This window comes from Musa acuminata, chromosome BXJ1-7 (genome assembly GCF_036884655.1).
Source record: "Musa acuminata AAA Group cultivar baxijiao chromosome BXJ1-7, Cavendish_Baxijiao_AAA, whole genome shotgun sequence".
In the NCBI taxonomy this organism is placed as follows: domain Eukaryota; kingdom Viridiplantae; phylum Streptophyta; class Magnoliopsida; order Zingiberales; family Musaceae; genus Musa; species Musa acuminata.
Window position 1 is genome coordinate 30,505,927 of NC_088333.1, and position 72,089 is coordinate 30,578,015.

The 72,089-nt window shown below is 38.6% G+C and overlaps 3 protein-coding genes across 8 annotated transcripts; 2 read left to right on the forward strand and 1 right to left on the reverse strand.

The window, feature by feature from the left end:
- Nucleotides 1-39,380: 39,380 nt before the first annotated feature.
- Nucleotides 39,381-42,011, forward strand: LOC135679028 (uncharacterized). Of its 2 annotated transcripts, XM_065192384.1 has the most exons (6): nt 39,381-39,823; nt 39,969-40,233; nt 40,945-41,114; nt 41,196-41,340; nt 41,422-41,494; nt 41,568-42,011. In XM_065192384.1, exons 3-6 carry the CDS (start codon nt 41,075-41,077, stop codon nt 41,826-41,828), a joined length of 519 nt encoding a protein of 172 aa, XP_065048456.1. In that variant the 5' UTR covers nt 39,381-39,823; nt 39,969-40,233; nt 40,945-41,074; the 3' UTR covers nt 41,829-42,011. The 2 variants fall into 2 exon arrangements, with proteins under 2 accessions (XP_065048456.1, XP_065048458.1); XM_065192386.1 differs by having other exon boundaries at nt 39,381-40,233.
- Nucleotides 42,012-42,454: 443 nt separating this feature from the next.
- On the forward strand, nt 42,455-47,309 carry LOC135584148 (uncharacterized). Of its 5 annotated transcripts, XM_065192381.1 has the most exons (5): nt 42,462-42,601; nt 44,822-44,999; nt 45,543-45,701; nt 45,794-46,075; nt 46,404-47,309. In XM_065192381.1, the coding sequence occupies exons 3-5, from the start codon at nt 45,555-45,557 to the stop codon at nt 47,037-47,039; spliced, it is 1,065 nt and encodes a 354-aa protein (XP_065048453.1). In that variant the 5' UTR covers nt 42,462-42,601; nt 44,822-44,999; nt 45,543-45,554; the 3' UTR covers nt 47,040-47,309. The 5 variants fall into 5 exon arrangements, with proteins under 5 accessions (XP_065048451.1, XP_065048453.1, XP_065048455.1 ...); XM_065192379.1 differs by lacking the exon at nt 44,822-44,999 and having other exon boundaries at nt 42,455-42,601; XM_065192383.1 differs by lacking the exon at nt 44,822-44,999 and having other exon boundaries at nt 42,581-42,671.
- A 1,485-nt stretch (nt 47,310-48,794) lies between these two features.
- Nucleotides 48,795-51,233, reverse strand: LOC103992072 (pentatricopeptide repeat-containing protein At1g08070, chloroplastic-like). The gene has a single exon (XM_009411652.3). It carries the CDS (start codon nt 50,995-50,997, stop codon nt 48,970-48,972), a length of 2,028 nt encoding a protein of 675 aa, XP_009409927.2. The 5' UTR covers nt 50,998-51,233; the 3' UTR covers nt 48,795-48,969.
- Nucleotides 51,234-72,089: the final 20,856 nt, after the last annotated feature.

Consider the following 72,089-nt stretch of genomic DNA (forward strand, 5'->3'; position numbering starts at 1 on the left):
GTCTTACTAGAACTCTATTCAAAATATAGCATGTAGTGTTTATGGCTTCGGCCCAAAAATATTTGGATAGGGTATGTTCATTCAACATGATTCTTGTCATTTCTTGTATATTTCTATTCTTTCTTTCTACTACTCTATTTTGTTGAGGATTTCTTGGAGTAGAGAAGTTGTGGTTGTATCTATTAGATTCACAAAATTCTTGAAAATCACGGTTTTGAAATTCACCACCGTGATCACTTTGAATTGATGAAATCATAAAACCCTTTTCATTTTGAACAAGTTTACAAAACTTGGTGAAATATCTAAAGCATTTATTTTTATATTTCAAGAAATAAGTCCATGTGTATCTACTATAGTCATCTACAATGACGAAGGCGTATTTGCTACCTCCTAGGCTTGATATAGAGATTGGTTCGAACAAGTCCATATGGATTAATTGTAAGGGTCTAGAGATACTTATTTGATTCTTAGATTTGAAACTACTCTTAATTTGTTTTCCTAATTGACAAGCATCACACACATTATCTTTAATGAACTTGATATGAGGAATTCCTCGTATAAGTTCTTTGGATGATATTTGAGTGATTAGTTTCATGCTAGCATGACCTAATCTCCTATGTCAAAGCCAAGCATCCTCATTCAAAACCGAGAAACACATTTCATTACAAAGATCATTGATGTCAATGGTGTATACGTTATTTTGTTTTAATGTAATCATAGATGTGTTTTTGTGTGGTTTTTCAATGATGCAAGCTTTAGATTCGAATTTGACAATATATCCTTTATCACATAGTTGACTAATGCTCAAGAGGTTATGTTTTAAACTATCAACTAACAAAACATCTTCAATAAAGAAGTTGGATTTGTTACCTATGGTTCCTTTGTTAATGATTTTACCCTTGTTTTTGTCTCTGAAGGTGACATAGCCTTCGTCTATGCTAGTGAGCTTAGAGAATTGAGATGGATCTCCGGTCAAATGCCTTGAGCATCCACTATCGAGGTATCATCTCTTGCTCCTAGCTTGTGATGGTATATGTTTCTACAAGAAAGGATAATTTTTAGGTATCCATTTACTTTTGGGTGCCTCAAAATCTGACCTAAATTGTTTATCATATTGCATAAAATTTATCATGGTTCCTTTAGGAACCCAAATCAGTTTGTTCAGACTAACATTCTTGAATGGACAATGATAAGTTCTATATCCATGTTTACAACAAAAGTTACATTTGCTTTGGTGCCGAATATGTAAGATAGGGCCTTTAATGAAGGTGGTTGGATTTTGGTGAGGACTTATCACAAATCCGATTCCACTTCTTTAGGAATGTGACCCTTATTTGTAAGGATCATATTCAAAGACTTGCTACCAACCTTGAATTTCTTCAAGGTATCCTTAAGTAGCAAGTTCTCTTTTTGGAGAGTTTCTAGATCATGGTATTTTATACATGGAGCTAAACTATTATGATATTTAGTTTTTAATTTATCAAAATTACTGATAAGACTATCATATCTTTTTTTAACAATTTATATTTTCTACTAATTATTTTGCATTCATCAAATAAGTCATGAAAAGCATTTAATAATTCATCAAATGATAAATCTGCATCAAATAAATTTGTTACCTCCTCTCCGATGGCCATTAGGGCGTAGTGAGCAACTTGCTCGGTGTTGGACTCCTCTTCTTTGGACGCACTTGAGTCATCCCACGTTGCTTTGAGCACCTTCTTCTTTGATGTTCTCTTCTTGGCTTGGGGACAATCACTTTTGTAGTGTCCCAGCTTTTTGCACTCTTAGCAAATAACTTGATCCTTTTGGGGTTCAAATTTATTTTTTGTGTCATTTTTAAACTTGTTTCTCTTTAATGAATTTTTTAAATTTCCTTGTTAAAAGTGCAAGTCATCGTCACGGTCCTCATCACTTGAGTTTTCTCTCAAGTGGTCATCTAAAGTTCTAAGTATCATATCCTTCCTGTTCTTTGGAAGGATGTCTTCTTGCTCTTCATGAGCCTTGCAAGTCATTTCATAGGTCATTAATGACCCGATTAGTTCTTCAAGAGGAAAGTTATTTAAACCTTTAGCCTCTTAAATAGCAGTGACTTTAGGGTCCCAACTCTTAGGAAGGGATCTTAGAATCTTATTTACGAGCTCAAAATCTGAAAAACTTTTGCCGAGTCCTTTTAGACGATTGATGACATCCGTGAAACGAGTGTACATGTCGCCAATAGTCTCGCTCGGTTTCATTCGAAAAAGTTCAAAAGAATGTATCAAAAGATTGATTTTCGACTCTTTCACTCTACTTATGCCTTCATGGGTCACTTCGAGTGTATGCCAAATATCAAACGCGATTTCACAAATCGAAACACGATTGAACTCATTTTTATCAAGCGCACAAAATAAGGCATTCATAGCCTTTGCATTAAGAGCGAAAGTCTTCTTCTCCAATTCATTCCAATCGATCATTGGAAGAGAAGACTTTGAAAATCTATTTCTGACAAGATTCCAAAGTTCAAAATCCATTGAAATAAGGAAGATCCTCATTCGGGTCTTCTAATAGGTGTAGTCCATCCCATTGAACGTGGGTGGGCGTGTAATAGAGTGGCTCTCTTGGTTTTCGGCATATGCCATCTCCCGTGGGTTTTAATCCAATTGAGAGTTAACCTTGCTCTGATACTAATTGTTAAGATCAAGAGCACTAAGAGGGGGGGAGGGGGTGAATTAGTGCAGCGGAAAAACTTTCGTCGATTTAAAAACTACGTTTGTATGATGAAATCATTTCCGATGTAAAACCATTTTCGGAAACTTAACTTCAAAGCGAGTTCGTAAAGGAGTGCAGCAAAGGTAACAAGGAAGTAAAGCACATATGGAGGTTTGCAGTAAGGTAAACAGCAAGAATAAATATAAACCAGAGAACACCGTAATTTTAGAGTGGTTCGGTTAATCTTGACCTACATCCACTTTTGGCTTCCTCCTCCGACGAGGTTACCGACGTTCACTAGAGGCCTTCGTTCAATAGGCGAAGGCCAACCACCCTTTTACAGTTTCACTCCTTTTGACGAGCTTAGGAGACAACCCTTATAGAATTTTCTCTCCTCTCTTGAATGATCAAAACTTGGAAGAAAAGAGGGAGGAGAACTTTTGGCCTTTACAACACTTTTGAGCTCTAAAATTACAGAGTAAGATCAAGCTTTTGGTTACCCTTTCATGCAGAAAGGGTAGGGTTTATATAGGCCCCAATCAGTTTGAATTTGGAGCTGAAAAGTGTCATCTCCTGATTTTTCGGGGTCCTGGCGGTACTACCGCCATAACTGGGCGGTACTACTGCCTGTCATCTATCACTGAGTGGTACTACCGCTCAGACTAGGCAGTACTACCGCCTGACATCACTCGAAGACCGAGCTCAAGCGGTACCATTGCCTCACAGGGGCAGTACTACCGCCCAGAATTCCAGGGAGACCGTCTCCTAGGCGATGCCACCACCAGCCCTAGCGGTGCCATCGCCAGCCAGGAATTCTGGGTCCGAATGGGTTGATCCATTCGGCCTAATTTAGGTCTGTCAAGGGCCCAATTGCCCCCAGATTAAGTTAATGGGATCACCTCCCATTCCTAACTTAATCTACCTGCTAACTACGATATTTAAGATATTAATACTGCAACTTGCTCCGGTGTGTCAATCGCTTCTTTCGACAAGCTTCCGGCGAACATCCGACGAACCCTCGGTGATGCTCCGGTAGATTTCCGGCCAACTCCTAGACTTGCGACGATCCACTTGGCGAGTTCCGACGAGCTTCTTTGGCAACCTCCTGGAGTTCTCTGATTTGTTCCCGTAGAACCTCCGACGATCGCCCGGACTTCCGTTGAACTCTCAAACCCCCAATGTGATCATGGTCTTGACTCCGGCACAACTCCTACTGCATGTCTTACTTCCATCATAGTTAATCCTGCACACTTATCTCAATATATGGATTAGATAACAAATGACAATTGACTTCATCATCAAAATCCGAGATTCAACAGGGAGTTCTCAATGATTGCAACAGTGTTTCTTCACTTTTAAACACTCTGTACTTGTGTATCTTAACCAGGGATGAGAGGGATATTTATAGGCCTCAAGTTGATTCAAACATGGAGCCTAAAAACATCTCTACCTGGGTTTCTTGGGTTCATGCGGTACCACCGCTTGTGTTAGTTTGACACTAATACTGCACTGGGCGGTACCACCACCCAGTCTGGTGGTACTACCATCGGGCTCCCTACCATTGGGCAGTACCACCGCCTAGACTAGCGGTATCACCGCCTGGTACCCTGTCAGGGGCGGTTCCACCGCCCAGACTGGCGGTACCATCGCTTGACATAGTCTCGGAGATTGTGCCACGACGGTGTCACCTTTTAGGGCACTATTTGGGCCTTTTCATTAGGCCCAACTAGCCCCTAATTGGATTGGCCCAATTTCAATCCCAATTATGTGCTAACTACGAATTCTAAGACATTTCCTAAGCTAAACAAGTCTGTTAATCTAGTTTCTTTCGGCGAGCTTCCAACGATCTTCCAGTGAACTTCCGACGATCTCTCGGCAATGTTCTAGTGGACTCTTGGCAAGTTCCTGGACTTCACGACGGTCTTCTTGGTGAGTTCCGACGAGCTTCTTTGGCAAGCTCTTGGACTTCTCGGTTGATTCCGGTAGAACTTCCGACGAACGTTCGAACTTCTAACGAACTCTCAAACTCACAACGAAATCGTGTTCTTGACTCCAGGACTTCATTTTGCTTTATGCCTTGCTATTGTAGTTAATCCTGCATATGTAAAAACACACTTCGATCTAGATAATTATTACTAAGCTTGAATTATGTTGTCCGGCATGTCATTAGTTTATCGACGCCTCGTCTGATTCTTCAGCGCATCATCCTCTCTTGCGGCCTATTGCCCAATTGGCTAGTTGACCTCTGCAACTCTGATATCCTTGGCGCAATATCTGCTCTTCTTGGCCCGATGCCTGAATCCATGGCTCGAAGCCTTCTGTCGATACGTCGACCGATCCTCTAGCCCGACATTTAATTTTTTGACATGTTTTCCTCCGGCCCAACATGATTTTTCCTACTTTAATTGTCTCTCCCTGATCGAAAAATCCTGTGTCACTCAAAATACATATTAAATCATAAACACTTATTAATTAGTTTTATTATCAAAATATGAGATTCAATAGGTTCTACCTATTTAGGTCATTATTTGGGCCTTCCACTTGGCCCAATAGAGCCTAAACTTGGGCTCAATTGGCCACTAATTGAGTTGACCCAATTTCAACCCAATTATATGCTAACTATAAAATTTAAGGCATACACTAAGCAAATCCGATCTGGTTAGTCTATGTTTCTTCCGACGAGATTCCGATAATCTTCCGATGAACTTCCGATGATCTCTCGACAATGTTCCAGCGGACTCCCGGCAAGCTCCTGGACTTTACAACAATCTTCTTGGTGAGTTCTAATGAGCTTCTTCGGCAAACTCCTGGACTTCTTGGTCAATTCAGGCAGAATTTTCGATGAACGTCCGGAATTCTAACGAACTCTCGAACTCCCAACGAAGTCTCGTTCTTGACTCCGGGACTTAATTTTGCTATATGCCTTGATCACTATCATAGTTAATCCTGCACAAATAAAACCTACTTCGATCTAGAAAATTATTACAAAGTTTGAATCATGTTTTTCGGCATGTCATTGGTTCATCGACACTTCATTCGATTCTTCAACGCATCGTCCTCTCTTACGGCCTATTGCCCAATCGGCCAGTTAAACTTTATAATTCCGAGTTTCTTAGTGTAATTTTCACTCTTCTTGGCCAATTGCCCGAACTCATGGCCTAAAGCCTTCTGCCGATACGTTGACCGATCCTCCGGCTCGACGTCCAATCTTCTGATATGTTCCATTCCGGCCCAACATGATTCATCTTACCTTAATTGTCTCTCCCTGATCAAAGCTTCCTGCGTCATTCAAAACACATATCAAATAAATACTATCAATTGATTTCATTATCAAAATCAGAGATTCAACATATCGAAGTAGGTTTCAAGTGTAATTGGGTTGGAATTGGGCCAACTCAATTATTTCTTAAAAGGAGATTTTCTATATGAATCTTGAGAATTCTCATTCATGATAGGATGTAATGTTATTTGACATTTTAATATCATCATGATTTGAAATATTTATGATTTGGAATAATTCATGCAATACTATGATTTGTTGCTAAAATGATGTATCATGAATGCTTGAGTATCATGTATGATATGCTTATAGTGATGATTGATATATTTTTTGTATCATGCATAAAGTAAGGATGATATGCAATGTTTTGAAATTGTGCATGTTTTAATTTGAAACTATAATGATGCACAAACATATTGAAATAAAATTGATACTTTACCTATGTCTAAAAGGGAAAAAAATTACAATACTGTATTCTTCCCTTCTAGCAAATCTTACTAGCTTGCTATCATGTACTTTTTTTCAAAAACTTGCTAACCTTCATACTTAGAGAAGTAATACTTGCCAAATTGCTAGCTTGCATGTTGTAAAATGATATAAAATTTTTGTTAGATTGCGCTTTGCAAAGGAAGCAAAAAATTGCACTTCTCAAAAAATTACACTTCTCATAAGAGAAAAACATGCTATCTTGCATATTTAATGAAAGTTTGCTAGCTTGCTAGCTAGCTTACATACTTCAAGAAGAAGGAAAAATTTGCTAGTTTGTACATCATAAAGAGAAGCAAAAAGCTTGCTCATCTCAAAAGATGCAAAAATTTTACCAACTTTCATATATGTAAAATTTGCTAGCTTGCATGTTCCAAAATTATGTAAAACTTACTAAATTTGCTAGCTTGCAAATTGCATGGAGAAAGAATTGCTAGAAATGCAAAAATGCTAGCTTGCATGTTTCAAGTAGATGCAAAAAACTTGCTATCTTGTATATATCAAAAGGTGTAAAAATTTTTGCAAAGAAAATTACTAGCATGATGATAAAACTTAAGATTATGTTGTAATGATTTAAAATTATATCTTAAAAAATTGGCTAGATGTACTTCTTCTTTTTTGTTGATGACAAAAGGGGAGAAGTTATGTTGATGATATGCATATAATGTGTTGCAAATATTCATGATGAAATTTGCTTTGACTTGAATTCAATTTGAATTCAAGGTTCTATCAATATGGTATATTAATAGGGGGGTTGCGGTTAACTCCGTCATCAATTGGTTGCCATCATCAAAAAGGGGGAGATTATTGAATCTCAAATTTTGATGATGAAATCAATTGATGTGTTTATCATCTAATGTGAGTTTAAGTGATGTAGGACTAGTTTTGATCAGAAAAGACAAATCGATTAAAGTAGGAGGAATCGAATGTTGGACCGAAGCAAACATGTCAGAAGATTAGACGTCGGGCCGGAGGATCGGTCGACGTGTCGGTAGAAGGCTTCAGTCCGTGAATTCGGGCAACAAGCCAAGAAGATCAGACATTGTGCCAAGGAGATCGGATGTTGCGAGAAGACAAAATGCTAATTGGGCAATACACCGAAAGAGAGGATGATGCACCGAAATATTGGATGAAGTGCCGGAAGAACCAATGACATGTCGGACAGCAAAGGATTTACTTATAATCGATTATGTCTAGATCGAGTTAGTTTAGATTCTAATTGAGTCAATTTAGAATGTAATTAGGCCAATTTAATTAGGGGCTAACAAGACCCAAGTTTGGGCTGTGTTCGACGAAGTGAAAGGCCCAAATAGTGACCCAACAAGTGGCATCGTCGTGGCACAGTCTCCAAGACTATGTCAGGCAATGGTACCGCCCAAACTCAGTCTCTGAGATAGTCAGGCGGTGGTACATCTAGTCTGGATAGTGGTATCGTCCAGTGTCAGTGTTGTAGGAGATAGTATCGCCTACCACAGGCGGTGGTACCGCCTAGCACAAGCGGTGGTACCGCTAGGACTTGGGAAACTCGAGATGAGACCTTTTTTTTGCTCTAATTTTGAAGCCATTTGGGGTCTATAAATACCCCAGCTATTCCTACATGGAGTAGCAAGAATTGAACATGAAATTGAGTTGAAAAAGGGGGAAAGAAAAATTGGAAACTCTCTTAGGATTTATAGTCCCTTCTTCCTAGTATTTAGAAAGTTCTTCTAAAGGGAGAAGTGAGGTCTAAGAAAGAGAGGTTGTAAGGGTTGTCTCCTAAACCCGTGAAAAGGAGAAAGAGTGTAAAATAGTAGTTGATCTTCACCCATTAAAGGAGGATCGTTAGTGGATGTCGGTGGCCTCGATGGAAGAGGAATCGACGGAGTAAATATAGGTCATAACGGCCGAACCACTATAAAAATATGGTTTGCATTTCTATTTGTACAATTTACCTTATTGCAAACTTCCTTACTTGCTTTACTTTCTCATTACACTCTTACGAACGCTTTCAAGTTTAATATCTTTCCAAAACGGGTTTAATCAAAATGAAGATTTTTGAACCGACGATATTTTTATTTGCTGCACTAATTCAACCCCCCCTCTTAATGTCGACTCGTTCCTAACATTTCTCTATCCACTCAATCATCTTAAGAACATGATTTTGAACCGGTGTCCCCTCAATCATCCTAGCACGGAAGAGACACTTGAATATCTCATATTGTTGAGTCCTTTCGTATTTCTCAAACAATTTGTGGAGATGCATAAGAATAGGTCTGGTATCCATGTTTTCATTTTATCTCTATAACTCAAGAGTCATAGAGCACAACATGTAACATTGAGCAAAAGTGGAATCGTCTATGTACTTCACGTAGCGAGTGATCTCATCACCGCTTGCCCTTTCCTCGAGCGTAGGCATTACTGTATCAAGGACATATAGGATTTTCTTTGTCGTGAAAATGATTCTCAGGTTACGAAGTCAATCAATGTAATTTGGACCAGTGAGGCGGTTGACATCAAGTATGCTATGTATGAGATTTGAATGCGACATATTTCTGAAAATAAAGATGTAGTAGAAATAAATAACATGTAAATTTTATAAAAAAATAAACAAATAAAGATAAGGACTTCTATCTTAATCGACTCCCACTATTTTCTCGCAAATCACATAACTCCCTCCGGAATGTGAAGCGGAGACCCTTGGTAGATCTTTAGTGGGGATCGAGATCTAATCAGCGTCTTAACATAACCTCGAGTGACTCGACCAATTACGCTAAGCCCGTAAAGGTAGACAACTCTTACCAATAATAACTCCTTATGATTCTCATCCTATTTGACCTCCGAACCACCATGGCCTCGAGTGACTCGACCAACCATGGTGTTCGGTTAAGTCATCACCATTGTTACAAGATTAGTATGATTCAACAATATGCCCTCGAGTGACTCGACTAAGCATACCATGTTCTCAGGTTACCAATTATATCTCTATGTCATAGGCAAGATAGTGAATCATGAAATATGTGAGTCTTGAGTAACTCGACCAACTTAATCTACGTTAGGAATTGGTCCCTACCTATAACGATGGAAGGCCACGTTGGTCAATCTAATTGTCTCACGTTTACCGACTTAATATTATAAAGAGAGATGATTTTTTATTTGGTCTCCTAATATGACGTGTAACATACATACATATTTAATAAATATATCTACATCGCATAGAAATATATATATATATGTATATGTATATATATATGTATATATGTATATATATATATATATATATATATGTATATATGTATATATATATGTATATATATATGTATATATGTATATATATATGTATATATATATGTATATATGTATATATATATGTATATATATACATATATATATACATATATACATATATATATATACATATATATACATATATATATGTATATATATACATATATATATATACATATATATATATATGCATACATATACATATATATATGTATGCATATATATATATATATGTATGCATATATATATATATGTATATATATATATGTATATATGTATGCATATATATATATATGTATATATATATATATGCATATATATATGTATATATATATACATATGTATGTATATATACATACATACATATGTATGTATATATACATACATACATATATATGTATATATACATACATATGTATGTATATATACATACATATGTATGTATATATGTATATATACATACATATGTATGTATATATGTATATATACATACATATGTATGTATATATGTATATATACATACATATGTATGTATATATACATACATATATATATATATATATACACATATTCACAAGTTCACACATATCACACGGTCCATGATCATCCGTTCACATCATATATCACATTTACACATCATCATCATGTAGGACTACTAGATAATAATAATAATAATAATAATAATTAAACTTTTTAATTAATTAATATTTTTTGAAACGAGGGACATGCAAGGAATTTTTTAAATTATGAAGGGTATTTTAGTAATTTAGATAAAAAGGATAAAATTGAAATTTCTCAAATTCACAGGGGAAAATTATCTTTTTGCCCCCTTGTTGTGCTATAGCCGCCGCCACCTTGCCGGCGGTGATTGCTATAGGGGGGGACGGGGGCGCCGCCTATGAAAACAAATCCAAAGTCATCATCAAAATCACTTTTCGAGAAATCCAATGAAAGAAATATAGATAGTTTCCTATAAGATTAAAAATATCTAAAGTTCTTTACCTTTAATTCATTTTTATACTTAGTATGCCCTAATATTCCATACAAAAACCATACATCATCATTTAAAACCCAAAGACTATATATAAACTATCTTTAATCAAAAGGTTTATCGTAACAAAAATCCTTAGGTTTTAATCATTTTTATTCAAATGATCTTTTCTTATTATTGTTGTTTTAGCTAGTGAGCTTGAAAGATGTGTTGGATCTCCGATCATGTGTCTTGAGCATTCACTATTAAGGTATCGTCTCTTGCTCCTAGCTTTTGATTGTAAACATATCTACAAGAAAGGGGATTTTCTTTTAGGTACCCATTTAACTTTAGATCCCTCATAAATAGATCTATCTATCATTAAGTGATTCATGGTTTCTTTAGGAAACTAAACTAATTTATGTGGACTATACCTTTTAAATGAACATTTGTAAGCAAAATGACCATATTTTTCACAAAAAATATATTTTTCTCTAGATGAGACATGTAACGTAAGTCCTTTAACGAAGATAGTTATCTTTTGTTGAGTGTTACTCACAAAGTCAATTCCTTTTTTTCTATGAACATGACCCTTGTTAGCAAGGATCATGTTTAAAGATTTGTTACCTATTTTAATTTTTTTTAATATTTCTTATAGTAATAATTTTTCCTTTTTAAATAACTCTAGCTCTTCACATTGAGTACAAAGAATTGACATACACTTATCATGTTTATTTTTTAATTTTTCAAGTTCACTAGAAAGAGAAGCATAATCTTTTTTAATAATTTATATTTTTTGCCAACTAATTTATATTCATTAAATAAATCACGAAAAGCACTTAATAATTCATCAAAAGATAAATAAGCTTCGATTGAGTCACTTACCTCATCGTCAAATACCATAAATGTGTAGTTAGTAACTTCTTCTTTGCTATTTAGCTCCTCGTCTTTGTATGTACTTGAATCGTCCCAAGTTCCCTTGAGTGTCTTCATTTTCTTTAGTAGTTTCTTCTTTACTTAGGGACATTCATTTTTGAAGTGCCTCAACTTCTTGCATTCATAGCATATTATTTGGTCATTTTTTAGTTCACTTTTGTTCTTAATATCTTGTTTTGTTTTGTTCCTTTTTAAGAATTTTTTTAAAGTTTCTTGTAAGGCATGTCAAGTCATCATCATCATCATCCTCATCACTTGAGTTTCACCCAAGTGGCTTTCTTTGGTTTTAAGTGTCATGTCCTTCCTATTCTTTGGAAGGTTGTTCTCAAGTTCATAATATGTTATACACGTCATTTCATAGGTCATCAAGAACCCAATAAGTTCTTTAAGCGGGAAAGTTATTTAGATCCTTTGCTTCTTGTATTATGGTTACTTTAGGATCCCAACTTTTTAGAAGGGATCTTAATATCTTATTAACGAGTTCAAAAATTAGAAAAACTTTTACCAAGTGCTTTTAGACCATTGACGATATCCGTAAAATGGGTGTACATGTCTCAATTGGTCACGCTTGGTTTCATACGAAACAACTCATAGCTATAAACCAAAAGATTAATTTTTGACTCTTTAACCCTACTTGTGCCTTCATGTGTGACTTTGAGTATGTGTCAAATATCATGTGTAGTTTATGTTATGATCGGAGCGGCACTAAGAGGGGGGGGTGAATTAGTGCAGCGGATTAAAACTCGTAAGTTTGAAAACGATTTCGTAAATGCGTAGAGATTTCGATTCAACAAAGAATGACTTAGTAAAAGTAGCTCAAGTAAAGTAAGGAGATGAAAACTAAAAGCTTGTTGCTATGTACTTCCGATGGACTTCCGATACATCCTCTGATTTCTTCCGACGGACTCCCAATAGGCTCCCGATCTTGTGGCGAGTTCAGCGAGTCTTTGGCAAGTAGCCGAGCCTTCTCGGTGATCTCCGCGAACCTCCGACAATCTCTTCAGTAGACTTTCGAAAACTTCGATAAGTCCCCAATTTCTTCTCGGTTGGTTCTGGCAACACTTCCGACGAATCTTCGGACTCTCGGCGGACTCCCAAACACCCATCGAACTTGACTCTGGTAGACTTGCTTTATATCTTCAAGCTATCATAGTTAATCCTGCATATGTAAAACAAAACTTTAATCTAGACAATTACTCCTAAGCAATTAATCAAGTTGTCCGGCATGTCATTGGTCCCTCGACGTTTCGTCTGATTCTTCGACGCATCGTTCTCTCTTGTGGCCTATTGCCCAATCGGTCAGTTGACTCCGCAACTCCGATATCCTTGGCGCAATACCCGCTCTTCTTGGCCCGATGCCCGAATCCATGACCCGAAGTCTTCTATCGATACGTCGACCGATCCACCGGCCTGACGTCCAATCTTCTGACATGTTCCTTCGGCCCAACATGATTTTCTTGCTTTAACTGTCTCAACCTGATCGAAGCATCCTGTGTCACTCAAAACGCAGATTAAATCATAAACACATATCAAGTTGTTTCATCATTAAAATACAGGATTCAACAATCTCCCCCTTTTTTATGATGACAACCACTTGATGATAGAGTTAACCTTAACTCCCGGAGTTTAAACAAACTCTCCCTATCAATATGCCATATTGATAGAACCTTGAATTCAAACCGAATTCAAGTCATTGCAAATATTCATCATGAATATTTGCAACACATCATTATACATAACATGATCATACTTCTGATCATTCTTCTCCCCCTTTGTCATCAACAAAAAGGAGAAGTGTCACTTTCTATGTGTTTGAGATATGAATTCAACTTATTGCATGAAAAACATAATATCAAGTTTTATCATCATGCAAGCTAACAAAAATTTGAGTTTTGCAAGTTTGTAAATTTTGGTAGATATGCAAGTTCAGCATGTTTGTTTTGCAATGTTCAAGCTAGCAAGTGTTTGAAAAAGTAAGTAAGTTTTGCAACATACAAGCTAGCAAAAATTTTGAAAGCAAATATAAGATAGCTTTCTTGTTGAAGTGTGTAAGCTATCGATTCTTCGTATTGTAGTGTGCAAGTTGCAAGTCTTGCTTCTTGACATAAGCAAGATAGTGATGTTCAAGAAGGCAACTTTTGCTTCAAGTTAGCTTTCTTTGCTACTTAAGATAGGCAAGCTAGCAATCAAAGTTTTTGCATCTTCTTGACTTGTGTAAGCTAGCTATCTCCCCTTTTGTCATTGTGAAAAAAAAAGGGGGGAAAAACCCTTTACATCAATTTCTAAATCATGACAAAGGTTAATATCAATCTCATCTGTGCATCATTATTTTTTAAATTAAAATATGCATGATTTCAAAACTTTACATTTGTATCCTTACTTCATGGATTATACAAATAAGTTAATCACTATGGGCATATCATACATGATACATCAGTTTGGTAATAAATCATAGCATTTATCAATATTTTGATCATGATACCGAGCATTCATCATTTAGAACATTCATGATACACATTATATGCATATATCATCATAATAAAAAATAATTACATGCATAATTTCAAATCATAAATGTTTCAAATCATGATGGTATTAATTTGTCAAATTGCATCCTACCATGCATGATAAAAAACGTCTCCCCATTTATATTTCATGCATAATTTCATTTCATCACATTAGAAATATCAAGAAGAATAAATTGGGTGATGAGATAAATATTTCATGAATACATGGAATTGTATAAAAATCATATCATAAGTGTTTCATGCATTCATATCATCACATGAGGGAATATCATATAAATTTTGGTGATGAAATACACAAATAATGAAGAAAAATTGTGAAAATCAAGAAACATATTATGATTCTTTTTTAATAACTCAAACAAGAAGAAAGAATCATAGTAAACAATCTTGATTTACAAAAAGAATACTCAAGCTATAATTCCTAGAAATCAAGAGAAACTGTGATTCATTTTAACAAATCTCCTCTTAAATAAGTAATGAAAGGAATTCTTAGGAGATCATGATATAGATAAAATTCATTCAATCTTGTAGAAGAATAAGATATTAATTCATGCATATAAAATTTCTTAATCATAAAAATTATGGTTAAAAATGTTAGGATCAAGAGCACTAAGAGGGGGGGGGGGGTGAATTAATGCAGCGAAAAACCTTCTGCGATTAAAATCGAAAACTGCGTTCATTCGATAGAAGTGATTTTGGTAAGAAAGTCGATTCGTAAATCACTTCAACTTTTGACTAGGTGAGATGCAGCAAAGATATGAACGCAGTTTGCAGTTATGATGGAAATCAGAATATAAGTGTAAACTGAAATACGACGTTCGTACGATAAAAGCGATTTCGGTATAAAAGCTAATTCGTAAACCACTTTAACTTAAGATAAGGCGAGATGCAGTTAAAGCAAAGATATAAAGGCAGTTTGCAGTTATAATGAAAATCAGAACGTAAGCGCAAACTGAAATACGACGTTCGTACGATAAAACTGATTTGTGTCTTAAACCCTGATTCGGAAAGCATTGAACTTTGAAACACGTTCGTAAAAACACAGAAGGCAGTAAGCTATTGAGGAGGTTTGCAGTAAAGATAAGATGCTCAAAGTAAATGCAAACCGAGATTTAGAGTGGTTCGGTCAATCTTGACCTACTCCACTTTTAGCTTCCTCCACCGACGAGGTCACCGACGTCAACTAGAGGCCTTCCTTCAATAGGCGAAGGCCAACCACCCTTTTATAGTTTCACTCCTTTTGACGGGTTTAGGAGATAACCCTTACAGAATTTTCTCTCCTCTCTTTACAACTCAGAACTTGGAAGAAAAGAGGGAGAAGGACTTTTAGCTTTTACAACAATTTTGAGCTCTAAGAATCATAGAAAAGATCAAGATTTTGGTGTAAGTTCATGCCCTTTTAGTGCTGAATGGGTGGGGTATTTATAGGCCCCAACCCAGTTCAAATTTGGAGCTCAAAACTATCAATTCCCGGAATTCCGGGATCAGGCGGTTGCACCTCCTGACTGGAGCGGTTGCACCGCCTGGCAGAGCTCGAAGATTGAGCCTCTAAGCGATGCCACCTCTTGTCAGGGGCGGTTGCACCTCCTGCCAGAGCTCGAAGACCGAGCTCAGGCGGTGTAACCTCCTGACTAAGGCGGTTGCACCGCTCAGCCAGTGCTCGAAGACCGAGCCCAAGCGGTGCCACCTCCTGTTAAGGGAGGTCGCACCGCCCAGTCTCGCTCGGAGACTGAGCCCTGGCAGTGTCACCGCCTGGCTGGAGCGGTTGCACCTCCCAATCTCGCTCAGAGACTTAGCCTAGGCGGTGCTACCTCCTGGCTTGGGCGGTTCAACCGCCTGGCAGAAATTAGGGTCCGAATGGGTTGATCCATTCGGCCCAATTTGGGTTTTTTAGGGGCCCAATTGCCCCAAGATTAAGTTAATGGGATCACCTCCCATTTCCAACTTAATCAATGTGCTAACTATGATTTTTCCTAAGATATTTACTGCAACTTGCTCCGGTGCGTCAATCGCTTCTTCCGGCGAGCTTCCGGCGAACTTCCGTCGATCATCCGATGAACCCTCGGTGATGCTCCAGCGGACTTCCGGCAAACTCCTGGACTTGCGACGATTCAGTTGGCGAGTTCCGACAAGCTTCTTTGGCAAGCTTATGGACTTCTCGGATTTGTTCCCGCAGAACCTCCTACGATTGTCCGAACTTCCGTCAAACTCTCGAACTCCCAACGTGATCATTGTCTTGACTTCGGCGCAACTCCTGCTGCATATATTATTTTCATCGTAGTTAATCCTGCACATGTAAACAAAACTTCGATCGAGACAATTAATCCTAAGCAATTAACCAAGTTGTCCGGCATGTCATTGGTCCCTCGACGCTTCGTCCGATTCTTCGGCGCATCGTCCTCTCCTGCGGCCTATTGCCCAATCGGCCAGTTGACTCTGCAACTCCGATATCCTTGGCACAATACCCGCTCTTCTTGGCCCGATGCCCGAGTTCACGACCCGAAGCCTTCTGTCGATACATCGACCGATCCACCGGCCCGACGTCCAATCTTCTGACATGTTCCTCCGGCACAACATGATTTTCCTGCTTTAATTGTCTCAACCTGATCGAAGCATCCTGCGTCACTCAAAACGCAGATTAAATCATAAACATATATCAAGTGGTTTCATCATCAAAATATAAGATTCAATAATCTCCCTATTTTTTATGATGACAACTACTTGATGACGGAGTTAACCTTAACTCTCGGAGTTTAAACAAACTCCCCCTATCAATATGCCATATTGATAGAATCTTGAATTCAAACTGAATTCAAGTCATTGCAATATTCATCCTGAATACTTGCAACACGTCATCATGAACTTATGCATAAACTTATGCATAACATGTCATGTCATCAACATACTTCTGCCCCTTTGTCATCAACAAAAAGGAGAAGTACCACAATCAAGTGTTTGTGATATTGGTTCAACTCATTGCATGAAAAACATAATATCAAATTTTATCATCATGCAAGTTTGCTATTATCAAATATCAACATGTAAAATTGTGATGTAAGCTTTTGATATCATAACGCAAACATTTCAAGTGTTTATCAATTGTAGCATTTCATCACATGGTAAGATATCAACGCGTAAAATTACGATACAAGTTCTTGATATCTTAACGCATGATGCAAACATGGCATAATGCAAGTTTGGCAATCATAGCATCAATTCATATATCTCTTGATGATGCAAGCATTACAAATATGGCAATCATATCAATTCATATATCTCTTGATGATGCAAGCATAGCATCAGTGTTCATAGCATCAATTCATATATTTCTCCCCCTTTGTCATCAACAAAATGGAGAACGATATAAGCAAATTTCAAGCATAAATGCTTGTAATTATTCATGTCATAACTAGGTTCATGTCATTTTCCAACGGTGAGTGATAGGATATCAATTATACAAACATCTCAAGGAAAATATGACATGGAGATAGCTTTGAAAACTTCTTCCTTTTTATCTGTTATTATCTTTTTGAATGAAGGAGGAAGACTATTTGTGATACATGCTATTTGTGAGTTTACTTCGAGTGAAGTTAGAATCGATGAGAGATTAAATCATACTTCATTTTTACAAGGATCAAGATATGTATGTGAAACAAATCCTTGCAAGTAAAAACACTTTCATCCATATTCATCAAATCCATTTCTCAAACAAAAAAAAAAATTCACATGATATGTGTATGAGAGATGTATTTGCTAGTTGATTACATATGTCAAAAATCAATGATATGAACTAAACTTGATATGACATATGCTTGTTAAGTTCGGAAGAGAGTAAACTTGCTATAGATATTCAATTACAATCATGAAGGTAAAGCATGCTTGTTATCATGGAAGTTTTGTATTCAAGCACATAATTTCCAACATGTAATTGTGTAAAATCATTATGCCAATCAAGTGATTTAATCATTCAATCAAGAAAGTTCAAAAAATAATTTTAACACGTTCAATCATTAGGACGTATTTTTGCCATAGTTTTTCAAATACAATCATGAAGATAAGGCATGCTCATCATCATGGTAGTACGATGGCAAGTTTACAATTTTAAGACACGCAAGCTAGTAATTTTGAGATGTTCAAGAAAGCAACTCTTGCTTCTTGAAATATAAGTTTTGCTACATGTGCAAGTTAACTTTTTGCTTCTGCAAGATATCATTCCTTGGTGATGTTCAATATAGTAAGTTCTACATCATGCAAGCTAGTGAATCTTATAACATTTTAGAACATGCATAATCATCAAAGCATCATAAATTTTAATGATGTGCAAAATTACAAATTTTACATGTTTGCATTTGTGCATCTTGAGATTTGTAAGATAGCACTTCTTGGTGATGTTCAAGATAGCAATTCCTTTTCTTTTTAGAAGTGTAATTATTTTCTTTCTCCATTTTTTTTGAATTATATGAGCTAGCAAATTAGCTTTCAAGCATGTTTTGCTCCCCCTTTGTCATTGTCAAAAAGAAGGGAAGACCCTTTACGTTAATTTCTAAATTATGACAAAGGTAAATAGCATTGATGAAAATTCAAGTCCTGAATGTCAAACCAATTATTTTATCATGAATATTTCATCATTGCATGCATCATTATCATCATATATAAACTCATTATTATATGATTCCAAATCATCATTCCTATTATTTCAATCATTGTTTCAATCATCTTTATAGCTTATCATGCACAATATGTCAAACCATCTAACATGATACAAACATTTATTTTCAAAGTATTTATCACTATTTTTAAGTGTTCATGATACCGAACATTAAATCAATATTTTTTAAGTATTTATCACTTCATTTTGATCATGATACCAACATTCATCATTTAGAGCATTCATGACATTAAATCAACATTTATAATACTTCATTTTAGCAACAACTCATAGCATTTTAAATCATGATTCACATATGCAATACATCACATCATAATTAAAAAAGCTCAAGTATTACGTGCATCATTGCAAATCATAAATGTTTCATATCATGATGGTATCAATTTTGTTAAATTATATCCTACCATGCATGATCATAACTTTTCATTTGTATACATTAATGAATATTTCATGTATTCATATCATCACATAAGGAATATCAAGAAGAAAATAATTGGGTGATGAGATAAACCTTTCATGAATACAAAGAATTGCATAAAAATCATATCATGAAAACAAGGAATACAGGTCACAATCATTCAAGAGAAAAATCATCATTCATTTTCAATTCATTCAATTTGACAAATCATGATCATGATTTTGATAAAACTCATTTTAAATTTAAATCATCAAAATCATTTTTATGGCTCACAAAATTTATAATATAAATAGATTCATGATTTCATTGATAATATTTTTTTTTTCCTTTTTTAAGTGTTTCATTTTAAATGATCGATTTCATGTAAGCATGCCTTTTCATTTATGTCAAATGAAAACATGCATCAACATTTAGGATCGTAAAATGAATTTCATCATAAAACCATCAAGACCAATAAGTCACAAAAATCATCATGTATAACTTTAAAATCTCATGCATAAAATCATAAATCATGGTATCCAAACATTTAGTGTTTTTATTATATCATTATGCATCATTGAGTATACAATCGTCAAGCATGACACTTACACTATTTCATATAACCATGCCTATTTCATTTATGTCAAACATGCATCAGTTTTTTAAAGCCACTGTTATTATCATGAAAATCGATAATCCATAATTATCAAGAATCATCATACATAATTTCAAAAATATCATAACTTCAAATTAAACATGATTTAATATACTCAAAATCGAGAAATAACAATAGACATCACCATGATACATATATTACTTCTTAACCATGATATCATATTTTCAATCAAAATTATTTTATTTGTTTATCATAAAATATGTAATATTATCATTTTCAAAATTACTAGCATGATCATAATAATTTTTTTTTTAAACATTAATTCTAAACTAAAAAAGAAAATACATCATGAGAGCATCAAGTAATTTCAAAATAATTCAAGAGAGTTGAGTTACTTACCTTGTAGTCGAAGCCCGTCAAAGCCCAATTCGTCGTTTCACCTTTGGAAGTTCTTGATTCATCCTTGGTTGCCTTCCTCTTCTTTGGCCTCTTCCTTCGTTCAAGTTCATTGTCTATTTTAGATTTTTGTTTAATAAACTTATTAAGATTTAGTGTTTGAAGTTCAAGTTCATCATTGTCCTCATTACTTGAGTCATCGCTCAAGTGGTATTCATTTGTCTGGAGTTCCAAATCCATCCTGTTCTTTGGAAGGTGATTTTGTTCATCATGTTCATCATGTGCATTATGCACTATTTCATATGTCATCAACGAACCAATTAGTTCTTTAAGTGGTAAGTTGTTTAGGTTTTTAGCTTCTTGCATTGTAGTTACTTTTGAATCCCACTTCTTAGAAAGAGAACGCAAAATCTTGTTTGTGAGTTCAAAATCCAAAAAAAAATTTCCAAGAGCTCTTAAACTATTGACGACATCCGTGAAACGGGTGTACATGTCGCCTATAGTCTCGCTTGGTTGCATTCGAAAAAGCTCAAAATCATACAATAAAATGTTAACTTTCGAGTCTTTAACTCTACTAGTTCCCTCGTGCGTGATTTCAAGTGTTCGCCAAATGTCAAAAGCCGTTTCGCATGTAGAAATCCGATTGAACTCATTTTTGTCCAAAGCGCAAAATAAGGCATTCATAGCCTTTACGTTTAAAGAAAAATACTTCTTCTCCAAATCCGACCATTCATTCATCGGTTTAGAGGGAAGTTGAAAAATGTTTTCAATTATATTCCATAAATCCAAATTCATAGAAATCAAGAAAACTCTCATTCGAGTTTTCCAATAAGTGTAGTCCAATCCGTTAAACAACGGTGGACGAAAGACCGATAAGCCCTCTTGAAAGCCATGAAGAGCCATTTCTCTCGGGTGTAAATCCGAAATGAGAAATACCGGGCTATGATACCAATTGTTAGGATCAAGAGCACTAAGAGGGGGGGTGAATTAGTGCAGCGGAAAACCTTCTGCGATTAAAATCGAAAACTGCATTCGTTCGATAGAAGTGATTTTGGTAAGAAAGTCGATTCGTAAATCACTTCAACTTTTGACTAGGAGATTGCAGCAAAGATATGAACGCAGTTTGCAGTTATGATGGAAATCAGAATATAAGTGCAAACTGAAATACGACGTTCGTACGATAAAAGCGATTTCGGTATAAAAGCTGATTCGTAAACCACTTTAACTTGAGATAAGGCGAATTGCAGTTAAAGCAAAGATATAAAGGCAGTTTGCAGTTATAATGGAAATCAGAATGGAAGCACAAACTGAAATACAACGTTCGTACGATAAAACTGATTTGCATCTTAAACCCCGATTCGGAAAGCACTGAACTTTAAAACACGTTCGTAAAAACACAGAAGGCAGTAAGCTATTGAGGAGGTTTGCAGTAAAGATAAGATGCTCAAAGTAAATGCAAATCGAGATTTAGAGTGGTTCGGTCAATCTTGACCTACTCCACTTTTGGCTTCCTCCACCGACGAGGTCACCGACGTCAACTAGAGGCCTTCCTTCAATAGGCGAAGGCCAACCACCCTTTTACAGTTTCACTCCTTTTGACGGGTTTAGGAGACAACCCTTATAGAATTTTCTCTCCTCTCTTTACAACTCAGAACTTGGAAGAAAAGAGGGAGAAGAACTTTTGGCTTTTACAACAATTTTGAGCTCTAAGAATATCACAGAAAAAGATCGAGATTTCGGTGTAAGTTCATGCCCTTTTAGTGCTGAATGGGTGGGGTATTTATAGGCCCCAACCCAGTTCAAATTTGGAGCTCAAAACTGTCAATTCCCGGAATTCCGGGATCAGGCGGTTGCACCTCCTGACTGGAGCGGTTGCACCGCTTGGCAGAGCTAGAAGACTGAGCCTCTAGGTGGTGCCACCTCCTGTCAAGGGCGGTTGCACCTCCTGCCAGAGCTTGAAGACTGAGCTCAGGCGGTGCAACCTCCTGACTGAGGCGGTTGCACCGCTCAGCCAGTGCTCGGAGACCGAGCCCAAGCGGTGCCACCTCCTGTCAGGGGAGGTTGCACCGCCTAGTCTCGCTCGAAGACTGAGCCCAGGCGGTGCCACCGCCTGGCTGGAGCGGTTGCACCTCCCAGTCTCGCTCAGAGACTTAGCCTAGGCGGTGCTACCTCTTGGCTTGGGCGGTTCAACCGCCTAGCAGAAATCAGGGTCCGAATGGGTTGATCCATTCGGCCCAATTTGGGTTTTTTAGGGGCCCAATTGCCCCAAGATTAAGTTAATGGGATCACCTCCCATTTCCATCTTAATCAATGTGCTAACTACGATTTTTCCTAAGACATTTACTACAACTTGCTCCGGTGCGTCAATCGCTTCTTCCGGCGAGCTTCCGGCGAACTTCCGTCGATCATCCGATGAACCCTCGGTGATGCTCCTGCGGACTTCCAGCAAACTCCTGGACTTGAGACGATTCACTTGGCGAGTTCCAACGAGCTTCTTTGGCAAGCTTATGGACTTCTCGGATTTGTTCCCGTAGAACCTCCGACGATTGTCCTAACTTCCGTCAAACTCTCAAACTCCCAACGTGATCATTGTCTTGACTTCGGCGCAACTCCTACTGCATATCTTATTTTCATCGTAGTTAATCCTGCACATGTAAAACAAAACTTTGATCGAGACAATTAATACTAAGCAATTAACCAAGTTGTCCGGCATGTCATTGGTCCCTCGACGCTTCGTCTGATTCTTCGGCGCATCGTCCTCTCCTGCGGCCTATTGCCCAATCAGCCAGTTGACTCCGCAACTCCGATATCCTTGGCACAATACTTGCTCTTCTTGGCCCGATGCCCGAGTTCACGACCCGAAGCCTTCTGTCGATACTGTTAGGATCGAGAGCACTAAGAGGGGGGGGGGGGTGAATTAGTGCAGCGGAAATCTTATATTAATTTAAAAACCAAAAGCTGCGTTCGTTCAAAAACTATTATGATGCAAAAGCAAATTCTCAGTTTGTATCTAGGTGCAGTTTGCGTCTAAGCGCAGATTGCGTTTAAACGCATTTTTGCGTCTAAGCGCAGTTTTGCGTCTAAACTCAGATTTACGTCTAAATGCAGATTTACGTCTAAACGCAGATTTACGTCTAAACGCAGATTTACGTCTAAACGCAGATTTACGTCTAAACGCAGTTTTACGTCTAAACGCAGTTTTACGTCTAAACGCAGATTTACGTCTAAACGTAGTTTTACGTCTAAACGCAGATTTACGTCTAAACGCAGATTTACGTCTAAACTTTGAAACTCGTTTGTATACTTGCAGAAGGCAGTATGCAGTTGAAATCAAGACGTAAACGTGAACTGAAATCTGACGATTGAGCGAGGAAAGCCGATTTACGTCTGAATGCAGTTTTGCGTCTAAATGTTGAAATTCGTTCGTAAAATCATAGAGGACAGATTGCAGTTATTAATAGGATTAAACTGTAAGCGTAAACTGCAAAGAAGCTCGTTCGTAAAAGCACGGAAAACAGTTTTGCAGAATCAAACGTAAACGTAAACTGTAATGTATGAAAATACGAATTTATGTCTGAATGCAGATTTGGAAGAACAGCACTTAGAGTTTGTTCGTGAAAGCGCAGAGAGCAGTAGTGATGAGGGAGGTTTGCAGTAATGATAAAGTGCTCAAAAATAAACGCAAACCAGAGATTTAGAGTGGTTCGGTCAGCCTTGACCTACTCCACTTTTGGCTTCCTCCACCGATGAGGTTGCCGACGTCAACTAGGTGCCTTCCTTCAATGGGCGAAGGCCAAACTTCCCTCTTACAATTTCTCTCCTTTTGACAGGCTTAGGAGACAACCTTTACAGACCTTTCTCTCCTCACTTTACAATTGAAAACTTGAAGAATAGAAGGAGGAGACTTAAGGGCTTTACAACACTTTTGAGCTCTTAGAATCACAGAAAAGATCAAGATTTCGGTATTGGTCTGTATCTTTTCAGTGCTGAATGGGTGGGGTATTTATAGGCCCCAACCCAATTCAAAATTCGAGCTCAAAACGATCAAATCGATCAAATCCCAGAATTCTGGGATCAGGCGGTTGCACCTCTCAACTGGAGAGGTGGCACCGCCTAGCAGAGCTCGAAGACTGAGCTCAGCCGATTGCTCTTCTCTGCCAGAGCTCGAAGACTGAGCTCGATGGTTGCATCACCTGGCAGAGCTCGAAGACTGAGCTTGGTGGATGCATCACCTGGCAGAGCTCGAAATCTGAGCTCGGTGGTTGCATCACCTGGGAGAGCTCGAAACTGAGCTCAGGCTGATGCACCTCTCTGCCAGAGCTCGAAGACTGAGCTTGGTGAATGCATCACCTGGCAGAGCTCGAGACTTAGCTCAGGCTGATGCACCTCTCTGCCAGAGCTCGAAGACTGAGCTCGGTGGTTGCATCGCCTGGCAGAGCTCGAAACTTGAGCTCTGGCGGTGCAACCTCTTGGCTGGGGCGGTTGCACCTCCCAACCCCACAGCCCAGGCGGTTGCACCTCCTGGCTGGGGCGGTTGCACCTCCCAACCCCACAGCCCAGGCGGTTGCACCTCCTGGCTGGGGCGGTTGCACCTCTCAACCCCACAGCCCAGGCGGTTGCACCTCCTGGCTGGGGCGGTTGCACCTCCTGGTGCAATCTGGGTCCGAATGGTTCACTCCATTCGGCCCACTTTGAATCTTTTCAGGGGCCCAATTGCCCCAAGATTAAGCTAATGGGATCACCTCCCATTTTCATGCTTAATCATCGTGCTAACTACGATTAACTCTAAGACAACTTCTGCAGCTTTGCTCCGATGCGTCAATCGCTTCTTCCGGCGAGTTTCCGGCAAACTTCCGTCGATCAACCGATAACCCTCGGTGATCCTTCTGCGGACATCCGGCATACTCCTGGACTTTGCGACGATCCACTTGGCGAGTTCCGACGAGCTTCGCTTGGCAAGCTTCTGGACTTCTCGGATCTGTTCTCTCTGAACCTCCGACGACCGTCCGAACTTCCGTCGAACTCTCGAACTCCCAACGTGATCATGATCTTGACTCCGGCGCAACTCCTGCTGCTTGTCTTACTCTTATCGTAGTTAATCCTGCACACTTATCTCAACACATAGATTAGATAACAAATGACAATTGACTTCATCATCAAAACCCGAGATTCAACAATCTCCCCCTTTTTGATGATGACAATCAATTGATAAAGGAGTTGTCCTTAACTCCCCCTATCTATATGCCATAGTTGAGATAAGTCAACCTTGAATTCAAGACCTAAGAATTCAAGTGACGTATTGATAAGTTAGATCAGTTAAACTTATCAATGCTCCCATCATGATACCCATCATGATGTATCTCTTCAAGAATTATGTCAAGGCATGACATACATCATCAAGTTTGTATGATAGTGTTTGTAACCATTCATCATGTAATCATATAAAGCTACGAAGGACTTTTTACATGATGCTCACATTTGAGATTTTCTAGCAAGTTTGCATTTTCTATAGAATATCAAATCAAGATATGATGCAAACTATAGCACATGTTCACATATCTCTTGGTGATGCAAGGATGGCATAATCATTGTTTATAGCATCACTCAAGTATTTGCAACTATGACATGTGATTATGGCAGTTCAGTTATGACATAGTGTTTATCAATTCATATGTTTATCAATTCATATGTTTCTCCCCCTTTGTCATCAACAAAAAGCATGATAGCATTATCAAGCATATAAAGGAAGTCATGACACATATATCTCTTTATTGTTTTTGCTTGACGGAGGAAAGTCATTTTCCAAAGAGTTTTCATAAGAATGTACGGGAACATCACATCGAAAAATGAACTTCTTACATGCATTTGGTTAAAAGTATTTGTCACATATTTTGCAAAATGTTATTTGATCAAGCGTTGTCAAGGCATGTAATAGTAATAACATCCGAAAAATAATTTTAACTAGTTTAAGTATTCGGACACATCAACATTCCTAATTCTCTTCGTATGTAATCAAATTGTTCTTCACATAGGGGTTTTGTGAAGATATCAGCTAGTTGATGTTTGGTATCAATAAACTCTATGGTTACATCATGATTAGTGACATGATCTCGTATAAAGTGATGTCTAATATCAATGTGTTTTGTTCTTGAGTGTTGTATAGGATTTTTAGTTAAGCATATTGCACTCGTGTTATCACATTTAATGGGAATATCTTTAAGATTCACTTTGTAATCTTCTAAAGTGTTTTTCATCCATACAACTTGTGCACAGCATGCACTTGCTGCAATGTATTCAGCTTCGGTTGTTGATAGGGCAACCGAGTTTTGTTTCTTAGATGACCAAGATACGAGGGCATGTCCTAAAAATTGACATGATCCTGATGTGCTTTTTCTGTCTAGTTTACAGCCAGCGAAGTCCGCATCAGCATAAGCTGTTAATTCAAAATTTTCTGATTTTGGGTACCATAATCCTAGATTGGTAGTTCCATTAAGATATCTGAGTATTCTTTTGACTGCTTTGAGATGAGATATCTTAGGGTCTGATTGAAATCTAGCACAAAGTCCTACACTGAACATGATGTCTGGTCTGGTGGCAGTGAGGTAAAGTAAACTTCCTATCATACCCCTATAGGTTTTTTGATCGAAGCTTTCTCCATTCTCATCAATTTCTAACTTAGTGGAGATGCTCATAGGAGTGTCAATGGCTTTTGAATTATTCATTTTGAACTTCTTTAGCAGACTCACAGCATATTTGGTTTGACTAATAAAGATGTCATTGCTTAGTTGTTTGATTTGTAGGCCTAAGAAGAATGTTAACTCTCCCATTAGACTCATTTCGAATTCATGACTCATAGTTTTCGAAAAGGATTCACAAAGAGATTCATTTGTAGAACCAAAGATAATATCATCAACATAAATCTGAACAATGAGAAAATCATTTTCAAAATTCTTGATAAATAATGTAGTATCAACCTTGCCTTTTATGAAATTATTTTCAATGAGAAAAGAGCTAAGTCTCTCATACCAAGCCCTTGGGGCTTGTTTTAAACCATAGAGAGCTTTAGTTAATCTAAACACATGATTAGGGTAGCCATTGTTTTCAAATCCAGGAGGTTGTTCAACATAAACTTCTTCGGAAATGAAACCATTTAAAAAAGCGCTTTTAACATCCATTTGAAATAACTTAAAATTATTGCAACTAGCGTAGGCAAGGAGCATCCTTATGGCTTCCAATCGAGCCACAGGTGCGAAGGTTTCTTCGTAATCGATACCTTCTTCTTGGTTGAAACCTTTGGCCACTAATCTAGCCTTGTTTCTAACCACGATACCATTTTCATCTTGTTTCTAAAGACCCATTTAGTACCAATTACTAAATGGTCATTTGGCCTAGGAACAAGCGTCCACACCTCATTTCTCTCAAATTGATTTAATTCATCTTGCATTGCGATGATCCATGAATCATCTTTCATGGCTTCATCAATACATTTGGGTTCAATTTGGGAGAGAAAAGCGGCGTTGGCACAAAAGTTTTTAAAAGAAGATCGTGTTTGAACCCCCTTTGATGTGTCTCCTAGGATTAGCTCCTTAGGATGAGCATCAATATACTTCCAATCCTTGGGTAAGGATGTTTTGGAAGTGGATGCAACCAAGTTGCTAGTTGGAGACGGGGTTTCGTTTAAATTCAAGGAATCAAAATTAACATCATCATCAAGATCATTTTTCTTAATTTCTGAAATCTCATTGAAAACAACATGGATGGATTCTTCAATAATTAAGGTTCTTTTATTGAAGATGCGAAAAGCTTTAGAAACCGAAGAATAACCAAGAAAGATTCCTTCATCAGATTTAGCATCGAATTTTCCTAAGTTATCCTTTTCATTCAAGATAAAACACTTACACCCAAAGACTTTAAAATATGAGACATTGGGTTTTTTGTTATTCCATAACTCATAAGGAGTTTTGGAGAGTAAGGGTCTTACTAGGACTCTATTTAAAATATAACATGCAGTGTTTACAGCTTCGGCCCAAAAATATTTGGGTAGGCTATGTTCATTCAACATGGTTCTTGCCATTTCTTGCAAATTTCGATTTTTTCTTTCTACTACTCCATTTTGTTGAGGATTTCTTGGAGTAGAGAAGTTATGGTTGTATCCATTGAGTTCACAGAATTCTTGGAAGTCATGGTTTTGAAATTCTCCACCGTGATCACTTCTAATTGACGAAATCATAGATTCCTTCTCATTTTGAACAAGTTTACAAAACTTGGTAAAATGTCTAAAGCATTCATTTTTTTGTTTTAAGAAGTAGGTCCATGTATATCTGCTGTAGTCATCAATAATGACAAAGGCGTATTTGCTACCTCCTAGACTTGATGTAGAGATTGGTCCGAACAAGTCCATATGGATCAATTGTAAGGGCCTAGAGGTGCTTATTTGATTCTTAGCTTTGAAGCTACCCCTAATTTGCTTACCTAATTGGCAAGCATCACATACATTATCTTTGATGAACTTGATATGAGGAATTCCTCTTACAAGTTCTCTAGATGATACTTGATTGATTAGTTTCATGCTAGCATGACCTAATCTTCTATGCCATAGCCAAGCATCCTCATTCATAACGGCAAGGCACATTTCATCACATAAGTCATTGATGTCAATAGTGTAAACGTTGTTTTGTTTTAATGCAATCATAGATATATTTTTGTGTGGTTTTTCAATGATGCAGGCATTAGATTCAAATCTTATAATATATCCTTTATCACATAATTGACTAATGCTCAAGAGGTTATGTTTTAGACCATCAACTAGTAAAACATCTTCAATAGAGAGGTTGGATTTGTTACCTATGGTTCCTTTGCCAATGATTTTACCCTTGTTGTTGTCTCCGAAGGTGACATATCCTTCGTCTATGCTAGAGAGCTTAGAGAATTGAGATGGATCTCCGGTCATATGCCTTGAGCATCCACTATCAAGGTACCATTTCTTGCTCCTAGCTTGCGATTGTTTAGTTTTCTACAAGAAAGAATGATGTTTAGGTACCCATTTGCTTTTGGGTGCCTCATAAATAGATCTACATTTTCTATCATGTTGCATAGAGTTTATCATGGTTCCTTTAGGAACCCAAATTAATTTGTTTGGACTTATTTTCTTGAATGGACAACAATGTGTCTTGTGTCCAGATTTGCAACAAAAGTTGCACTTGGTTTGGTGTTGAACGTGTAAGATGGGGCCTTTTACAAAGGTAGTTGGATTTCGGTGAGGACCCCTCACAAATCCAATCCCACTTCTTTTGGGAGCATGACCCTTGTTTGTAAGGATCATGTTTAATGACTTGCTACCAACCTCGAATTTCTTCAAGGTGTCCTTAAGTAGCAAGTTTTCTTTTTGTATAGTTTCTAAATCATGACATTTGATACATGACTTTAAACTATCATGATGTTCGACTTTTAATCTATCAAACTCACAAGTAAGATTATCATGTACCTTTTTTAGCAACTTGTATTTTCTATTTATAACTTTGCATTCATCAAATAAATCATGGAAGGCATTTAATAATTCATCGAAAGATAAATCAGCATCTAATAAATCCGTTACCTCCTCTTCGATTGCCATAAAGGCGTAATGAGCAACTTGCTCGGTGTTGGATTCCTCTTCCTCAGATGCGCTCGAGTCATCCCATGTTGCTTGGAGCGCCTTCTTCTTTGTTGTTCTTTTCTTGACTTGGGGACAATCACTTTTGTAATGTCCCGGCTATTTACATTCGTAGCAGATCACTTGGTCCTTCTTAGGTTCAAGTTTATTTTTCACATCGTTTTTAAACTTGTTTCTTTTGAAGAACTTCTTAAACTTTCTTGTCAAAAATGCTAAGTCATCATTACAGTCCTCATCACTTGAGTTTTCTCTCAAGTGGCATTCAGAAGTTTTAAGTGCCATATCCTTCCTGTTCTTTGGAAGGATGTCTTCTTGCTCTTCATGAGCTTTGCAGGTCATTTCGTAGGTCATTAATGACCCGATTAGTTCTTCAAGAGGGAAATTTCGCAGATCTTTTGCCTCTTGAATGGCGGTGACTTTAGGATCCCAACTCTTAGGAAGGGATCTTAGTATCTTATTAACAAGCTCAAAATCCGAAAAGCTCTTTCCGAGTCCTTTTAGACCGTTGACGACATCCGTGAAACGGGTAAACATGTCGCCAATGGTTTCACTCGGTTTCATTCGGAAAAGTTCAAAAGTATGCAGCAACAGATTGATTTTTGACTCTTTCACTCTACTTGTGCCCTCGTGGGTCACTTCAAGTGTGTGCCAAATATCAAAAGCAGTTTCGCAAGTAGAAACACGATTAAACTCGTTTTTATCAAGTGCGCAAAATAAGGCATTCATAGCCTTTGCATTAAGAGCGAAAGCCTTTTTCTCCAAATCGTTCCAATCGATCATTGGAAGAGAAGATTTTGAAAATCCATTTTCAACAAGGTTCCATAGTTCAAAATCCATAGAAATAAGAAAGATCCTCATTCGGGTCTTCCAGTACGTGTAGTCCGTTCCACTGAACATGGGTGGACGTGTAATTGAATGCCCCTCTTGGTTTCCGGCGTATGCCATCTCTCTTGGGTTTTAATCCTTTAGAGAGTTAACCTTGCTCTGATACCAATTGTTAGGATCGAGAGCACTAAGAGGGGGGGGGGGTGAATTAGTGCAGCAGAAATCTTATATTAATTTAAAAACCAAAAGCTGCGTTCGTTCAAAAACTATTATGATGCAAAAGCAAATTCTCAGTTTGTATCTAGGTGCAGTTTGCGTCTAAGCGCAGATTGCGTTTAAGCGCAGTTTTGCGTCTAAGCGCAGTTTTGCGTCTAAGCGCAGTTTTGCGTCTAAACTCAGATTTACGTCTAAATGCAGATTTACGTCTAAACGCAGATTTACGTCTAAACGCAGATTTATGTCTAAACGCAGATTTACGTCTAAACGCAGTTTTACGTCTAAACGCAGATTTACGTCTAAACGTAGTTTTACGTCTAAACGCAGATTTACGTCTAAACGCAGATTTACGTCTAAACTTTGAAACTCGTTTGTATACTTGCAGAAGGCAGTATGCAGTTGAAATCAAGACGTAAACGTGAACTGAAATCTGACGATTGAGCGAGGAAAGCCGATTTACGTCTGAATGCAGTTTTGCGTCTAAATGTTGAAATTCGTTCGTAAAATCATAGAGGACAGATTGCAGTTATTAATAGGATTAAACTGTAAGCGTAAACTGCAAAGAAGCTCGTTCGTAAAAGCACGGAAAACAGTTTTGCAGAATCAAACGTAAACGTAAACTGTAATGTATGAAAATACGAATTTACGTCTGAATGCAGATTTGGAAGAACAGCACTTAGAGTTTGTTCGTGAAAGCGCAGAGAGCAGTAGTGATGAGGGAGGTTTGCAGTAATGATAAAGTGCTCAAAAATAAACGCAAACCAGAGATTTAGAGTGGTTCGGTCAGCCTTGACCTACTCCACTTTTGGCTTCCTCCACCGATGAGGTTGCCGACGTCAACTAGGTGCCTTCCTTCAATGGGCGAAGGCCAAACTTCCCTCTTACAATTTCTCTCCTTTTGACAGGCTTAGGAGACAACCTTTACAGACCTTTCTCTCCTCACTTTACAATTGAAAACTTGAAGAATAGAAGGAGGAGACTTAAGGGCTTTACAACACTTTTGAGCTCTTAGAATCACAGAAAAGATCAAGATTTCGGTATTGGTCTGTATCTTTTCAGTGCTGAATGGGTGGGGTATTTATAGGCCCCAACCCAATTCAAAATTCGAGCTCAAAACGATCAAATCGATCAAATCCCAGAATTCTGGGATCAGGCGGTTGCACCTCTCAACTGGAGAGGTGGCACCGCCTGGCAGAGCTCGAAGACTGAGCTCAGCCGATTGCTCTTCTCTGCCAGAGCTCGAAGACTGAGCTCGATGGTTGCATCACCTGGCAGAGCTCGAAGACTGAGCTTGGTGGATGCATCACCTGGCAGAGCTCGAAATCTGAGCTCGGTGGTTGCATCACCTGGGAGAGCTCGAAACTGAGCTCAGGCTGATGCACCTCTCTGCCAGAGCTCGAAGACTGAGCTTGGTGAATGCATCACCTGGCAGAGCTCGAGACTTAGCTCAGGCTGATGCACCTCTCTGCCAGAGCTCGAAGACTGAGCTCGGTGGTTGCATCGCCTGGCAGAGCTCGAAACTTGAGCTCTGGCGGTGCAACCTCTTGGCTGGGGCGGTTGCACCTCCCAACCCCACAGCCCAGGCGGTTGCACCTCCTGGCTGGGGCGGTTGCACCTCTCAACCCCACAGCCCAGGCGGTTGCACCTCCTGGCTGGGGCGGTTGCACCTCCTGGTGCAATCTGGGTCCGAATGGTTCACTCCATTCGGCCCACTTTGAATCTTTTCAGGGGCCCAATTGCCCCAAGATTAAGCTAATGGGATCACCTCCCATTTTCATGCTTAATCATCGTGCTAACTACGATTAACTCTAAGACAACTTCTGCAGCTTTGCTCCGATGCGTCAATCGCTTCTTCCGGCGAGTTTCCGGCAAACTTCCGTCGATCAACCGATAACCCTCGGTGATCCTTCTGCGGACATCCGGCATACTCCTGGACTTTGCGACGATCCACTTGGCGAGTTCCGACGAGCTTCGCTTGGCAAGCTTCTGGACTTCTCGGATCTGTTCTCTCTGAACCTCCGACGACCGTCCGAACTTCCGTCGAACTCTCGAACTCCCAACGTGATCATGATCTTGACTCCGGCGCAACTCCTGCTGCTTGTCTTACTCTTATCGTAGTTAATCCTGCACATTTATCTCAACACATAGATTAGATAACAAATGACAATTGACTTCATCATCAAAACCCGAGATTCAACAGATACGTCGACCGATCCACCGGCCCGACGTCCAATCTTCTGACATGTTCCTCCGGCACAACATGATTTTCCTGCTTTAATTGTCTCATCCTGATCGAAGCATCCTACGTCACTCAAAACGCAGATTAAATCATAAATATATATCAAGTGGTTTCATCATCAAAATACGAGATTCAACAAAAAAAAAAAATCATGATTCATTTAGGAAAATTTCCTCTTTAGTATACGACAAGAAGAAATATAACAATTAGACCAATCATGATTCATTTGGATAGTAGATGGCAAAAAGAAACATTGAGGATAAAAGATCTCGAGTTTTATAGAGTAAATCTTAAGTTATAAATCTCAAAAAATTAAATAAAGCTCATTCAAATTCAAATCATCAAATCAAAAAATCATTTTCAAGAGATTCATAAAAAGATGATAAAACAGATTCATCAAATTCAATTAGACAGAGAAAAAGAATTTTCAAGAAAAATACTTTTTTCTATTTAGTTGTTTCATACAAGCATGCCTTTGTCCTTTTTGTGCCAAAAAATATATATATTATCAATCGTTTAAAATCAAAAAATAAGTTTCATCATAAAAACCATCAAGCTCAATAAATCACAAAAATCATCATGTATAACTTTAAAATCTCATGCATAAAATTGCCAAATCATGGTATTAAATTTTCAATCTTTTCATTACAACTTTATGCATCATTAAGTATACAATCGTCAAGCATGACACTATTTTATTTATGTGTAATAACCACTTTTATTATTGTGAATCGTGAATCATCAATCGTCAATCGTCAATCGTCAATCGTCGGTCGTCATTTTAAAAATATACAATCATCAATCGTCAAGCATGCCTATTTTATTTATATCAAATCAAAGCATGCATCATTTTTAAAGCCACTTTTATTATTATGAAAATCGATAATCCATAAATCATAAAAATCATTATGCATCATTTCGAAAGAAAACTCATTAAGCATGATCATTCTACACTACTTCAAATCAAACATGATTTCATTTATTTTCAAAATATTTATCATGATAGGACATACAAGGTAGAGAAATCATTAAACATAAAGTGTATTCATCAATCATGATTTCATTCAGCATAAGGTATTTTTAACCAAAATAATTTTGTTATTTGTTGTTGTCATGCATTTTTCTTTCTAGGTTAATCTATCTTTTCATGCTTAGTTTTCCATACAAAAGCCATGCATTATCATTAAGCATGATATTAAACTTCTTAATATTTTCATTAAGACATCAATCATGGTTTCAATCAAAATCGGAAATCATCAAGATACATATTTTTTCTTCTTAAAAAAAACATATATATGATCATTAGATTTAAATCTAACATTTTATTCTATTAACATAAAACATGTAATTTTCAAGAAAAATAATTATTCAAAAAAAAATACATCATGGAAAACATCAAGTAATTTCAAAATAAATTAAGGGAGTTTCAATTACCTCATCGTTGAAAGCCGTTAAGGCGTAATTTGCTACCTTGCCTTTCTTGATTTTCTCGTCATCTTCGGAGGAGCTCAATTCATCCCAATTTTTGTTTTTCTTTTTGTGTTCAAAGCAAGTAGTTCTGTTCTTTTTGCTTTTTAATTTTTGTTTCATTTGTAGTTTAAGTTCATCATCACTTGAGCTTATGCTCGAGTGGTCTTCATGTGTTCTATGTCTCAAATCCTTCCTGTCCTTTGGAAGGTTATTCTCGAGTTTCCTTTTTATCACATTGTTCATTTCGTAGGTCATTAAAGACCCAATTAGTTCTTCGAGTGGAAATATTTTAAGATTCTTGGCCTCTTGAATGGTTGTAACTTTTGGATCCCAACTCTTTGGAAGGGATCTTAAAATTTTAGTTACTAGTTCAAAGTTAGAAAAACCTTTACCAAGAGCTTTAAGTCCATTGATGACATTCGTGAAACGGGTGTACATGTCTCCGATGAACTCACTTGGTTTCATCCAGAAAAGTTTGTAAGAATGCACGAGAATGTTGATTTTGGACTCTTTCACTCGGTTAGTGCCTTCATGAGTGACATCAAGAATTCTCCAAATATCAAAAGCTGAATCACACATCGAAACGCGATTAAATTCATTTTTGTCAAGTGCACAATATAAGGCATTCATAGCCTTTGCATTTAGAGAAAACATCTTCTTCTCCAAATCATTCCAATGGTTTATTGGAAGAGAAGACATTTCAAATCCATTTTCAACTATGTGTCATAAATTCAAATCCAAAGAAAGCAAGAAAACTCTCATTCGAGTTTTCCAATAAGTGTAGTTTGTCCCATTGAAAAAGGGAGGATGAATGAGAGAGTAACCCTCTTGAAGGCTGAAAAGAGTCATTTCTATTTGGATGTTAAACCAAAGTAGAAAACCATGACTATGATACCAATTGTTAGGATTGAAGCGGCACTAAGAGGGGGGGGTGAATTAATGCAGCGAATTAAAACTCGTAAGTTTGAAAACGATTTCGTAAATGCATAGAGATTTTGATTCAACAAAGAATGACTTAGTAAAAGTAGCTCAAGTAAAGTAAGGAGATAAAAACTAAAAGCTTGCTGCTACGTAAATAACAGTTTCAGAAAAGTAAACACTCACACATTCAAGGAACACACCAATTTAAAGTGGTTTGGTCAAATGACCTACATCCACTTGCGAAGCCTTCTTCGATGAGGCTCCCAACTTTCACTAGCAAATCACTTTAAAGGAGAAGGATAAATACCCCTCTTACAACCTTTTACAAGTGGTTCACACTCTTACAAATTTTTAAAGAGAAAGAGGGAGGTGAACACTCAAGCTATTAAAAATAAGACTTGCTAAAGACTTTGCTAAGGCTTTATCTCAATCTTTAACTTCTCAAAGGTTGTGTTCTCTATTGAGAATTGAGGGATATTTATAGGCCCTAAGAGGATTCAAATTTGGGTTTCAAATTTGAATTACTTTTGGGTTTTTCGATGCTGGCGGTGCCACCGCCTATTAGTGTTTGACACTGACAGTGTACTAGCGGTGCCACCGCCGGACCTCTCAGGTTCTGGGCGGTGCCACCGTCCAGCCAGGCGGTACCACCACCCGATCCTTCGGGTTCTAGGTGGTGCCACCACCCAGTCCAACGGTGCCACCACCCGACCTTACGGGTCACTAATTAGGCTTCAAATCTGGCCTAAACCAGGTCAAATTCGAGCCCAATTGGCCCCTAACCAGAATATAAGATTATTTTTTAATCCTAACCCTAATTACATGTAATCTACGAAAACAAGACATAATCCTAAGTAGATCTTTTAACCGGCAACATCGAGTTTCCTTCCGGCGAGCTTTCTGGCGATCTTCCAACGGACCTCCGATACACCCTCGGATTTCTTCCAACGGACTCCTAGTAGGCTCTCAATCTTATGGCGAGTTTAGCAAGTCTTTGGCAAGTAGCCGAGCCTTCTCGGTGATCTCTGTGAACGTCTGACGATCTCTTTGACGAACTTCCAAAAACTTCGACAAGTCCCCGATTTCTTCTCGGTTGGTTCCGGTAGCACTTCCGATGAATCTTCGGACTCTTGGCGGACTTCGAACACCCATCGAACTTGACTCCAATAGACTTGCTTTATGTCTTCAAGCTATCGTAGTTAATCTTGCATATGTAAAACAAAACTTCGATCTAGACAATTACTCGTAAGCAATTAATCAAGTTGTCCGACATCTCATTGGTCCCTCGACGCTTCGTCCGATTCTTCGGCTCATCGTCCTCTCTTGCAGCCTATTGCCCAATCGGCCAATTGACTTTGCAACTTCGATATCCTTGGCGTAATACCCGCTCTTCTTGGTCCGATGCCCGAATCCACGGCCCGAAGCCTTCTGTCGATACGTCGACCGATCCACCGGCCCGACGTACAATCTTCTAACATGTTTCTCTGGCCCAACATGATTTTCCTGGTTTAATTGTCTCAACCTGATCGAAGCATCCTACGTCACTCAAAACGCAGATTAAATCATAAACACATATCAAGTGGTTTCATTATAAAAATACAAGATTCAATAGTTTTGCATATAGAAACCTGATTAAATTCATTTTTATCAAGAGCACAAAATAAAGCATTCATCGCTTTAGCATTCAAAGAGAAAGTCTTCTTTTCCAAATCATTCAATTCATTCTTTGGTTTGGAAGACTTCTCAAAACCGCTTTCAACAATGTTCCACAACTCGAAATTCATAAAGCAAGAAAATTCTCATTCTAGTTTTCCAATATATGTAGTCTATCCCATTGAACATAGGAGGACAAGTGATAGAATGACCATGTTTATTACTAGTGAAAGCTATCTCTCTTAGGTTTTAGACCAAATAGAGAGTAACCTTGCTCTAATACCAATTGTTAGGATCAAGTCGCACTAAGAGGGAGGGTGAATTAGTGCTTTCGATAAAAATCAATTTTAAAAAATCTTTGTTCGGTGAAAACAATAATGAAAGTGTGATTGACTTGGAGTAAGTGAACTAAGAAATTAACTCAGAATATAATAGCAATGAAACATAGAAAGAAAGTGTAAATCGAATTTATAGTGATTCAGTCATCGTGACCTATGTCCACTCCCGATTCCTCCTCTGTTGAGGCCACTGGCGTCCACTAACAGTCTTTCTTCGATAGGTGAATATCAACTACCCTCTTACAACTCTTTCTCATTTTCACAGGTTTAGGAGACAACCTTTACAAGCATCACACCCCTCTTAAAATGATCACAAAACTAAAGAATGAAGAGGATACTTAGCACTTTTTTAATATTTTTAAAACTCAAAATCTCAAGACTTTTATTTACAGTTTTATTGGTTTTTTATGTAGAAAAAAGTGGGGTATTTATAGGCCCTAATGGCTTAAAAAATGGAGCCAAAAAGTACCACCGCCATTATTTTGTTGCTCTTTGATGTAGGAAAGAGTGGGGTATTTCATTGCTCTTTCCGAGGTACTAGTAGTACCACCATCATTATTGGGTAGTACCACTATCTAATCTAGGCGGTACCATCGTCTGACAAAACCTCGAAGACTGGACTCTAGTGGTACCATCGCTTGGTAGCATTAATTGTCAATTGTACCACCACCTAGTCTGGGCGGTACCACCACCCAAACCACCTGGGAAGCTGAGCCTTAGGCAGTTCCACTGCCTAGTTTGAGCGGTGTCATCGCATGACGTGGCTCCAAGTGGCTGAATGGGCCATCCAACTAGCCCAATTCACCCCTATTTTGGGCCTAGTTGGCCCCTAATTGAGTTAGTAGGATTTATCCCAAAACTAACTCAAATTAAAGTCCTAACTACGATAGTTAAGGCTAAAACAATTACGAAACAAGCAATCTAACTTATCTGACACGTTAATTGTTCAACCGAACTCTCGGTGAACTTCCGACAAACTCCCGACAATCTTTCGGTGAGCTTTTAGCAAACTTCAGACGAGCTTTTGGTGAAATCCTAGGGAACTTCAAGCGAGCTTTCACTACATTATCCGATCCTTCGGTGTATCCCCTGATTTATCCGACCTGATGACTTCGATCTAACATTCGATTTTTCTTTAATTGTTTTACCTTTTTCACGATCGTAATTAGTTTTGTATCACTTATCTCAAGGATTAGATCATTAATTCATCGATTGATTTAATCATCAAATCTGAGATTTAATATTTAATTATTATGATTTTAATATGTTAAGCTACTAAAATTTTCATATATCATATTTAGCCTCATATATTAGTCAATGTAAGAGAGTTTAATTTTAAAGATAGTTCAAAATTTAGATCCGATGGATTAATTAATCAAATCAATTTATTAATAATTCGTTAATACAAGGTGAAATATGACGTTTGGATCCGATGAAAATAAGAATAAAATAATTTTTTTAACATTATCAAGGGTGCTCCATAAAAAAAATTTAAAATTGATAAGTTCTATAAAAAATATCAAACTTAGAATTTTTTTTCAAAAATTCATCCCATATATATTAATAAGTTTAATATTTAATTAAAATTTTATTGGGTGTTTGGAGCACTTCATCACAGTGTACTTTTCGATGATGAAAATATACCAACTAAATCGCATAAAAAGAATATTTTTAATCATATAATTTACATAATCAGGTTGGAAAAATATTAATTATACAAATGAAAATAGTTAGAACTGAAAAAGGTCATCTAACATATTAAATAGGCTAAAATAATGATTTTTATTTCTTTTTCCCTGGAAAAGGCGATTGATTTGCCACATGGCCCGTCGATTGCCGTAAGACTCTGCGCTTAACTGGCGGAGAACACGACTCTTGCGGTCTAGCCGGGCCACTCGATCCGCCCTGCTCACCCTCCTCCAGCCGTCGACGGTGGACGCCGCCGCCTCTAGTTCGCTTGGTGCAGGTCGGGACCGCCCGGATCCGCCCGCGGACGGGCCGGATCCCGCCTTGCACCAACTGAATCGGAGCCGGAGGGCGACCATCTATCTCGACCTTCCGCGGCTCCGCGTCGCGGGATCTCCTCTCCCGAAAGATCCGATCGCGAGTCTTTTCTTTGCTTACCGTATGCTTTCTTTCTGTTCCTCGTGCCGATCTCTCTACTCGTGAAAGGTCAGATTGTTTTACCGGATTTGGGTCTTTCTCGAACAATATGTTGCTTAAACCGTGGAAAGCATCTTCGAAAGATGTAATCTTTACCAACGTTTGGACTGGAGGTATGTTTTCATAGCATGATTCATGTTATAGATTAATGAGCTTCGGATCTTGTCACTGTAATTTAGTAAATTTGCATTCTATCTGCAAGAAACTATGTGTGTTGATCAAATGTGTGTGTAATTGTTGCACCCCGTTGTTCTTCAGTGGAATCTGGGTATCCGTGACAGACAAGTTTGAGCTTGATTCCAGTTCAGCAGATTGAATAGTTGCTAATCTCCTTAGCCACCTTCAACAGACTCAAGTTCTGCCGTCTGTTCCTCTCTTACCCTTTTGCTTCTGAGTTGACAAAGTAATTGTATTCTAGTGCAGTCTTGCCTTCGAACTCATAAGTTTCTGCTAGAACAGTTCCTGTTCATTGATGCAGCTGCACACAAGATGATCTCAATTCCTGGTTAAAGTTCAAAAAAAGGTGAATTTCTGATGCAAGGGTTTTTTTTTTTATAGCCTATTTAGTTAATATTATTAATAATATTATAAAAAATAAAATTTCTATAGGGCGAATTTCCAGAAAAAATCTTAGGTTTTTGGGTTTAATAGTTAAAATATTCATTTCCCTCCTTAATTTTTTTTTGTTTAATAGTTAGAAAATTGTTTTCCTCCTTTTTCCTACGGATCTGTTTATAAAATTAACGGCCTAATTATAATATTTTTATATTATGTTATAGTGTTTTTAGTAATATAAAAAATATATATTATAACATAATATTTTTTATAAATTTTATAAAAACATTATTATGTTTATAGTGTTTCCATGTTGGGGTATAGCGTTTTCAATAATATTAGAAAAGCACTGCACTATTATGCAGTAAAAAACACTGTAACACAGTGTTTTTGTTTTCAACATGTTAGAGAACACTAAAACACACTATAAAAATATAATAATATAATATTTTTTAAATATTATTAAAAATATCATCATATAGTATAAAAATATGAATTGGTGTACTCTTAGAAGTATTTCGGGTATTAGATAAAAAGATAAGAAAACGTAGTTGGAGAATTCTGAAAATAGGAGGCCGAGAAAATATTTTAAAAAACAGATTTTTTTTTTTGAAATTTATCCCTTTAGATATATATTTCTTTATCTCTTTGGATTTGATCGTGTTTTGTTGCGGTTCAGATATTTAGCTTCCGGTGCTGCCAATTGTTGCCGCGTGTAAGCTGTTCACTGGCTTCAAGGTAACATATTTCTTTATCTCTTCCCCATCCCCCTCTCTCTCTCTCTCAGTTCTTTTGCCCTCGACTGCACCATGGGTCAGCTCTTCTCCTCCATCGGAGGCAAGTTCCAACGTGAGTGCCCTTTCTCTCCATCTTCTCGTCCCAAACCTCTCTCACTTTCCTTCTAAGAGTTATTCGCCTTTGAATGAGCAGGAGCAGGAGCAGGAGCAGGGAACGGATGGCGCGAGAGGCAGCTGAGGAAGATTGCTGACGAGGCCTTCGACCGCATCAGAACCGATTCGCACGACGACCGGCTCACCTTCCAAGACCTATACATCGCCGTCCTCTACGCCTACAAGTACCATCTCCCTGCTCTCTCACACACTCTCTCTAAGGAAGAATCGATGATGACCCTCTTCCTGCTGCTTGCTCCTTGCAGTGACATCAACAAGTTCCTCCCGGGGCCTCACAACGACCCCCCCTCGAAGGAGAAGCTGAAAGCAATGATGGAGGTCAGCTTGGTTTGCAACTCTCCTCCTCCTTCCATCGTTACAGTTCTTCAGACGACGCTTTATCTTCGTGCAGGAGTACGACATCAACTTGGACGGCTTGCTCGACCGCGAGGAGTTCGCAGAGCTGATGAGGAAGCTTACGGCCGATACCGTGAGGTCGGTGGGGCAAAATCTACTGATAGGACTGGTGTTGGTGCCGACAATAGCGCTGCTGGCCAAGAGGGCCACCGAGGGGTTTCCGGTCGTGGGCAAGGTGGCGCAGAGAACGCCCAATTTTGTGTATGCCTCCATTGTCGCTCTTGGAGTTGTGCTGGTCCAAAAGCCAAACTGCTGATCCAGTGATCTGTAGCATGTTGGCACACACTCACGTCTGATTCTTAGCAGCAGAAATGAGTCTTTCTGTGAGTGATTGCTGGCTTATAGTGCTCCCAACTATGTGTTAAAACAGAGTTATGCTTGTTGCTCAGCTAATATTACATTTAACAGAGGGTTGGGAGAGGATTTAGTTGGCAAGAGATATCTGGGATTGGCTTCATGAATCATGGTTAGTAAAATAACAAGAATGTGATGCATGGTTAGACAAGTTTCAATCAATCTAATTTTCTGCTCCTGGTCTTTTGAGTTAACCAATTTGAGGGAAGAATATCCTTTTTTTTATAGAACAATTACCAATCAGAAAATGTCAATAAAAATAAATATTTAGCCACAAATATTTTACTTACAAGAAATTTGTGATCAAAAACTAACTATTTTGTTACTAAAAAATAATTTCCTTGATAGAAATCTTGAACTGATTTATATGGTGGGATTAAATAATGTGAAACTTTTTTTTTTTGGTGAATTTGCTAAGTCTTGGAGAAATTAAATACGATCCACGGCTAGCATCAGCCGTGGCAATCAAGCGGACGGTCGTGATCAAACTGAGGCCAAAACCAGAGCGAGAGGGGGAAACCGACAGTCACGGGTAGATGACATGGTTGTCGACCGGCTTTAACCGGTTTCTTTCCCGCATAGAAGGCCTACAAGGGGGAAGGGCAGGGCGTGCACGTCTTGTGATCTCCACACGATTCTTCGGTCTCCATCGCTCCGAAGAGACGCGGATCAAAGGTGGGATTTAGCTAAAGGCTTCTTCAGGCCTCCGCCGTCGAGGCAACCTACCGTTTTCCCCGAATTTGTGGTGTTTGGTTTTGTTTGATTGCCTTCTTTTCCCTTCTTTACATTTGACGCCGTATGATCTTTGTCATTTCTTTGAATCCTGAGTTTGTGCGCTTCCAGGAAATACTTCTTACTGATTTTTTTGGTGGCAATTGTGGGCATAAGTATTTTTCTCCTATTTTTTTATTTTCTGATGTCTGATGGTTGAATTGGATTGAGATTGGTAGGAAAGATTGGATCTTTGACTAGTTTTTGGAGTTCGAAGTTCCCATGCAGAAGGAAGTTGAAACCTATGATTTCATATCAGTGTTGTGATTGTGTTCTAATGAATGCCTGAATTGTGGCTTTGCTAGTCTTTGGAGATTTTTATTCTGAATTTGCAGGGATAGAAATTTCATGAAATTTGTGGGACGGCTTTTCTTTTCCTTTTGGTATAAATGGCGATATAGGTACCTGCAGTTTTATCCTAGTTGATCGATAAGTTATTGTTCCATGGTTATATTTGAGTTGTTTCAAGTCTTTTGCGTGGATCAGATCAAGAAATACGATTGGATGTAATAAATTAGGTTGCATTTGTTGGAATACTGTTTGACATGTATAATTTCAAAACGAAAATTATCCAACAGTGAAGATTATATTGTAGCAAGGAACGGGTACTGGTTAGTGAAATAGCTAACCTTCTTATCTTAGTTATGGATGGGTTTTTCAATTTCAAGCATTGGTTGTCATTCATGCCATTTAAGTTGAATGTCTCTAAGAAGAAAATGCTTTCTTGAATGTGTATTACCAACGTGTAAAATTGGTAAATATCTCAACATTAAGAAAGTCCATCACAGTGATTATTGTGGGTAGATTGTTTGTTCGGTTAGTGTTCTTTTGTTACTGCAACTGCTCTTTCAAATGAAACAATTCAAACATATTTATTACGACAATCAAAATTTTCCTGAATGTTTAGCCTGTAGTATCTGAGCATTGCACCTAAACCAGAACTTATTTAATTACTCAGATTCATTATTTCTGTGGGTTATGTATGCCTCATGTCCTAGTTCTGCGTGCAATTTTGACATTATGGAATCGGTACTCAGTACTCACCATGGCTCATGTTACAGATAAAATTATTCTGATTTTACTCCTGAAGCCAGGCTCTTCCACATTCTTTACATTGATATTTCTCTTTAGAAGAATTCCTTCTTGGCTACTACAATATTTGAACTTCCATACATCTTCATGAAAGAAATTTCGGTTAAACTTCCTATGTTTCTTTTTGTCTTTTGTATTTTATCATTATGTGCTTTAATTAGATTCGCATGTAAACAACTCTTATTGGTTCAATTGGATTTATTTTGCTAGAGAAGTTTATTTTCTTTTTAATATTGTAAATATACAATATAATATATCTACCCTCTCACAGGGTCTTTTGGTTCCATGTTTGCCTTTTCCTAGAGAGTGATTGTTGATGCTCTCATAAGGTTGCTCTTTTCCAACTTCGAGTCTGACTGGTAAAAGCATGCCCACCCCTTGTGGGGGGTAATTCAGAGCTTGCATTGTAGGGGCCTCATGCAGTTTGTCATCCATTTTATGATTGCTTTCACTGTTTGTGGCACCGTTTATTCCCATACAAGTGATAGAATTGTAAGATACTAAATACAGTATCTAGGCCTATTAATCAATTTGATATGACCTGATTGAATGATAATCCATCCAATTTTAGTTGGATATTGACTAGCATGTTAATCCAATAATTTGGTTAATGACCTCATCTAATCATTTGAGTATTAGGTAAATTGAGTGGAAAACCATAATTTGATACTGTTTATTCTTTTAACTAATAGTAATAGTATTTTGCATATGTTTTGAGAAAATTGATATACCATAATAAGAGTTTATGATCTAATGATGATATGCTTGGATACAAACTTTTAGCTATGGGATTGTCATATATGATAGGAGAAGAATAATATTATTATGAAGGATTCTGATTGAACCCAACTTATTCCATTTACAGTTTTATCACAATGCCTACATATGGTTGTACATGTATGGTGGTTGTTTCTTTCCTTATATTTGCTAACCTCACCTCTTGAATTCTAGAATGGCTTGTTATGGTCCTCATTTATTTACCTATGCAAATAAAAACATGAGTAAACTATGAGACTTCCTCTCTGCATGCAGGGGTAAGGATTACATATATTGATTCTCCCACCCGATACTGGGAGACATCTCATGTACAGGACATTCCTTTTCACGTAAAGCTGTGTTCCCTGCAGCTAGGAATGGCACATATGCTTTGTCTTTGTTCTTTGTAATAATGGACTAAGATATCCGGGATGCATGTGAGCTTGAACAAGAGGTATTTAGATTAGATTTTGGTCAACATGTTTTATAAGTTCCACATGTCAATGATTTGCCATTTATGGTGAAATGACTTTTGTTTAATATAGTAAGAAGCTATATATGGCATATCAGTAATGTGAACTAGTTTGCACTCAGATCAATAGGGATAAGCTGATCCCTAGTGTTGATTTCTGCACCAAGCAATTTACATAGAAGTCCACCCCCTAGCTCTTGCCCAACCCAAATGTATTGTGTTTACAACAGTGCAGAAAGATTGTTGTTGTTGTTCTCATTTTTGTGGAAGCATCCAGCATCTTTAGACTTAGAAGTTTCAAAGCTGATCACTTTATGCAGTGTGTTGTTTTCTTTTGTCTTTCCGTAGACAGTGCAGAAAGATTGTTGTTGTTGTTCTCAATTTTGTGTAAGCATCTAGCATCTTTAGAAGTTTCAAAGTTGATCACTTTAGGAAGTGTGTTGTTATCTTTTGTCTTTCCACAAAAGATTGTTGTTTTTCTCACAAGACATACTCAAAGACATAAATTGTTGTTTTTCTCACAAGACATACTCAAAGATGGAGCTCTTCGGTGGCTTTCTATGTGAATCATGGTCATCTGAGAATTTGTACTCTCATCCGGATGCTCAAAGGTGTCCATTTCTGAGGAATATTAATGAGCCAACAAACTTTTCCTTCTCAGCATCTTTTAATTCTCCTTTCCCAGTAAGTTTATGCTCTATCTTTGCATGCTACGATAGAAGTTACATGGATGACATATGTTCCCGCTCTGTTATCTCCTTTATTTTTCTTTCTAGATACAAGGAGCAAAGGGTCCAATCTTTGAAGATGGACCCAGTTTCGATATGGCATTCAAGCTTTTCCATGGGCACAATGGAGTTGTCCCACTTTCAGGCAAATCATATATGCATGAGGAGAATGTGGAACCTATGCCTGTCATGCAGTTTAACCCCTTGTCAGGGAAAGCTGCTTCAATTGGTCTCTCAGCTTTTGGCCTAGGAGGACCCTTTGGTTTTGATTTCTTCTCAAAAAAGTGGAACGAGAATAAGAAATCCTCCAAGAAGGATCATTCTCAACAGGTCAGGAACCTGCTCTTGCTTCATTCATCCCTCATTTTGAATTTTTAATAAAGTTGCATATTTATTAGCTACATTAGTTACTTGACAGCCCAAATATATAATCATCACATGTGATCATCCGGACTGTTAATTCCATAAATTTTCGCATTAAAATTTTTTTATGAAAGGTATATGAGTTGACATCCCCTTCTAGAGTGATCGAGTCACCAAATTCTTTTTGTTTGAACTTTCAGAGAAAATGATGCAAAATTTCTTTTACATGCACATATATATATTATCATTTGACTTTATTGTGCCCATCCACTTTCTTTTGGTACACATGTTTCAGAGGGAAGGTGGCGGCACATCACATGAATCATTAAGCCATGAGTGGCTCAGAACAGGGCAATGCCCAATTGCAAAGTCTTATAGAGCAGTGAGTGGTGTCTTGCCTCTTGTAGCAAAGATACTACAGCCACCACCTGGAATTAAACTCAAATTCCCCCCTGCTGTGGTGGCTGTCCGAGCAGCATTAGCTCGTACTGCCCTGGTGAAGACTCTCCGTCCTCAGCCATTGCATGCAAAAATGTTGGCGATTGCTTTGCTAGGCATGGCTGCGAATGTGCCCCTTGGTGTGTGGAGAGAGCATACCGAAAAGTTCTCACCTCAGTGGTTTGCTGCGGTCCATGCAGCCGTGCCATTTATTGCGATGCTCAGGAAGTCAGTCGTCATGCCCAAGACTGCTATGGCACTGACCATAGCAGCTTCAATCTTAGGCCAGACAATTGGTTCGAGGGCTGAGCGGCTCCGGCTTAAGTCAGCAGCAACCAAGGACCCAAGCAACATGAACCAGGCAGCCATAGGTCTCAAAATAAGCGGAAACTGCGGAGACGATGAGGCAAGAGTCTGGAAGTCTCTTCCGCTTAAGGTGGCTGGCCCAGGCTCATCGTCAGTTACATCACCAACAGCAAGCATGTGTTTCTAAGGAGTGTTGTACCTAAGTTTCGGTATCTATTACTGTTCAAATGCTGTTTCATCCTCTGGAAGACTTTGCTTTACGGATGTACTGGTATAGTATTTTCCTTGCAACATAGTGTTGTTACGTGCAGGAGCTGTGTCAAACTGTCATGCTTGTTACTCTGCTGCTGATATTATGTGCTGGATATGCCTGGTCTTGTTACTGAGTTGTGTTTTGATGAAACGAAGGCATTGTATATTTCTTTAGCTTATTGATTTTGTCACAACTGTTGTGCTATGGCTGGAAATGTTGTGGTAGTAGTTGAATGGTGTTGGAGCAGGTATGACTTGAGGGTTATGGTTTAGGTCTTCTTTTTTTCTGATTCTGCCTTCTTTTTCTGTCACTAGAAGTTGCATTCTCAAAAATTCACTCTTAGAACTTCACTTGTTTTGAAGGTACAAGCACAGATAGGTACAGATCAAGAAGAAAGTTGGTGATTAGTTTGAGCCCTAATTTCTCATGACCGAGTATTTTTTACATCATCATAAGGTCTGGACCTATCTTCTTCTATAGTGTTTATTGGACAGAGATTTATTAGGAAAGAGGATAAGAAAGATTTCTCTCCAGTCAAATTTTAACTTTTATCAACAATTTAAAATTGTTTTCTATTTCATTAAAAAAGCACTGTATCTTTTGTTTCTTTTTTTTCCTTGTTTTTTCCCTCTAACTTAAATGTTAGGATAAATCCTTGAAGTGTTTTTGAGTATTTACTATCATCTATAACTGCTAAGCCTAATAACCCTATAACAGATTGGATGACACATACAAGCCTTACTAGGAGCATTAAAAAGAACAAAAGCTAAAAATGCCAAAGATGGAATTTCTTACATAATTGTAACTATGATGTAATTCATTAATCTAATAATTTTTTTAAAAAAAATAATAAGTGATGAACACAACATTTCATTTCCATCTAAAGTCGAAGTTTGCACATGGTCTTTATATGTAAGATAACTGATAAACCTCAAGAATTTATTAACTGCGATTTTGAACTCTAGTATAATGTCTTGGATATTATTTAATGAAATATAAAACTGTTATCATTTGCTCCAACAAAGTCAAATTTAGGGTTCGTATGCTAATTACAAAGAATGATGGGGATTATTTTAAAGAAAGTATAATTTTCTTATTTTTGGAGTGACAAATTTAGGGCATCTTTTGCTAGTTAATAAGAATGAAAGGAGGTTGCATTAGAAAAGGAGATTTCTATTTAAATTTTTTTGTTATTTATAATCTCATTTTAATTTTTTTTAATATTTCTAAGCTATCCTTTGCAAATGACTATAAGTATCAACAACTTATCATTTAATTTCAACATTTTTTTAAATCTTTTCCTATCACCTTGTTTCTTTTCTATGTTTATCCTCCACATCATCATCATCATCATCGAAAATGATCTAGGGGATGCAGTTAAGATTCCAACTTCGATGCTTATGGTGATGATTGATCGAGGGATGAAATAAATTATAATAAAATAAAGATAAGAGGTTATGGGAAATAAGGATGTGCTTGATAATTGAAATATATATATATATATATATATATATATATATATATATATAATGATGGTAAACTCCTGCCGATATCAGTTGCTTCGTTCTTCCTGTCGCTTCCAACCCTCTCTCTCTCTCTCTCTCGCTTCTTGCTCCAAATCTCTTTCCTGTCCCCTTTGACTTCGTCTCCAACGGAGAGGAGCTCACTGCAGATGACAGTCGCTTCTGCTAGATCAATTTCTCTTTCATTCTATTCTTGATCCGCACCTGCAACCTGCATGGTGTTGTGTGGAGATAGGGATGCAAATTCCCGGACCCGCTACATGCTCGATGATATGACCCGCCTCTTCTGCGGCGGTAATGTGTATATTACTTCATCTCCATCGTTTTCTATTACCTGCTGTTTACCAAAACTCATTACATGAACACCACCCATTCTTGAACCGATGAAATCTGTAGCGATCCCTGAGGACGATCTCCCTGTTGTACAATCTGGACACGTACTTGATCACACTGTGGCAATCATGGCACACTCGGAGGTTCTTGACGATCCTCAGTGGCGTGTCGGGCCTCGTACCGATCAATCCGAATGCCATGGCCAACCTCTCGCTGTGGTGACGTGCTTCGTCCTGTGAAGAGTCGATGTTGAGGCGATGGGCGAACTCATCCACCATTGCGTATACCTCTTTCGCCTGTGGATGCAACTCCTCTCCCTTCCTGAACTCGTGAATCACGCCGTCTATCTCAATCAGGCTGCATCCCGGCGTTTTCCTCACCTTGTTCGTCCTCATTGCTTTCCTCATCCGGAGTCCGTCGCTGCGGCGATTTCCAGCGGTGTAGAGGTTGGACATGAGGACATAAGCTCCCTCCTCTTGAGGCTCGACATCGAGGAGGAGTTTCGCCACGGTCTCACCCAGTGCTACGTCTCCGTGGTTCCTGCAAGCTCCCAGCAGAGACCCCCAGATGAAGGCGTCGGGCTCCATCGGCATGCTCGAGATTAGGTCTTGTGCTTTGTCGAGCCGCCCTGCTCGTCCGAACATGTCGACCACGCAACCGTAGTGCTCGATCTGCGGTACGAGGCCGTACACCGCGGACATGCTCTCGAAGTGGCGGAGGCCGACGTCGACCAAGCCGGCGTGGCTGCACGCCGACAGGACGCCGACGAACGTGACTTCATTTGGCTTCACGCCGGCTGACGACATGGCGGCGAAGAGTTCCAACGCCTCCTCTCCCCGGCCGTGCATGGCAAGCCCCACGATCATGCTGGTGTAGGTGTACACGTCTTTGTGAGCCATGCCGCCGAAGACTTCCATGGCCCGATCTATCCTTCCACATTTGGAGTACATGTCGACCAAGGCGTTCCCCGTGATTCCGTCCGCCTCGATGCCGTTCCTGTTGATGTAGGCATGAACCCACTGGCCCAGCTCGAGCGCTCCGAGGCTCGCGCACGAGTTGAGCACCCCGACCAACGTGAAGGCGTCGGGCTCGATGCCTTGGCGCTGCATTTGGCGAAACAACTCCAAAGCCTGCTTGAATTCCTTATTGTTAACAAGCCCGGAGATAATGGAGTTCCAGGAGACGACATTCCTCACAGGCATTTCGTTGAACAACTGGTACGCCGAATCGACGTCCCCACACTTGGAGTACATGTCTACCAAAGCATTGCCGACGAAGACATCCATGTCGATCTGACGGGCACCGATGTACCGGTGCAGTTTCCTCCCCAGTTCCAAGTCCCCGAGTTCCGCACAAGCCGACAGCACTGCCACCATGGTCACCCCATCCGCTCTCAAGTTCTCACTCATCATTTCTTCGAACACTTTTACCGCCTTCTTTGCCAAACCCGCCTTCGTATACCCTGAGATCAAAGTAGTCCAAGAGACCAAGTCTTTCTCAGGAAATCCATCGAACAACTTCTGTATGGAACGGACCTCCCCACAAAGAGCATACAAGCTCATGAGGTTGTTCCTAACGTACACATTGGCGTCGAGCCCCATCTTGATGGCATGAGCATGAAGGGCTTCCCCCGCCTGCAATGCTTGGGAATTGGCGAAGAGCTTGAGAAGGTAAGGGAAGGTAAAACTGTCAGGACGAAGGTCCTTTTCGAGCATGTCCTCGTAGAACATTATGGAAATGGAGACCAAGCTTCTGTTGCTACGGGACAAGCTGTGGAAGACGGTGTTGTACATGAGCGGGCTCGGGTTATCGATGTGGGCAAGGAGGGACCGGGCGTGGGCGATGTGTGGGGAGGAGGAGAGAGCACAGAAGGAGAGGATCTTTGCGAGGAGCGGAGGAGATTGGAGGGAGGGAGTCTTGAGGATGGCGGCTTGGATTTGCTTGAGCTCGTCCATGGATCGTATGGTGTCCAATTTGTGAGGGAGCTGCAGCGGCGGGGTGAAAGGTGAAGAAGGTGCCGAGGGAGAGAAGGCCATGGCTCTCCCGACGACTGCAGCAGAGGCTCGAGTATGGATGTATCACCTGGAGTCCAAGCTACTTAAGATCAAGAACAAATCCTTTTTACGCCCTAAGATAGATCCTACCGAGGTGAGATGGGCTTGAAATGAAGAGAAAATGCCAATGCTTGCAGAGAGCAAACTCAGCAGTGTACTCTATACAGGATTACAATTCTATAGTTAACACACAATCACACAATTCCAAATTGCAGCACATTGAGCAAGATAATAGTAAAGCATAATTGGACACGCAACTATATCCAGACAATCACAAATCTGACCCAGGAAATATATCCAGACACGCAACTATAAGCATGTAGCTCAAGTGCAACACTATGATCTTTGACTACTTGTAATGGGGAAAGCTTCGAATCAAACCTAGGTCTAAAACCATTAATGGTCAAGGTGGTGCCAACCATTCTAAGCTAGATATGACATGCCACAACAAGAACATATAATGTCTTATAAATATGCATTCATGCCACACATTGCCTTTTCAGTTGCATCTACCTCCTTGACATATAATGTTTTATCGATTTACATGTGATCTATATGTCAACATGATGGATTTTGGTTTTGGCAAAACACCTTCCTTTAACCAGGGATTGATGAGCGATACCACGATGTTTCAACTGTTTCTGTAAGCATAAAAATCTGTATTATGCTAAGTCAATAATGCGGAATTAACCTATATGCCAGGATTGAAATCAATACATAGATCAAATTATACGATGCGTACCTTTTGATGCCATCCGTTCAGAGATCTTGTTTGATCTGCTCAGCACCGTGATCCAAGATTGCTGTAGGCTCCGTCTTTAATCCGATCGCGCTGCGGAATCTGCAGGGAGTGCGAAGAGTAGACCCTTTCTCCTCTCTTCCTATCAGGATCACTCAGATTGATGGATTTGGGGAGAGGTTTTTGGGGAGAGAGTCGAGGAGAATAACTGAATTCCTCAACGGAGAGATGCGTCTATATGTGTCAACGTTATAACGCTCTAACACACTAACTCCCTTAGAGATCCTATCCTTTAATAGGCGAGAGCAGAGGGTCTACGATGAGAGATGAGATCTCAGAAGATTTCCTCCCATCAAGGATATCTCCGAGGAATCGTTCCGTAGTGGACTTAGTCTTGGCTAAAATATCGCAACGGAACCCAATTCTATTATATATCTTATTCAATAAAAAGGTCACATATTCTAATATTCTCCCACTTGGCCCATTAATTGATAAGATATAAAAGAGATACAAAATCAAAACAAACAAAAACAAAATTTGTTTGAAAACAATTTTATCTAATTGGATTCCAAAAAAATTTTGAAAAGCATTTTATACATGGCCATGTTTTAAAAAATTTTGGGTTTACAGTCATATCTGTAAACCCAGTCTGAGACATCTACATATATGGGGGTGTCCTGCAGAGATAAGAGTATTCAATCCACATGAAAAGAAATTGGAGCCAAGAACTATTTCAGGATATTTTGAAAAGCATTTTATACATGGCCATGTTTTAAAAAATAAGCCAATAAGTCCAATAATCACAATAATACTATATTAAGTCCAACTATCAATGCGAGTCATAGCGGTTGTATTTCATCAATGTCATACTCCCTTCTATGTACCACAACATTGTTAGTCTTTCCTAAAATAGTCCATAATGACCCCTGTAATTTGTCTTGTCAAGACAATCCTGTTATTACATTCAACCATAATATGCATAAACATAAATGTAAACAGGATAGCAGAAACAGATAACTTTAATTAAGTAAAATGTCAATAATAGCATCCACATAAACATGCATCACCATATCCTTTATGACTTGCTCACAAGCCCCATTCTAAGAACATGTTCTTTGAATATTTTGCACGGTAAGGCTTTTGTCAATGGATCAGCAATCATCATAGTGGTGCTCAAGTTCTCAATTGACACTTGCTGTTTCTGGACTCTTTCTCTAACCACCAAGTACTTTAACTCAATGTGCTTGGAACCACTAGAGTACTTGCCATTCTTAGAGAAGAAAACTGCTGCAGTGTTATCACAAAATATCTTCAGCGGCTTGGCAATTGAGTCGACCACACCAAGTCCTGAGATAAAATTTCGCAGCTATAAAGCTTGATTTGTAGCCTCAAAGCATGCCACAAATTCAGCTTCCATTGTTGATGATGCAATAAGCGATTGCTTTGCACTTTTCCAAGAGATTGCCCCACCAGCTAACATAAATACAAATCCTGAAGTGGACTTCCTGCTGTCGAGGCAATTTGCAAAATCAGCATCTGAATATCCAGTTACTTCAAGCTGATCAGATCTCCTGTATGTGAGCATATAATCTTTTGTCCCTTGTAGATATCTCATTACTTTCTTTGCAGCTTTCCAATGTTCCATTCCTGTGTTGCTTTGATATTCCCAACATTGCAATTGCAAAACTGATATCTGGTCTTGTACAAGTTTGAGCATATAGTAGACTTCCAACTGCGCATCCATAAGGAATATTCTTCATTTGATTCTTTTCTAAGTCATTTCTAGGGCACTGGTTTTGACTGAATTTTTCACCTTTAGTAATAGGCACATCATTGGTTGAGCAAAGCTGCATATTAAATCTCTCCAAGATACGATCAATATATCCTTTCTGAGACAATCCTAATAATCCTTGAGATCTATCCCTGAATATCTCAATGCCAATGACATAGGATGCCTCATTCATATCAACCATCTTAAAGTTCTTGTTGAGAAATATCTTGGTTTCGTGCAATAAACCAAGATCACTACTGGCAAGTAAAATATCATCCACATATAAGACCAATATAATAAACTTGCTCCCACTTACCTTCAGGTATATACACTGATCAACAGTGTTTTCCTTAAATCCGAAGGAAGTAATGGTATTATGAAACTTTATATACCATTGTCTGGAAGCTTGTTTAAGGCCATAAATGGATTTCTTAAGTTTACAAGCCCAACTTTCTTTTCCCTTTTCTATGAATCCTTCAGGTTGTTCCATATAGATTTCCTCATCCAGATCTCCGTTCAGAAATGTCGTTTTCACATCCATCTGATGCAACTCAAGATCATAATGAGCTACTAATGCCATAATGATTCTTAATGAGTCCTTTTTAGAAACAGGAGAAAAAGTCTCATTATAGTCGATGCCTTCCTTCTGAGAAAAACCTTTGGCCACAAGTCTGGCTTTATATCGTTCGATATTGCCCGTTGAATCGCGTTTTGTCTTAAAGACCCATTTACAACCGACTCTTTTACAATCATTAGGCAATTCAACGAGATCCCAGACATCATTCTGTACCATTGATTTTAACTCTTCTTTCATTGCATCATACCATTTTTCAGAATCGTTACTTTCTATGGCTTGTGAAAACGATAAGGGGTCTCTTTTTATTCCTATATCATAATCTGATTCTTATAGATATACAACATAATCATCAGAAATGGCATGTTTCCTTTTCCTTTGAGATCTTCTCAAATCTGCCAATTGTGATTGTTCTACAAGATCATCAGCGGCGACATCAACATCATGTGAGAGTTCTTGGATGTTATTTTTGCTAGTCATAAGTGCCCAGCAAGCCAATCACGTGAGTGATGGCACGTGTGACTTGATACAGAATCTTTTTGCTTATTATATTTTGGCGTATATCACTTTATAACTATTGCATAAATGCATATATATTGTGATGTCCTTGGATTTGTGCAATGGGAATCGGATCGTGATGAGATCACGATAATGAGATCGATTCACCTTTAAACACATATCCTAAATAATCCCGATCATAGGTTACTCGAGAGGGACATCGTGATAACCGGATAGACTGGTGTGCTGTATACCCGTCCATATGATGGATGCAGCTGGTCTCATAGCTGCTCGTGTAGGGACATTAGGGATACAGTACAGGTGCTCATTGGAGAATGAGTTCACTGATTGATCCGCTTACGGAATGCTGGATGGTTGATGATGCCTTATTGTCAGACAACGATTCCGTAGTCCTAGTGGTGTATCTGGTTCTTAGACTTGAGACACCAAGGATGTCCTGTATGAGTGATCCACTCTTTGATACCAGACTTATAGGTTTGGCTGTTCCCAGATCTAGTACAGCTGGTCATTGGGAGTGGTAGTCGACCTTACGAGGGCTATTGAGTGTCGATAGAGGATCATCCACTCTCGGTATCATGAGAGGAATATCCCATGTGTTCTTGCTCAGACAAATCCCTGGCCAGGGTCATTCGGGTTGAGAGAGAAAGAGTTCTCCGGGAGAATCCGATTAGAGCGAGACTCGAGTAGAAACCGTATGGGTCTGACAGCACCATGCTCGATATACGGTCTCTGGGATATTAGATGGATGAGGGACTATAGGTACATGGTAACTGAGGACAGACAGGTCCAATGGATTGGATTCCCCTGTATCGTCTGGGGACTACGGCGTAGTGGCCTAGTACTTCCGTAGTCGATGAGTCGAGTGAATTATTACAGAGATAATAATTCACTGAGTTAGAAGGAGTTCTGACAGGTATGACTCACGGCCAGCTCGATATTGGGCCTAGAGGGTCACACACATATGGTAGGCATTGCGATGAGTAGAGGTTCGGATATGAGATATCCGACGGAGCCCTTGTCTTATTGGATGCAGATCCAATACCCACTAGGGAAAGGACCCATTAGGGTTTTGACACGGGATCTCTATAAATAGGAGGGATTCACAGCCTCATAGGCTAGAGTCTTTGCTTGCCCTTCCTATTCTCCTCTCCCTCTCCACCTCAGAGTAGGCCTGGAGTTTTGAGGAGCGTCGTCGCAACCCTGCTGTGTGGATCACCGCTAGAGAGGAGGACGCTTGACCTCCTTCACCCTCTCCTAAGGATCTGCAAGGAAACAGGGATATACGATCTCCCTAGGTAACACAATCTCTATACGCAGTTTTGTGTTTTTGCGGATTTTGCGCACCAATCTTCGCACGACGATGAACATCTTTTTGGGAATCGGGGATTTTTGTTTTCTTGTTCTTCCGCTGCGCATATGATGTCGCCCCCTATGATTTCCCAACAATTTTGTTGTTCACCCTCATCAATACTCTCATTGATTTGAGGAACAACAATCTCTCGGACAGGAGATGATATGGGAGAATTAACCTGAATCTCCTCAATATCAAAATTAATCCTTCGAGATTTTTCACTCCCACTAATTTCGCCATTTTCTAGGAATTTTGCATTACCAGATTCTACTATTCTCATACTATGATTAGGGCAATAAAATCTGTATCCCTTGGATTTTTCTGGATAACCAATAAAATATCGCAACGGAACCCAATTCTATTATATATCTTATTCAATAAAAAGGCCACATATTCTAACATTCTCCCACTTGGCCCATTAATTGATAAGATATAAAAGAGATACAAAATCAAAACAAACAAAAATAAAATTTGTTTGAAAACAATTTTATCTAATTGGATTCCAAAAAAAATTTGAAAAGCATTTTATACATGGCCATGTTTTAAAAAATAAGCCAATAAGTCCAATAATCACAATAATATCGTAAATTTACAGTTTTTGAAAATTTACAATTAGATATATAATAAGTCCAATTCTATTATATATCTTATTCAATAAAAAGGCCACATATTCTAATATTCTCCCACTTGGCCCATTAATTGATAAGATATAAAAGAGATACAAAATCAAAACAAACAAAAACAAAATTTGTTTGAAAACAATTTTATCTAATTGGATTCCAAAAAAATTTTGAAAAGCATTTTATACATGGCCATGTTTTAAAAAATAAGCCAATAAGTCCAATAATCACAATAAGCCATGTTTTTGAAAATTTACAGTTTTACCCTTTGCAAATATCGTAATTACAGTTTATGTTCTGTCAACATATTTACGGTTTTGCCCTCGGGTCTAATTTCTGCCAAATTACAGTTCTGCCATTCGCATATTTTCAATTTATATCCTATCAAATATTTTCGGTTTTTTATCATTATGAAATTGAGAAATTTAGGTTATATTCTCAATTATAAAATTGATAAATATCATTTATTATAATTATGATTAATTTTAATCATGATTATATTTTTTGATTATTTGATTGGATTTAATTTTGATTAAAAAAAAAAAACTATAAATTATGGTTTATTTTATGGTTTTCTCATATGAATTATTCATTATATATGTGGTAAATAAAATTAAAATCCAATTATTGTTTTTGGAATTTTTTTATTTATTCACATGTATATGTTTGAAATTATCATATGAGTTTTATTAAAGTTCAATAATTATTATGGTTATTTTATTATTGAACTGCTTTACATAAATGTTCAATAATTATTATGGTTATTTATTATTGAACTTCTTAGCATTAAATTTCAATAATTATTATTGTTATTTATTATTGAATTACTTTTTATTAAAGTTCAATAATTATTATGGTTATTTTATTATTGAACTGCTTTACATAAATGTTCAATAATTATTATGGTTATTTATTATTGAACTTCTTAGCATTAAATTTCAATAATTATTTGTTATTTATTATTGAATTGCTTTGTATTAAAGTTCAATAATTATTATGGTAATTGATTATTGAACTGCTTTATATAAATGTTCAATAATTATTGTTGTTATTTTATTATTGAATTGTTTTACATTATTGTTCAATAATTATTATGGTTATTTATTATTGAATTGTTTTGTATTAATATTCAATAATTATTATTGTTCTTTATTATTGAACTGTTTTGCATTAGTATTCAATAATTATTATGGTCATTTTATTATTGAATTGCTTAGCAAAAATTAAATAAATTGATGAATATTATTTGTAATTCATTTCCCTAAGTTCTATCTGACTAGTAGCTGCCAAAGTGGCCTAGGATGATAGACTTTTGTGATATGAATTACAATAAAAGCTTTATCATTTATAGGACATTTTTATTTTATATCATGGCATTAGTCTTGAAGCCACCAAAGTGACCTGGACTAATGACTTATAAAATAATATTAAAGAATTAGTCCTAAATGATATTAAAGAAATAATATTCATAATGGCACATATAATTATGAGATTTAGATAATCCCAAAGAAGAATCTAATTCAAATAATTATGTGATGGGGTAGGATGATACTATTTTAGATATTCTTATAGTTTAGGGTTATATACCCAAAGGTAACAATACCTATTCCTCAAGGATGGTATCAGTCCTCCAAAATATTCTTGAGTGAACACTAGATATGTCAATATTTCACCCAAAGGTGTAATATAGATGATATCAATAGTTCATCAATTTTTGACAAACTCAAAGCATTAATGTTGTTATATATCTTTTGCAGTGGTACTTCCGCATATACACTCATATGCTTCAAGTGTCCCTGTACTTTCTGGATCAAATTATTCAGAATGATTAGAGCATGTGCAATTCACACTGGGTGTATTAGATCTTGATCTAGCATTACTTGTTGAAAAGCCTGCAGACTTGACTGATGAAAGTACTGCAGAACAAGTTGATGAAATGAAGGCTTGGGAAAGATCTGATAGGCTTAGTTTAATGTTCATAAGAATGACAATTGCAAATAACATAAAGACTTCATTACCGATTGCAACTAGCGCAAAGGAATATTTAAAGGTTATTGAAGACAGATTTAAATCTGCTGATAAGTCATTGGCTGGCACATTGATGAAAGAACTGACTACGGCTCAGTATGATGGTACTCGAGGAATTCAGGATCATATCCTCAATATGGCTGACAAAGCTGCAAAACTTAAAACATTAGGCATGAATGTTGATGAATCTTTCCTCGTGCAATTTATTCTTAATTCTCTTCCTTCTCAGTTTGGCCCATTCAAGATTCACTATAATACAAATAAGGATAAGTGGAACTTGAATGAGTTGACTAGCATATGTGTTCAGGAAGAATTGAGATTAAGGCAGGAAAATTCATATAATGTTATGACGACTACTCAAGGAGGAGGTAATAAGAAAAGAAAGTTGAAGCATCATCCATCAAAGAGATTTGCTAAGTCTGGAAATGTTAAACAGACTAATGAAAAGAAAGCCTTTACTGTAAAGTGCTTCTTTTGTGGCAAGAAAGGACATGTGAAGAAGGATTGCATTAAACGCAAGACTTGGTTCGAAAAGAAAGGTATTAACTCGACCTTTGTATGTTTCGAATCAAACATTACAGAAGTTCCTTCTAACACTTGGTGGATAGATTCCGGTGCTTCAACTCATGTTACAAATAACATGCAGGGATTCCTTTCAATTCGGAAACCAAAAGAACATGAAAGATTCATTATTATGGGAAATCGTCTTAAAGCGAAAGTGATATCAATGGGAACTTATCGTCTACGCTTAGAGACGGGTCACTTGATGGATCTTGTTGGCACATGTTATGTCCCTACAATTTCTAGAAATTTGATTTCTCTTTCTAGAATTGATGAGTTGGGATATTGTATTTCTTTTGGTAGTGGCAAACTCAGCATATTTTACGATTCAATAAAAGTTGGTTCTGGAATTCTGTGTGATGGTTTGTACAGAATTAATTTGGATCTTGAGTTTGCAAAGACACTAATGACCCTATAATCAAATGTTGGATTGAAACGTAGTTTCAATAATGAAAGATCTTCCATATTGTGGCATAGACGATTGGGGCATATCTCCAAGGAAAGAATTGAAAAATTAGTGAAGGATAATATTTTGGAACATTTAGACTTCACTAATTTTGATATTTGTATAGATTGCATTAAGGGAAAGCAAACTAAACAAATAAAGAAAAATGCCACAAGAAGTAAAGAACTCCTTGAGATTATTCATACTGATATCTGCGGACCACTCCATATTCCTTGTTTTTAGTGGAGAAAAATATTTCATCACATTTATAGATGATCTGTCCAGATATGACAAAGTTTATCTAATACATGAAAAGTCTCAAGCCGTTGATACTCTTGAAGTATACATAAATGAGGTTGAGAGACAATTAGATAGAAAAGTTAAAATTGTCAGATCTGACAGAGGTGGTGAATTTTATGACAGATATGATGGATCTAGTTAGAATATTGGTCCTTTTGCTAGATTCCTAGAACAACGGGGTATTTGTGCTCAATATGCATTACCAGGTGTGTCACAGCAGAACGGTGTTGCTGAAAGGCGAAATCGTACTCTGATGGATATGGTTAGGAACATGATGAGTTACTCCTCTGTACCTGAGTCGATGTGGGGTGAAGCTCCTAGGACAGCTATGTACATCTTGAACAGGGTTCCTAGCAAGTCAGTTTCATCGACTCCTTTTGAGTTATGGACTGGTAGGAAACCCAGTCTGAGACATCTACATATATGGGGGTGTCCTGTAGAGATAAGAGTATTCAATCCACATGAAAAGAAATTGGAGCCAAGAACTATTTCAGGATATTTTGAAAAGCATTTTATACATGGCCATGTTTTAAAAAATAAGCCAATAAGTCCAATAATCACAATAATACTATATTAAGTCCAACTATCAATGCGAGTCATAGCGGTTGTATTTCATCAATGTCATACTCCCTTCTATGTACCACAACATTGTTAGTCTTTCCTAACATAGGCCAATAATTATGCATCGTAAATTAATTTACATATGCATCGTAAATTATGCATCAATGCGAGTCCAATAATTATGCATCGTAAATTAATTTACAGATCTAATGCATGATTTCAAAAACCGGGCTCTGATACCAATTGTAAGCATAAAAATCTGTATTATGCTAAGTCAATAATGCGGAATTAACCTATATGCCAGGATTGAAATCAATACATAGATCAAATTATACGATGCGTACCTTTTGATGTCATCCGTTCAGAGATCTTGTTTGATCTGTTCAGCACCGTGATCCAAGATTGCTACAGGCTCCGTCTTTAATCCGATCGTGCTGCGGAATCTGCAGGGAGTGCGAAGAGTAGACCCTTTCTCCTCTCTTCCTATCCTTTCACAGGATCACTCAAATTGATGGATTTGGGGAGAGGTTTTTGGGGAGAGAGTCGAGGAGAATAACTGAATTCCTCAACGGAGAGATGCGTCTATACGTGTCAACGTTATAACGCTCTAACACACTAACTCCCTTAGAGATCCTATCCTTTAATAGGCGAGAGCAGAGGGTCTACGATGAGAGATGAGATCTCAGAAGATTTCCTCCCATGAAGGATATCTCCGAGGAATCGTTCCGTAGTGGACTTAGTCTTAGCTAAAATATCGCAACGGAACCCAATTCTATTATATATCTTATTCTAACAGTTTCAACTTGAAACAGCTAAAATCATGTGTCGAGCAAACTAGTAATGGTCCGAGTGAGGGTTGGTACACTAAACATCTAGGTTAGGATGATATACCTCTTCAAATCATCATGTAAAGCTCGTAAGCCAAATTAAACCACACTAGAACATCCATTTCTTAGTCTAATATTGGAATATCCATCTTCAAATTTTTTCTGTCAGTTATCTCTTATTACAAGCTGATCGGGTTGGAAAAAGTCTTAATTCTTAACTTATATAATCTAAATTTTCCGTGTACCATTGTTAATTATCACTTAACAACTGATTATTACGACTCTAGAATCTTAATCAATTTAAGAACAAACCATCCTTAATAGATCTTTATTAATGTTGAACAGCAGAATAATCATTCTTTTATTACCGATGTTACGAGCTTTGCTTAATATAATACGATATGACGTACCAAATGATATGCCTAAAAATATAAAAAATAATTTTAGTATCGAGTGGTATTAAATATATAAAATATATATAACAATCATAGCAATATAAAATGAAAATTAAGGGCACATTTGTGTGCTTCGTAGCCTTTATATATTGGGCATTGGGCCGAATCCTATTTGCAGAAGAGGGAGCAAAGAGCTGTGGCATTAAGAAAACGATGGTAGCGGGGGGCACAGCAATGGAGCGGAGAAACAAGGAGAAGAAGGATAAATGGGAGCAAGGTCGTGCCCACGAAGGACATTGAACAAGGACAAGAAGAAAATCCATGGCAGCAAGATGTCAAGGAACAAGTGGAGTATGAGGAGGTGACGCTCGACGACGGCAAGTCGTATAATCCCAACAAGGCGATGGTGAGCGGGATGTTAAATCTCAAATTTTGATAATGAAATTAATTTATGAGTTTGTAATCTAATCAACGTTTGAGAAAAGTAATGCAGGACTAACTTCGATCTTGGAAAGGCAAAACGATTAAAGCAAAAGAATCGGACATTGGGCCGGAGTCAATGATCGAGCATCGGGCTAGAAGAATCAGACATTGCGCCAAGATCGGATATTGTGAGAGTCAACATGCCGAAGGATCAAGCAATACATCGAAGGAAAGCATGATGCACTAGGAGTTCAGAAGAACCAATGATATGTTGGACAACATAGAACTCTTGTCTTGTAATCGTTTATCTTGATCGTCGTAGTTTAGGTCTAAATTGAGTAAGTTTTGGGTATAACTATGCTAACTCAATTAGGGACCCATTGGACCTGAATTAGGGTTAATTTGAGCCTATTTAATGACTCACGATTGGGTCAAGCGATGACACTACCAGACTAGGCGATGGAACCGTCTATGAGATGGAACGTACGAAATGTACGTTTTCCGAAAGACCCAGCGATGGTATCGCCCAGACTGACGATGGTACCGCCAATACATGGTCTTCCATGGTGTCAAGTGGTAGTACCGCCAATGGTTAATGTTGTAGGTGGTTGTACCGCCCAGCACTGATGATAGTACCACTAGGACCCCGAAAACCCGGGGATGAGACTTTTTGGCTCCATTTTTTAAACCATTTGAGGCCTATAATTGCCCCACTCATTCTTGCTTAAGATAACAAGAAAAGTGAACGAAAAGGCTTGTGATCCTAAGTTGTAAACTCTTAAAAAATGTTTACTGTTCCCCTCCTCTTTAAAGTTTAGAGCTTATTCTAAAAGAGGTGTGAGACTTGTAAAGGTTCTCTCTTAAACCTGTAAAAAGGAGAAAGAGTTATAAAGAGGATAGTTGGTCTTCGCCCATTGAAAAAAGATCGTTAGTGAACGCCGGTAACCTCGACAAAAGAGGAATCAAGAGTAGACGTAGGTCACGATGACCGAACCATTATAAATTCGGTATGCATTTCCTTTCTGCTCTTCATTGCTATTGCTTTCTGATTTAATTACTTATTACACTTACTCTGAGTTAAGCACACTTTCGATATAAGTTTTTCATCAAATAAAATTTTTAAAATCATAATTTTATAAAAACACTAATTCACCTCGGTACCGGTCTGCCAAAGATTACATTAAAGATTTTAATTTCGAATGATACCACCTGGTACCGATTTGTCAATAGATCGATACGTGGACCGCTTGCCACCGGGCAATATCAACCTGGTTGTGGCCTGGCTACTACGAGAAAAGAAGAAGCATCGTGGGAGAAGAGGGAGAAGGTGCTCGAAGAAAAGGGAGAATCGAAAGAACCTCGACGCTTCCCGATCCGGCACCACCCTCGATTGATAATCCTAATCTAAGAGGTAACGAAGAGGCGATAGCTCGACTTCTTCGTCACGTTCTTTGCCGAAGGCCGAAAATGCTTGCAGCCTTCACTGCATTCTTCGCCGAAGGCCAAAGATGCTTGCGGGCTTCGACGTCTTCGCCGAGCACCATAGATGAGGAGAAGACCGAGAGAATGCGATGAAGGCCGAAGACATCTACCGCCTTCAATGTCTTCACCGAACTATCACGAACGATCGTCGCACACCCGCAACAACTCCGTTCAACGAACCGTTCGTTGCTCCCACCCGCATGTACAGCTGCTTGACAGCATGTTTTCTCATGGTTTTGGGTCATTTTGCTTGTAAATATGTAAGTTCGAACAAGCTGCAGCGTTGCAAAGCAACCGTTCACCGAACCGAGCAAAACAGCCCCAAAACAGCCCAAAACAGCTCCGTTTTCACGTGCCGCGGGAGGTGAGCGGAGAGCTGCCTCCGCTCACCAAAATGTCAGCCATCTCAGACCCCAGGAACCCCCCGGGTGGCACATGGCTGGATGGGGCTTCGGTTATATACCGGGCGTTGAACACTCTTTCGCAAGTTCGCACGTGACCTTTACGGGAACTTGGTTTTGCACCCGGGACCAGGTGAGCAGCTGTTTGTGGGCTTGCAGTTGTTCGTTCATCCTTGAAAGCCTTATTTTTCTCCCTCTCCCTCTTTTCTCTTGTGCACACAAGGTGTTCGACGAATTGCTTGTAAAGCTTTCCTTTTCGCGAGATTTCGGGACTTGTCCGTTGCTCGTTCTTTCGATCTAACTCTCTTTCTCTTTTACAGGTCCTTCGGGACTTGCGAGAGGTTACAAAGTGGGCTGATCCTTGTGGAGCAAGATCGCAAGGGCGAAGCGCGACTTAGGCAACGCAAGCTAAGTTTGCGTCTTTGCCACAAGGGTGACTCGCGACTTAGGCAACGCAAGCTAAGTTCGCGTCTTTGGCCGCAAGGGTGCCGCACGCCTTAGGCAATTCCAGCTAAGGTCGTGACATTGTGGTATCAGAGCGGGCAAGCTCTTCGATCGAACATCGAACGAACTTCGCAACTTCGCCATGGCAAAGCATCGTGGCGAATCAACCAAGACGGGGCAAGCCGGACCCTTGCCCCAAGCAGCCGCAGGTGGGCTGCATGTGCACACTCACTCTCATGCTGTTGGAGCCGCTCAAGAGGAGCGCGGCAGCGAATAGGATGAGCGAGAAATTAGCAACTCTCCGCGAGCGGAGGAAGCGCAATCTGGTGCGCTAACTGGGAAAAAGAGTCATAAGGAGAGACTCACGACGGCGGAAACCCGCCTGGATGTTCTAGAAGCGAGCATGGAGGAACTCTACCATGGCCAACAAAGACTTGTTGGGGTAGAGAGCTCGCAAGAGGAAGCAGAGTCCAGGATCGACAAGGTCGAGGCCCTAGTCGACCGACTGTCCGATGACACCAAGGACTCCGTGCAGCACTTACAGGATGTTGTGGCGGAACTCACTGCAAAGGTGGCCATGCTCACAAGAACGCTAAATGCGGGAGGGGGCAACACCCGCGCTGCACCGCCACAAAATTTGAGGGCACCTGAGCCCCATGGATATGGAGGGTCCAGAGATGCCAAGGAGCTCGAGAACTTTCTGTTCGACATGGAGCAATACTTCCGAGCTACGATGCCCGATTCTGAAGATACCAAAGTTTCCATAGCAACAATGTATCTGAACGGAGATGCGAAACTTTGGTGGCGCACTCGTTGGGAGGAGATCCAACAAGGTCGGTGTCGAGTCGACACATGGGAAGACTTGAAGCAGGAGTTGAGAACTCAGTTCCTACCGGAGAACACAGAGTTCGTCGCAAGAAGGAAGTTGAGACAACTCCGCCAAAGTACCACCATCCGAGACTATGTGAAGAAGTTTTCTGCACTAATGCTGGACATACAGGACATATCCGAGAAGGACAAGTTGTTCAGCTTCCTTGATGGTTTGAAACCATGGGCTCAACAGGAGCTGAATCGAAGGAATGTTACCGATGTAGTCGGGGCAATTGCAGCTGCAAAAAGGCTCACCGACTTTGTTTCCTCTGAAGACCCAGCGAGAAGGAAACAATCCTCAGGCAATCGCCCTCCAAAACATTCTTGAGGGAAGGAGCTCGGGGGCGAACAGAAGAAGAAGAGCTCCCACAGAGGGCCAAACCCGAAAGGCAAGGCCTCAAAACCTGGAGGATGCTTCTTGTGCGGAGGACCGCACATGGTAAGGGAGTGCCCACAAAAATAGGCACTCAATGCATTGACGACTTCCATCCACCCTGTTAGGATCGAGAGCACTAAGAGGGGGGGGGTGAATTAGTGCAGCGGAAATCTTACAATGATTAAAAACCAAAAGCTGCGTTCGTTCAAAAACTGTTATGATGCAAAAGCAAATTCTCAGTTTGTATCTAAGTGCAGTTTGCGTCTAAGCGCAGATTGCGTCTAAGCGTAGTTTTGCGTCTAAGCGCAGTTTACGTCTAAACTCAGATTTACGTCTAAACGCAGATTTACGTCCAAACGCATATTTACGTCTAAACTCAGATTTACGTCTAAACGCTGTTTTACATCTAAACGCAGATTTACGTCTAAACGCAGATTTACGTCTAAACGCAGATTTACGTCTAAACGCAGTTTTACGTCTAAACGCAGATTTACGTCTAAACTCAAAAACTTGTTTGTATACTTGCAGAAGGCAGTATGCAGTTGGAATCAAGATATAAATGTGAACTGAGATCTGATGATTGAGCGAGGAAAGCCGATTTACGTCTGAATGCAGTTTTACGTCTAAATGCTGAAAATCGTTCGTAAAATCGTAGAGGACAGATTGCAGTTATCAATAGGATTAAAGTGTAAGTGTAAACTGCAAAGAAGCTCGTTCGTAAAAGCGCGAAAAACAGTTCTGCAGAATCAAACGTAAACGTAAACTGTAATGTATGAAAATACGAATTTACGTCTGAATGCAGATTCGGAAGAACAACACTTGGAACTTGTTCGTGAAAGCGCAGAGAGCAGTAGTAATGAGGGAGGTTTGCAGTAATGATAAAGTGCTCGAAAATAAACGCAAACCAGAGATTTAGAGTGGTTCGGTCAGCCTTGACCTACTCCACTTTTGGCTTCCTCCACCGATGAGGTTGCCGACGTCAACTAGGTGCCTTCCTTCAATGGGCGAAGGCCAAACTTCCCTTTTACAATTTCTCTCCTTTTGACAGGCTCAGGAGACAACCTTTACAGACCTTTCTCTCCTCACTTTACAATTGAAAACTTGAAGAACAGAAGGAGGAGACTTAAAGGCTTTACAACACTTTTGAGCTTCTTAGAATCACAGAAAAGATCAAGATTTCGATGTAGGTCTGTATCTTTTCAGTGCTAAATGGGTGGGGTATTTATAGGCCCCAACCCAATTCAAAATTCGAGCTCAAAACGATCAAATCGATCAAATCCCAGAATTTCTGGGATCAGGCGGTTGCACCTCTTGACTGGAGAGGTGGCACCGCCTGGCAGAGCTCGAAGACTGAGCTCAGGCGATTGCTTCTCTCTGCCAGAGCTCGAAGACTGAGCTCGATGGTTGCATCACCTGGCAGAGCTCGAAGACTGAGCTTGGTGATTGCATCACCTGGCAGAGCTCGAAACTGAGCTCGGTGGTTGCATCACCTGGCAGAGCTCCAAGCTGAGCTCAGGCTGATGCACCTCTCTGCCAGAGCTCGAAGACTGAGCTCGGTGAATGCATCACCTGGCAGAGCTCGAGACTGAGCTCAGGCTGATGCACCTCTCTGCCAGAGCTCGAAGACTGAGCTCGGTGGTTGCATCGCCTGGCAGAGCTCGAAACTTGAGCTCTGGCGGTGCTACCTCTTGGCAGAGGAGGTTGCACCTCCCAACCCCACAGCCCAGGCGGTTGCACCTCCTGGCTGGGGCGGTTGCACCTCCTGGTGCAATCAGGGTCCGAATGGTTCACTCCATTCGGCCCACTTTGAATCTTTTCAGGGGCCCAATTGCCCCAAGATTAAGCTAATGGGATCACCTCCCATTTTCATGCTTAATCATCATGCTAACTACGATTAACTCTAAGACAACTTCTGCAGCTTTGCTCCGATGCGTCAATCGCTTCTTCCGGCGAGTTTCCGGCCAACTTCCGTCGATCAACCGATAACCCTTGGTGATCCTTCTGCGGACATCCGGCATACTCCTGGACTTGCGACGATCCACTTGGCGAGTTCCGACGAGCTTCGCTTGGCAAGCTTCTGGGCTTCTCGGATCTGTTCACGCTGAACCTCCGACGACCGTCCGAACTTCCGTCGAACTCTCGAACTCCCAACGTGATCCTGATCTTGACTCCGGCGCAACACCTGCTGCTTGTCTTACTCTTATCGTAGTTAATCCTGCACACTTATCTCAACACATAGATTAGATAACAAATGACAATTGACTTCATCATCAAAACCCGAGATTCAACAATCTCCCCCTTTTTGATGATGACAATCAATTGATAAAGGAGTTGTCCTTAACTCCCCCTATCTAAATGCCATAGTTGAGATAAGTCAACCTTGAATTCAAGACCGAAGAATTCAAGTGACGTATTGATAAGTTAGATCAGTTAAACTTATCAATGCTCCCATCATGATGCCCATCATAATGTATCTCTTCAAGAATGATGTCAAGGCATGACATACATCATCAAGTTTGTATGATAGTGTTTGTAACTGTTCATCATGTAAACATATAAAGCTACGAAGGACTTTTTACATGATGCACACATTTGAGATTTTCTAGCAAGTTTGCATTTTCTTCACAATATAGAATATCAAATCAAGATATGATGCAAACTATAGCACATGTTCACATATCTCTTGGTGATGCAAGGATGGCATAACATTGTTTATAGCATCACTCAAGTATTTGCAACTATGACATGATTATGATGCAAACTATAGCACATGTTCACATATCTCTTGGTGATGCAAGGATGGCATAACATTGTTTATAGCATCACTCAAGTATTTGCAACTATGACATAGACATGATTATGGCAGTTCAGCTATGACATAGTGTTTATCAATTCATATGTTTCTCCCCCTTTGTCATCAACAAAAAGCATGATAGCATTATCAAGTATATAAAGGAAGTCATGACACATATATCTCTTTATTGTGTTTGCTTGACGGAGGAAAGTCATTTTTGGAAGAGTTTTCATAAGAGTGTACAGGAACATCCCATACAAATCGAAAAATGAACTTCTTACATGCATTTGGTTAAAAATATTTGTCACATAATTTGCAACATGTTATTTGATCAAGCGTTGTCAAGGCATGTAATAGTAATAACATCCGAAAGATAATTTTAACTAGTTTAAGTATTCGGACACATCAACATTCCTAATTCTCTTCTTATGTAATCAAATTGTTCTTCACATAGGGGTTTTGTGAAGATATCAGCTAGTTGATGTTTGGTATCAATAAACTCTATGGTTACATCATGATTAGTGACATGATCTCGTATAGAGTGAGGTCTAATATCAATGTGTTTGATTTTTGAGTGTTAAGCTTTTGATATAGTAACACAATCATTTCAAGTGCAGTATTCTACCATATTGCATAACAAGATTTTTATTTCAGCAAGTGTAGCATTGTATCATACTGCATAGCAAGATTTTTATTTCAGCAAGTGTAGCATTGTATCATATTGCATAGCAAGATTTTTATTTCAGCAAGTGTAGCATTGTATCACATAGCAAGATTTTTTGTAGCATTGCATTACATGGTGAGATATCAGCTCGTACGATGCAAATTTTTGTTTGATATCTTGATACATAGTAATCATATTAGTAATAGCAACCATATCAATGTCATACTGCTGACTTAACAACTTACATTGGTATGTTGCTTCATATTTTTCAAGGCATAGGCTCTTTAAACCTTTTTAGTTTCAGTGCAAAAACCGAGATAAACAACAAGAGATGTTTGCAAATATGCTTACACAAACAAAGATAACCATATCAGGGTAACATATGTACAGCATATCAGGTAACCATAAAGACAAAGTCTTTTATGAATAACATAAGGAGTTTACAACATGTCATATCAAAAACATCATATGTTCATACAAGCTTATTCATGAGGTGGAAGATTAAAGTGCCTAAGTAAAGAGTCAAATTGTCGATGGATTTGCTGCAGCTCGGTTAGGATTTGATCTTGTCGAAGTTCAAGCCGTTCTTGTCTTTGTTCAAATCGGTCCATCCGAATCCCGATATCTTCGATGGATGATGTGTGAGTTTGCTCAACCGGATATGTTTCCTCAAAGGGACAGATCGGAGGAGAGTGGGTACTCCTAAAGACTGGGGTTTCCGGCTCTGGTTCAGGTTCAGGTTGAGGGGGATCAGTTCTTCTAGGCATTCTAACCCAGTTACCGTTTCTATAGTGACATCTTAGTCGGTGAAGTAGATTTTTGTTTATTATGCTGAATCTATCTGATTTCATTACTTCTTCTTCTAGTGGTATTTGAATGTCGTAAGCTTTCATTATTCTAGTAATTATTCCACCATATGGGAGCATCATATCTTTTGTAGATAATTCCAACATGTTTTGTTGGATCAGATAGCCGAGACAAATGTCACGTTCTTTCATGATTAGGTACATAATTCCTAATTCCAATTGACTCACTTCATCATGATGGTATTGCTTAGGAAGAATTATACTAGTCATGATATGATGAAGTATCTTAGTGTTAAAGGGCATTAGATGTTCACAACTTTTAGGAATAGATTCTATGTTAGGATTGGCAAGGATTGTTCCTAAGGCTTCAACGTAGGATGTTTCAATAGTTTTTTCATCCCATGATCCTTTAAAGTAAAGTCCTATGCTTTTCATGGGAATACCTATCATATCACAAATGAATCTATCAGTGATTGAGATGTGTTGTCCTAAGAGATAGGTTGATATCCTTTCTTCATCATCTATTTGCATGTTGTTGTAAAACAATCTAACTAGTCTAGGATAAATGGGTTCGTTGATCTGCAAAATGGGAAGTAGATTTAGGTTTGCAAACCAATGGATAGTCTCTACATCTCTTAGTTCATTCAGATCTACGTATTTTCCCTTATTGATGCTTCTTAGTTCGAAGGAGAGAAATTTTTCAGCATGGTTTTTGGAATAAAAAAGAGTGAGATCAAACTCTTCTACAACTCTCCTCTTTCCCTTGTCCCTTGAGGATCTTCTAGATCCCATTACTACTGCTGTTTTAGAGGGATGAAGATGAGCTAGAGTAAATGAAGAACAAAACAGAATTTAGGAGCTTCTTAGAGAGTACCTTTGTGAAATCTTCAAGAGAAGGAAGGATTCTTGATGTTTTGCTCCGAAATGAGAGGTATTTGGAAGGCTTAGAGGAGTGAAATGGGAATGGAGGAGACTTGGAAGAGTAGAGGAGGAAATGGGGGTGAGTTGTGGTCGGTTCCTTAGCCGGCCCTAACGTGATTTTAAAGGGCAGAGCTTGCTGGCGGTTGCACCTCTGGCTGGAGCGGTGCAACCTCTGGCAACCCGTGATGGCTGGAGGTGCCACCGCCAGCTGGAGAGGTGCCACCGCCTGCAGCAGGTGAGCACCTAAGATGATTTGATTAGGGAGTCTTTGCCTTGAGGAGAGTTTCAGAGCAATTAATGATTTCGTATGAGTTTTTTTTTTTTTTTTTTTTTAAGCTCTTTGTACGATCAAGATAGATCTTTTAACGTGCATACGTATGTTTGTTTGGTATCCCTTTTAAGATCATGACATATTTAGTTTCTACAAGAATTAATTCGTAGAAGAATGGGTTTTGAAGATCAGGGGGGGTATGTGAATTTGGATATCATATGTTTCTAATAAGGTTGTATCGTTTTTGTGATTTCACAACTTCCACTTGTTACTTAAGCGTTACGAGTTCCTTTTTGATTCTTGGTTTATGACCATTGAGAGTCAAGGAGCAGAAAATTATTTCTTGCTCCGGCCTAGACTTTTAATGTTTTTATAGGAAGGGATGATCTTTAGGAACCCATTTGCTTTTGGGTGCCTCATAAATATATCTACATTTTCTATCATGTTGCATAGAGTTTATCATTGTTCCTTTAGGAACCCAAATTAATTTGTTTGGACTTATTTTCTTGAATGGACAATAATGTGTCTTGTGTCCAAACTTGCAACAAAAGTTGCACTTGGTTTGGTGTTGAACATGTAGGATGGGGCCTTTTACAAAGGTAGTTGGATTTCGGTGAGGACTCCTCACAAATCCAATCCCACTTCTTTTGGGAGCATGACCCTTGTTTGTAAGGATCATGTTTAATGACTTGCTACCAACCTCGAATTTCTTCAAGGTGTCCTTAAGTAGCAAGTTTTCTTTTTGTATAGTTTCCAAATCATGACATTTGATACATGAATTTAAACTATCATGATGTTCGACTTTTAACTTAACAAACTCACAAGTAAGATTATCATGTACCTTTTTTAGCAACTTGTATTTTCTATTTATAACTTTGCATTCATCAAATAAATCATGGAAGGCATTTAATAATTCATCGAAAGATAAATC

Bases quoted from the DNA above. Each gene is read 5' to 3' on its own strand.
- LOC135679028 (XM_065192386.1), top strand. From the start codon at position 41,075: ATGGGTCAGCTCTTCTCCTCCATCGGAGGCAAGTTCCAAC. The intron at 41,115-41,195 runs GTGAGTGCCCTT...TTGAATGAGCAG, and splicing joins CATCGGAGGCAAGTTCCAAC to GAGCAGGAGCAGGAGCAGGG. The intron at 41,495-41,567 runs GTCAGCTTGGTT...ATCTTCGTGCAG, and splicing joins AGCTGAAAGCAATGATGGAG to GAGTACGACATCAACTTGGA.
- LOC135584148 (XM_065192379.1), top strand. From the start codon at position 45,555: ATGGAGCTCTTCGGTGGCTTTCTATGTGAATCATGGTCATCTGAGAAT. The intron at 45,702-45,793 runs GTAAGTTTATGC...TTTTCTTTCTAG, and splicing joins CTTTTAATTCTCCTTTCCCA to ATACAAGGAGCAAAGGGTCC. The intron at 46,076-46,403 runs GTCAGGAACCTG...CACATGTTTCAG, and splicing joins AGAAGGATCATTCTCAACAG to AGGGAAGGTGGCGGCACATC.
- LOC103992072 (XM_009411652.3), bottom strand. From the start codon at position 50,997: ATGGCCTTCTCTCCCTCGGCACCTTCTTCACCTTTCACCCCGCCGCTG.